Source organism: Lampetra fluviatilis, chromosome 48, assembly GCF_964198595.1.
Source record: "Lampetra fluviatilis chromosome 48, kcLamFluv1.1, whole genome shotgun sequence".
In the NCBI taxonomy this organism is placed as follows: domain Eukaryota; kingdom Metazoa; phylum Chordata; class Hyperoartia; order Petromyzontiformes; family Petromyzontidae; genus Lampetra; species Lampetra fluviatilis.
Genome location: NC_136322.1, coordinates 9,727,511 through 9,799,599, shown reverse-complemented (window position 1 = coordinate 9,799,599; position 72,089 = coordinate 9,727,511). Strand labels below are relative to the sequence as shown.

At 52.9% G+C, this 72,089-nt stretch overlaps 3 protein-coding genes across 5 annotated transcripts in view; 1 reads left to right on the top strand and 2 right to left on the bottom strand.

Annotated features, from left to right (window-relative positions):
- The window catches only part of ECM1 (extracellular matrix protein 1), a 25,189-nt gene extending 22,031 nt beyond the window's left edge, over nt 1-3,158 (top strand). The window contains exon 5 of the mRNA XM_078877765.1: nt 1-3,158. This exon is cut by the window's left edge and continues 389 nt beyond it. The gene's annotated coding sequence lies outside the window, so the exon portion shown is untranslated.
- A 10,449-nt stretch (nt 3,159-13,607) lies between these two features.
- PPP1R11 (protein phosphatase 1 regulatory inhibitor subunit 11) lies at nt 13,608-21,919 on the bottom strand. 3 transcript variants are annotated; one of them, XR_013640142.1, is made up of 4 exons: nt 21,779-21,919; nt 17,607-17,718; nt 13,830-14,483; nt 13,608-13,629 (listed from the first exon to the last, which is right to left on the bottom strand). XR_013640142.1 is itself a non-coding variant. In XM_078877764.1 (3 exons), exons 1-3 carry the CDS (start codon nt 21,845-21,847, stop codon nt 13,984-13,986), a joined length of 678 nt encoding a protein of 225 aa, XP_078733890.1. In that variant the 5' UTR covers nt 21,848-21,914; the 3' UTR covers nt 13,665-13,983. The 3 variants fall into 3 exon arrangements, 2 of the variants coding, with proteins under 2 accessions (XP_078733890.1, XP_078733889.1); XM_078877764.1 differs by lacking the exon at nt 13,608-13,629 and having other exon boundaries at nt 13,665-14,483; nt 17,607-17,721; nt 21,785-21,914; XM_078877763.1 differs by lacking the exon at nt 13,608-13,629 and having other exon boundaries at nt 13,669-14,483.
- An 8,063-nt stretch (nt 21,920-29,982) lies between these two features.
- On the bottom strand, nt 29,983-71,409 carry LOC144948327 (CD9 antigen-like). The gene is made up of 9 exons (XM_078877762.1): nt 71,014-71,409; nt 52,149-52,251; nt 40,782-40,879; nt 39,777-39,851; nt 37,909-38,010; nt 36,411-36,518; nt 34,852-34,935; nt 33,374-33,470; nt 29,983-30,354 (listed from the first exon to the last, which is right to left on the bottom strand). Exons 1-8 carry the CDS (start codon nt 71,077-71,079, stop codon nt 33,405-33,407), a joined length of 702 nt encoding a protein of 233 aa, XP_078733888.1. The 5' UTR covers nt 71,080-71,409; the 3' UTR covers nt 29,983-30,354; nt 33,374-33,404.
- Nucleotides 71,410-72,089: the final 680 nt, after the last annotated feature.

Here is a 72,089-nt window from a genome sequence, read left to right as displayed (position 1 = left end):
ACACACGTAGACACACACACACGTAGACACACACACGTAGACACACACGTAGACACACACGTAGACACACACACACGTAGACACACACACACGTAGACACACACACGTAGACACACACACACACGTAGACACACACACACGTAGACACACACACACACGTAGACACACACACACACACGTAGACACACACGTAGACACACACGTAGACACACACACACACACGTAGACACACACGTAGACACACACGTAGACACACACGTAGACACACACACACACGTAGACACACACGTAGACACACACACACGTAGACACACACACACGTAGACACACACAAGTACACACACACACACACGTAGACACACACGTAGACACACACACACGTAGACACACACAAGTACACACACAAGTACACACACACACACACGTAGACACACACACACGTAGACACACACACGTAGACACACACACACGTAGACACACACACGTAGACATACACACACACACGTAGACACACACGTAGACACACACAAGTACACACACAAGTACACACACACACAGGTAGACACACACACGTAGACATACACACACACACACGTAGACACACACGTAGACACACACAAGTACACACGCACACACACGTAGACACACACACGTAAACATACACACGTACACACACACACACGTAGACACACACACGTAGACACACACAAGTACACAGACACACACACGTAGACACACACACACACACGTAGACACACACGTAGACACACACACGTAGACACACACACACACACGTAGACACACACGTAGACACACACAAGTACACACACACACACACAGGTAGACACACACACACACGTACACACACACACATACACACACACACACACGTAGACACACACAAGTACACACACACACACCCACGTAGACACACACACACATAGACACACACACACACGTAGACACACACACACACGTAGACACACACAAGTACACACATAGACACACACACACACACATAGACACACACACACACGTAGACACACACACACACATAGACACACACACACACGTAGACACACACTGCACGCTGCATGGCACGCGTATGATAGTCACTCTGGCGTTGCGATCTTCTAGACGAGGGGTGCAGAACGTCCGGCCCGCGGGCCACATGAGACCCACGAAATAATTTGGGTCTGGCCCTGCCAAGACCACCGCACGCGGGAATCAATCTAGGAGCAAATCTGGAAAAGCAGCTGCGAGTAGCATCATCATCACCATCACCAGCAGCTGCGAGTAGCAACATCATCATCATCACCATCACCAGCAGCTGCGAGTAGCAACATCATCATCATCAGCAGCTGCGAGTAGCAACATCATCATCATCACCAGCAGCTGCGAGTAGCAACATCATCATCATCAACACCAACAGCTGCGAGTAGCAACATCATCATCATCATCACCAGCTGCGAGTAGCAACATCATCATCAACACCAGCAGCTGCGAGTAGCAACATCATCATCATCACCAGCAGCTGCGAGTAGCAACATCATCATCAACACCAGCTAACATCATCACCACGCCTCGCCTAAGAGAAGCAGTTCCAGAACCATCGCATTCGGGGCGAGTTAATGAAATGTTTGACCAAATATAACGGGCTAATTTTTAAGTTGATCATTTTGTATGGCCCCGCGAATGATGTTACATCAATATCCAAATGGTTTTTTGGCAGAAAAATGGTTCTCCACCATTGTATCGAGACCAGAGGTCGCAATCGGGTACCCGATACCCGTACCCTACCCGATACCTGGCTACCCGTACCCGACTCTGATGCCGCCGGGTACGGGTAGGCCGTGAGTCACTGGTGAGTCACCGTTTGTCGCTCATTTCCCAACGTCTTGTCTCTTCTCACAATTCAAGTTCCTAGAATCAACCCACCCGCGCCTGCAACGTGGCTTCATCCCAGAGGTCGCAATCGGGTACCCGATACCCGTACCCTACCCGATACCCGGCCGGGTACGGGTAGCCGGGTATCGGGTAGGGTACGGGTACCCGATTGCGACCCTGGTGTGGCCGGGTACGGGTAAGGAATCAAAACCCATTTGCGACCTCTGATCTAGACCCTCCTAAATGCCATCGCTGATGAGACGCCGCTTTTAGGCTTGCCAGTACCATTCATAATCAACGTTTTTGGGTTTAGATCGCGTCATTTATAAACGTGTCGTAACCCTCCACCACCCGACACGGCCAATCAGCAAAAAAGTGTCACGTTGACAAAAGACAAAATAGTTCACCGCTTTAGCCCACCAGTGTGTTGAAGAGTGAGACCACAACATTTACAATTTTTTCGTAGTACGACGTTTCGCTGGTAATTGACATCCAGCATCATCGGGCAATTCGCCAGGATGGTGAGGCTCTGCCCTTGCTCCCGATCTTAAAGAAAGCAGAAGCAGCAGCAGGGTGACATCATCAACACACCGGTGGGCTAAAGTAGTGAACTATTTTGTCTTTTGTCAACGTGACGCTTTTTTGCTGATTGGTCGTGTCGGGTGGTGGAGGGTTACGACACATTTATAAATAACGTGATCTCATCCAAAAAACGTTGAGTATGAATAATATTGGTCGCGAAAGCCTGCTACGTGTTAAACTTGCCAGTACCAGTAGGGGCTTAGTCCTCGCGTCAACGGTCCGTTCGCTACATCGCCCCCCCCCCTCCGAATTTGACTTCCCTTGATTCGGGAAGTCAAACTCGCCATGAGGTTCATTCATGCAGCCTCAACGGCTATTTCACAAATCAACCAAAGCTTCTCCGATTGGAGGAAAGAGGCCCCTCCATTGCGATTGGTCGGGAGGACCGGCTCTTAAAAAGGGATTGGAGAATGAGGAGGGGTTGAAGGTTGAAGGAGGGAAAACACGCAAAAAGGATCCGTTGAAGGGAAAAGGATGGGGATCGGCGTGGGGAAATAGGGCGAGGGAGCATTCCAGAAAAGGGGGGCTGACGGAGATTTTAGGGGGAAGAGAACGAGGAGTGAGGGACGCTCGGAGGACGATACAAGCTGAGAGACAGGCCGAGAAGCCTCGCGTCACATGGGTGTGTAATCTATGCTCGGGTTCCTTATGGTGAAACTAATAAAAGTGGCTCTTCTTATATTCTTGTCGTCGGAGTCATTACACCTCGTACACCTCCTGGTATCGAGCACGGTGAGAACACGCACATATACAGCAGGTGTCAGGATGGGGATCTAACTCACGACCTCCTGCACAGCAGGCAAGGTAGTTCACATCTCCTCGGCCCCCTTAACTGGAGGAGGGAGCTGTGGATGGAGGAGAGAGCTGTGGATGAAGGAGAGAGCTGTGGATGAAGGAGAGAGCTGTGGATGGTGGAGAGAGCTGTGGATGGAGGAGGGAGCGGTGGATGAAGGAGGGAGCTGTGGATGAAGGAAAGAGCTGTGGATGGTGGAGAGAGCTGTGGATGGAGGAGGGAGCTCTGGATGAAGGAAAGAGCTGTGGATGAAGGAGGGAGCTGTGGATGAAGGAGGGAGCTGTGGATGGAGGAGGGAGCGGTGGATGAAGGAGGGAGCTGTGGATGAAGGAGGGAGCTGTGGATGAAGGAGGGAGCTGTGGATGAAGGAGGGAGCGGTGGATGAAGGAGGGAGCTGTGGATGAAGGAGGGAGCTGTGGATGAGGGAGAGAGCTGTGGATGAAGGAGGGAGCTGTGGATGAAGGAGGGAGCTGTGGATGAAGGAGAGAGCTGTGGATGAAGGAGGGAGCTGTGGATGGAGGAGGGAGCAGTGGATGAAGGAGAGAGCTGTGGATGAAGGAGGGAGCTGTGGATGAAGGAGAGAGCTGTGGATGAAGGAGGGAGCTGTGGATGGAGGAGGGAGCGGTGGATGAAGGAGAGAGCTGTGGATGGAGGAGGGAGCTGTGGATGGTGGAGAGAGCTGTGGATGAAGGAGGGAGCTGTGGATGAAGGAGAGAGCTGTGGATGGAGGAGGGAGCGGTGGATGAAGGAGAGAGCTGTGGATGAAGGAGGGAGCTGTGGGTGAAGGAGGGAGCTGTGGGTGAAGGAGGGAGCTGTGGATGGTGGAGAGAGCTGTGGATGAAGGAGGGAGCTGTGGATGAAGGAGAGAGCTGTGGATGAAGGAGGGAGCTGTGGATGAAGGAGGGAGCTGTGGATGAAGGAGAGAGCTGTGGATGAAGGAGAGAACTGTGGATGAAGGAGAGAGCTGTGGATGATGGAGCTGTGGATGAAGGAGGGAGCTGTGGGTGAAGGAGGGAGCTGTGGATGGAGGAGGGAGCTGTGGGTGAAGGAGGGAGCTGTGGGTGAAGGAGGGAGCTGTGGATGAAGGAGGGAGCTGTGGATGTAGGAGGGAGCTGTGGATGAAGGAGGGAGCTGTGGGTGAAGGAGGGAGCTGTGGATGTAGGAGGGAGCTGTGGATGAAGGAGGGAGCTGTGGATGAAGGAGGGAGCTGTGGATGAAGGAGGGAGCTGTGGATGAAGGAGGGAGCTGTGGATGTAGGAGGGAGCTGTGGATGAAGGAGGGAGCTGTGGGTGAAGGAGGGAGCTGTGGATGGAGGAGGGAGCTGTGGATGAAGGAGGGAGCTGTGGATGAAGGAGGGAGCTGTGGATGAAGGAGGGAGCTGTGGATGATGGAGGGAGCTGTGGATGAAGGAGGGAGCTGTGGATGAAGGAGAGAGCTGTAGATGAAGGAGGGAGCTGTGGATGAAGGAGAGAGCTGTGGATGAAGGAGGGAGCTGTGGATGAAGGAGGGAGCTGTGGATGTAGGAGGGAGCTGTGGATGTAGGAGGGAGCTGTGGATGAAGGAGAGAGCTGTGGATGAAGGAGGGAGCTGTGGATGAAGGAGGGAGCTGTGGATGAAGGAGGGAGCTGTGGATGAAGGAGAGAGCTGTAGATGAAGGAGAGAGCTGTGGATGAAGGAGGGAGCTGTGGATGAAGGAGGGAGCTGTGGATGAAGGAGAGAGCTGTAGATGAAGGAGGGAGCTGTGGATGAAGGAGAGAGCTGTGGATGAAGGAGGGAGCTGTGGATGAAGGAGGGAGCTGTGGATGAAGGAGGGAGCTGTGGGTGAAGGAGGGAGCTGTGTGTGAAGGAGGGAGCTGTGGATGAAGGAGGGAGCTGTGGGTGAAGGAGGGAGCTGTGGATGAAGGAGGGAGCTGTGGATGAAGGAGAGAGCTGTGTGTGAAGGAGAGAGCTGTGGATGATGGAGGGATCTGTGGATGAAGGAGGGATCTCTGGATGAAGGAGAGAGCTGTGTGTGAAGGAGGGAGCTGTGGATGATGGAGGGTGGTGGAATAAACGGATCAGAACGCTTGCCTGCCTCCGCGTGTTGGTGAACAGAGTCTGCGGCGTTGTAAAGCCCGTGGATATATCAACCGATTTCTCGCACCGTACGTGGCCCGCCGTGCTAATCGGAGGTGCGGGGGAAGCAGAAATAGCAGTTCTAAAGAAGGGCGTTCTCAACGGAGTATCGTGATGTCGTGTATTGTAGCGGAGTGGACAATTGTGTAGTGTATAATGTAGCGTAGCCATCGGTCCCTCGGGCGGGTGGTGGTTGTGGTGGCGACGGTTGTGGCGGTTGTGGTGGGAGTGTTTGTGGCGGTAGTGGTGGAAGTGGTTGTGGCGGTAGTGGTGGGAGTGGTTGTGGCGGTAGTGGTGGGAGTGTTTGTGGCGGTAGTGGTGGGAGTGTTTGTGGCGGTAGTGGTGGGAGTGTTTGTGGCGGTAGTGGTGGGAGTGGTTGTGGCGGTAGTGGTGGGAGTGTTTGTGACGGTAGTGGTGGGAGTGTTTGTGGTGGTAGTGGTGGGAGTGTTTGTGGTGGTAGTGGTGGGAGTCTTTGTGGCGGTAGTGGTGGGAGTGTTTGTGGCGGTAGTGGTGGGAGTGTTTGTGGCGGTAGTGGTGGGAGTGTTTGTGGTGGTAGTGGTGGGAGTGTTTGTGGTGGTAGTGGTGGGAGTGTTTGTGGTGGTAGTGGTGGGAGTGGTTGTGGTGGTAGTGGTGGGAGTGTTTGTGGCGGTAGTGGTGGGAGTGGTTGTGGTGGTAGTGGTGGGAGTGTTTGTGGTGGTAGTGGTGGGAGTGGTTGTGGTGGTAGTGGTGGGAGTGTTTGTGGTGGTAGTGGTGGGAGTGTTTGTGGTGGTAGTGGTGGGAGTCTTTGTGGCGGTAGTGGTGGGAGTGTTTGTGGCGGTAGTGGTGGGAGTGTTTGTGGTGGTAGTGGTGGGAGTGTTTGTGGTGGTAGTGGTGGGAGTGTTTGTGGTGGTAGTGGTGGGAGTGGTTGTGGTGGTAGTGGTGGGAGTGTTTGTGGCGGTAGTGGTGGGAGTGGTTGTGGTGGTAGTGGTGGGAGTGTTTGTGGTGGTAGTGGTGGGAGTGGTTGTGGTGGTAGTGGTGGGAGTGTTTGTGGTGGTAGTGGTGGGAGTGGTTGTGGTGGTAGTGGTGGGAGTGGTTGTGGCGGTAGTGGTGGGAGTGGTTGTGGCGGTAGTGGTGGGAGTGGTTGTGGTGGTAGTGGTGGGAGTGTTTGTGGTGGTAGTGGTGGGAATGGTTGTGGTGGTAGTGGTGGGAGTGTTTGTGGTGGTAGTGGTGGGAATGGTTGTGGTGGTAGTAGTGGGAGTGTTTGTGGCGGTAGTGGTGGGAGTGGTTGTGGCGGTAGTGGTGGGAGTGTTTGTGGCAGTAGTGGTGGGAGTGGTTGTGGCGGTAGTGGTGGGAGTGGTTGTGGCGGTAGTGGTGGGAGTGGTTGTGGTGGTAGTGGTGGGAGTAGTTGTGGCGATTGTGGTTGTGGTGGGAGCGATTGGAGTGGCGGCGATTGATCTTGCGGTGGTTGTGGCCGCACACAATCGAAATAGTTCTTCTGCAGGCATGTCCGTGGGTCCGACCGCGACTACCGGCCGTTTATTTAATTTACAACGAGACGTATCGAACATCGACTTCGAACCAAAACAACAACAGCAGCGACGCCGCCGACACCACCGACAGCGGCTTGGACGGATGCTCAGGAGGTCGCAGGTTCGACCCCAATCTCCCAGTGAGGGGGGGGGGGGGAAGAGAGAGAGGAAGAAAAAAAGAAAGAAAAAAAAGAAAGAAAAAAAAGAAGAAAAAAAAGAAGAAAAAAAGAAGAAAAAAAAGAAAAAAAAGAAGAAAAAAAAAGTGAGGGTGGGGAGAATGGGCCAGAGATCCGCAGACTTCCACAGACAAAGATCCCCCGTGTAGCCTCATCAGACTGTTGGGGCAAGTGCTGTTAGGGAGTAACCGCACCTGTGGCCAGCACCACGCCCGGCCGCCTGTCTTCACCCAGCGGCGGACGTTTACCCCGCACCGCGCCAGGTACTCATTTGAGGCCGAGTGGACCTAGGGGGAGGCCTAAGGACCGGCTCAGGTAATCGTCGCCTGGAATCGAGACTGGGGTCGCCAGGTTCGTAGCGGCCCGTAGGCTTACACGGAGAGCCGCCATGCGATTGACGGCTTCGTTGAGCGATCGATTTGACGGCTTGGTCGCTTCAGAAAGAATTAGCGATTCCTTTGACCTTTCCCGGACTTTGCACACAGTAGAGGTCGCAAACGGGGACCCGATACCCGTACCCTACCCGATATCCGGCTACCCGTACCCGGCCGGGTACGGGTAGCCGTTTGCGACCCTGGTGCGGCCGGGTACGGGTAGAATGTGAGTCACTGGTGAGTCACCGTTTGTCACTCATTTCGGGTAGGGACGGGTAGGGAACGGGTACCCGTACCCGGCCCATTTGCGACCCTGGTGCGGCCGGGTACGGGTAAGGAATCAAAACCCGTTTGCGACCTCTGGTTGGTGGGTGAGTAAGTGGGTGCGTGGGTGAGTGCAAGGGTGGGTGAGTGGGTGAGTGAGTTTGTGAGTGGGTGAGTAAGTGGGTGGGTGAGTGAGTGGGTGAGTTTGCGACCCTGGTGCGGCCGGGTACGGGTAAGGAATCAAAACCCGTTTGCGACCTCTGACCCCCAGTCTCCGCCCACCCACGATTACCAATGAGGACCATCGACAGTTGACCGGGTCTGGGTATCGGCCCCAACAAAGATCAGAAATTGGCAACGACTTGAACACGCAGAGATTTGCTCCTCCATCATCATCATCATCGGCGGAAGCGCCCACAGCTAAACTAGGGGGCGTTGCTCATTAACGGAGCGACGTCACTTCCTGTCAGCTCCCGCCCGATGACATCACTTCCTGTGACATCACTTCCTGTGTGCTCACCGCCGGACTGCGACATCACTTCCTTTGCCATCCCCCCCCCCCCTTCACCCGGAGTGCGACGTCACTTCCTGTCCGCTCCCGCCCGATGACATCACTTCCCGTGACATCACTTCCCGTGTGCTCGCCGCCGGACTGCGACGTCACTTCCTGTCTTTGTGACCCGCCGACCGTCGATCGACGCGACGTTGGAGGTCATCTCCGATTGGCTACGCTGACAAGGCCACGCCCCCCTTCACCGTCGAGGGCAGCTGGGCTGTCAAAATCCTCTGCGAGCGTGAGTGTGGGGGTCAGAGGTCGCAAACGGGTTTTGATTCCTTACCTGTCACGGGTAGGGTACGGGTATCGGGTACCCGATTGCGACCTCTGGGATGAAGCCAAGTTGCAGGCGCGGGTGGGTTGATTCTAGAAACTTGAATTGTGAGAAAAGACAAGACGTTGGGAAATGAGTGACAAACGGTGACTCACCAGTGACTCACGGCCTACCCGTACCCGGCCGCACCAGGGTCGCAAACGGGTAGCCGGGTATCGGGTAGGGTACGGGTATCGGGTACCCGGCCGCGACCTCTGGTGTGGGTACCGCATACTGGCCTCTCTGCAATAGGCACCTCTGTCATTACGACGGACGGACGGACGGGCTTGAGGTCGCCGTGTAATCCACGCGCGTCTCCGCCGTCCCTTCACCGCGCGCGACCGCCAGCGGTGAACGGCACGGCAAGGATCGGCACCGGCCCGCCTACCCCACCACCGAAACCGTGCCGTGCCGGCCACAGACACCCGTGGGCTCCCAGGGTCCCCCGCTAACGACGCGATGCCGAATTGGCTGTATATATGTAAATAACGCGGCGGCGAATGCGCAGTGCTTCGAACAAATGTTGACACTTATACGGGACTATCGTTATTAATGGTGGACGGATGACAAACGTGATGTTCTTGGTTCTTTCGGTAAAGTCACGTAGAAGGGAAGTAATAAAATAATAAAAATAAAACATAATAAAATAATTCTCGCGACGTTTCGGCCACAACGCAAGCAGCCGTCCTCAGGTGGCCGAAACGTCGTGAGAATTATTTTATTATGTTTTATTTTTATTATTTTATTACTTCCCTTCTACGTGACTTTACCGAAAGAACCAAGAAGATGAATCCCTGCAGTCACGAAAGCTTTAAATCGAAATTTAAACGTAACGTTGATAGCTTCATAGAGTCAAGAAGTCTCCCACTTACACCATCGGAACCTCATTCGACAGTAAAAAATATGATAATTGTTTTTTACCCTTTTATCTGGCAACAAAACTGACACCTTTTTTTTTGTTTTACGAGGAGTCATGTTTGCATAGACCACAATACCTGCAGTCATAATGCAAACAAAAAACACAACTCTGATAATGTATGCACGGTCCTTGAAGTTGATTGCTCCACACCTAAGAAAGGCGTCATCTGGTCCAACACCATGTGAGACTAGGCTCTTAGGAAAGCTGTCTCAGGTGTGGACCAATCAACTTCAAGGACAGTGCGTACATCATCAGTTGTGTTTTTTGTTCGCATTATGACCGCAGGTATTGTGGTCTATGCAAACATGACTCCTTGTAAAAAAGGTGTCAGTTTTGTTGCCAGATAGAAGGGTAAAAAGCAATTATCAGTCTCCCACTTGTCGATTTAATGCCTCCGTGACTGCAGGGATTCATATTCTTGGTTCTTTCGGTAAAGTCATCACGTAGAAGGGAAATAATGAAAATAATAAAAAATAAAATTCTCACGACGTTTCGGCCAAGTAGCTGCATGCGTTGTGGCCGAAACGTCGTGGGGATTTTATCGCGTTTAGATTTTTATTATTTTATTATTTCCCTTCGACGTGACTTTTAACCGAAAGAACCAATTCTCACGACGTTTCGGCCACAACGCAAGCAGCCGTCCTCAGGTGAAGAACAGGTCTGTCGGGAAGACAGCGTCTGAATGAAACACCACCAGGCTTGGTTCTGTTCTTCACCTGAGGACGGCTGCTTGCGTTGTGGCCGAAACGTCGTGAGAATCATTTTATTATGTTTATTTTTATTATTTTATTATGTTTTATTTTTATTATTTTATTATGTAAAATTTTAATTATTTTAATATGTTTTATTTTTATTATTCTATGAAGTTTTATTTTATTATGGATTATTTTATTATTATTTTTATTATTTTATAATGTTTAATTTTATTAATTTATTATGGTTTATTTTAATATTTTATTTTTATTATTCTATTATGTTTTATTTGTATTATTTTATTGTTTTATTTTTATTACTTTATTATTTCCCTTCGACGTGATGACTTTGCCGAAAGAACCAAGAAGATGAACCAAGAATAAGTCTCTCACTTGTTTCGCCGGCATTGTCAACGGTCTCCAGAGCCCGGATGGTACGTTTTTTCGTGGTACCATTGCAAATTCTCAGCAGTGTTAACATGTTTTTGAAGCACCCATGTGGATGTATATATATAAATAAATAACGCGCCAGCGGCGAATGCATTATAGGGGAGCGCGTACAATTTTTTTAACGCGACGCGTCAAGCCAACGGAACCACGTCGCAGCGCGAGTGGGAAGAAGCGGTCCTAACTACATGGCCGCCCTCGGCACGGCATCATCATCGTCGTCGTCGTCATCATCGTCGTCGTCATCGTCGTCGTCATCGTCGTCGTCATCATCGTCGTCATCATCGTCGTCATCATCGTCGTCATCATCGTCGTCATCATCGTCGTCATCATCGTCGTCGTCATCGTCGTCATCATCATCATCATCATCGTCGTCATCATCATCGTCATCATCATCGTCGTCATCTTCGTCATCGTCGTCGTCATCATCATCATCATCGTCGTCATCATCATCGTCATCATCATCGTCATCATCGTCGTCGTCATTATCGTCATCATCATCATCGTCATCATCATCGTCGTCATCATCATCGTCGTCGTCATCGTCATCGTCGTCATCGTCGTCATCATCGTCGTCATCATTGTCGTCATCATCTCGCGTGTTACAATGTTGCACGTTACTCATCATGACGCGATGTTTTCCCATAAAGCAGCGTTCTTCAGGAACGCAACCACCACCACCGCCGGGTTACAGGAGGGCAGGCCGCATTGTACGTGTGCATACACGTGCTAATCAGAGGTGCGGGGATTAAGGATGAAAACCTATGGGTCTATGGGTCTCTGTGTGAGTCTATGGGTCTCTGTGTGAGTCTATGGGTCTATGGGTCTCTGTGTGAGTCTATGGGTCTATGGGTCTCTGTGTGAGTCTATGGATCTATGGGTCTCTGTGTGAGTCTATGCGTCTCTGTGTGAGTCTCTGGGTCTCTGTGTGAGTCTATGGGTCTATGGGTCTCTGTGTGAGTCGATGGGTCTCTGTGTGAGTCTATGGGTCTCTGCATGAGTCTATGGGTCTCTGTGTGAGTCTGTGGGTCTCTGTGTGAGTCTGTGGGTCTCTGTGTGAGTCTATGGGTCTCTGCATGAGTCTGTGGGTCTCTGTGTGAGTCTGTGGGTCTCTGTGTGAGTCTATGGGTCTCTGCATGAGTCTGTGGGTCTCTGTGCGAGTCTGTGGGTCTCTGTGTGAGTCTATGGGTCTCTGCATGAGTCTGTGGGTCTCTGTGCGAGTCTGTGGGTCTCTGTGTGAGTCTATGGGTCTCTGTGTGAGTCTATGGGTCTCTGGGTGAGTCTATGGGTCTCTGTGTGAGTCTATGGGTCTCTGTGTGAGTCTATGGCTCTCTGAGTGAGCCTGTGAGTCTCTGTGTGAGTCTATGAATCTCTCTGTGTGAGTCTGTGTGAGTCTGTGGGTCTCTGTGCGAGTCTGTGGGTCTCTGCAGTGTTCCCGTGTCCCGTATGATAAATCGACTTAATGCCCGCAGCCTTCTCACACGTAAGGTGCACTCCGCGTACGGTACACGGAGACCTACTGCACGCCCAGGTGTCCTGTACACCACTAACTTCTCGCTGGACTGCCCGTCCGTGTGACATGTCCTGCATACAATACCCCGTGTCCTGTGCTACATCGTATCTCCTGCATCATGTTGTTGATTATAACCTACCTCCTACGTCATGCTGTATGTTATATCATGTGTCCTGTATGATGACGTGTACTACATCATGTGACCTGTATGATGGTGTGTACTACATCATGTGACCTGTATGATGGTGTGTACTACATGTGTCCTGTATGATGGTGTGTACTATATCATGTGACCTGTATGATGGTGTGTACTACATCATGTGACCTGTATGATGGTGTGTACTACATGTGTCCTGTATGATGGTGTGTACTATATCATGTGACCTGTATGATGACGTGTACTATATCATGTGACCTGTATGATGACGTGTACTACATCCTGTGTCCTGTATGATGACGTGTACTACATCCTGTGTCCTGTATGATGACGTGTACTACATCCTGTGTCCTGTATGATGACGTGTACTATATCATGTGTCCTGTATGATGTGTACTACATCCTGTGTCCTGTATGATGGTGTGTACTACATCCTGTGTCCTGTATGATGACGTGTACTACATCCTGTGACCTGTATGATGACGTGTACTACATCCTGTGACCTGTATGATGACGTGTACTACATCCTGTGTCCTGTATGATGACGTGTACTACATCCTGTGACCTGTATGATGACGTGCACTACATCCTGTGACCTGTATGATGACGTGCACTACATCCTGTGACCTGTATGATGACGTGTACTACATCCTGTGACCTGTATGATGACGTGTACTACATCCTGTGACCTGTATGATGACGTGCACTACATCCTGTGACCTGTATGATGACGTGTACTACATCCTGTGTCCTGTATGATGACGTGTACTACATCCTGTGTCCTGTATGATGACGTGTACTACATCCTGTGTCATGTATGATGACGTGTACTACATCCTGTGTCCTGTATGATGACGTGTACTACATCCTGTGTCCTGTATGATGACGTGTACTACATCCTGTGTCCTGTATGATGACGTGTACTACATCCTGTGTCCTGTATGATGACGTGTACTACATCCTGTGTCATGTATGATGACGTGTACTACATCCTGTGTCCTGTATGATGACGTGTACTACATCCTGTGTCCTGTATGATGACGTGTACTACATCCTGTGACCTGTATGATGACGTGTACTACATCCTGTGTCATGTATGATGACGTGTACTACATCCTGTGTCCTGTATGATGACGTGTACTACATCCTGTGTCATGTATGATGACGTGTACTACATCCTGTGTCCTGTATGATGACGTGTACTACATCCTGTGTCATGTATGATGACGTGTACTACATCCTGTGACCTGTATGATGACGTGTACTATATCATGTGTCCTGTATGATGACGTGTACTACATCCTGTGTCATGTATGATGACGTGTACTACATCCTGTGACCTGTATGATGACGTGTACTATATCATGTGTCCTGTATGATGTGTACTACATCCTGTGTCCTGTATGATGGTGTGTACTACATCCTGTCCTGTATGACGTGTACTACATCCTGTGTCCTGTATGACGTGTACTATATCATGTGTCCTGTATGCCGTGTACTACATCCTGTGTCCTGTATGCCGTGTACTACAACCTGTGTCCTGTATGCCGTGTACTACAACCTGTGTCCTGTATGACGTGTACTACAACCCGTGTCCTGTATGATGCCATGTACTACTACATGTGTCCTGTATGATGTGTACTACTACACACGTGTGTGTAGGTTCCCCCGTGCTCGCTCCACTGCTCTACTGCTGCCCGTGCGCGTGACCTGCCCCGCCGGTCGCACCGTCGTCGCCCCTGGCAACCACCGCCGGCACCGGTCGACCCCCGTCACACCCGGTATCATCAGCGGGCAGGGAGTGGGGGTGTCCCGCTTGCGAGGGGGCGGAGTCAGGGTGGCTGTGGGCGGAGTCGGGGTGGATGTGGGCGGAGTCGGGGTGGCTGTGGGCGGAGTCAGGGTGGATGTGGGCGGAGTCGGGGTGGCTGTGGGCGGAGTCAGGGTGGATGTGGGCGGAGTCGGTGTGGATGTGGGCGGAGTCAGGGTGACTGTGGGAGGAGTCAGGGTGGCTGTGGGCGGAGTCGGTGTGGATGTGGGAGGAGTCAGGGTGGATGTGGGAGGAGTCAGGGTGGCTGTGGGCGTGTCCGTGGGGGCAGTGGGCGTTGCCACAGCCGGCTCCGCCCTCCTCCGACTCGCTGTCCGAGGAGCTCTCGCCAAAGTCACGTGGCTTCTGGTAGACGCAGCAGCCTACCGTGAACACGCAAATACACACAGACGTACACACACGTAGAGATACACACAGATATACACACACATACAGATACACACACAGACACACACACACGTAGAGATACACACAGATATACACACACACACACAGACACACACACAGACGTACACACACGTAGAGATACACACAGATATACACACACATACAGATACACACACACAGACACACACACAGACGTACACACACGTAGAGATACACACAGATATACACACACACACACAGACACACACACAGACACACACACAGACGTACACACACGTAGAGATACACACAGATATACACACACACACACAGACACACACACAGACACACACACAGACACACACACAGACACACACACAGACGTACACACACGTAGAGATACACACAGATATACACACACACACACAGACACACAGACACACACACAGACACACACACAGACACACACACAGACGTACACACACGTAGAGATACACACAGATATACACACACACACACAGATACACACACACAGACACACACACAGACGTACACACACGTAGAGATACACACAGATATATACACACACACACACAGACACACACACACAGACACACACACAGACGTACACACACGTAGAGATACACACAGATATACACACACACACACAGACACACACACAGACACACACACAGACGTACACACACGTAGAGATACACACACATACAGATACACACACACAGACACACACACAGACGTACACACACGTAGAGATACACACAGATATACACACACACACACAGACACACACACAGACACACACACACACAGACACACACACAGACACACACACAGACGTACACACACGTAGAGATACACACAGATATACACACACACACACAGACACACACACACAGACGTACACACACGTAGAGATACACACAGATATACACACACACACACAGACACACACACAGATACACACACAGACGTACACACACGTAGAGATACACACAGATATACACACACATACAGATACACACACACAGACACACACACAGACGTACACACACGTAGAGATACACACAGATATACACACACACACACAGACACACACACAGACACACACACAGACGTACACACACGTAGAGATACACACAGATATACACACACACACACAGACACACACACAGATACACACACAGACGTACACACACGTAGAGATACACACAGATATACACACACATACAGATACACACACACAGACACACACACAGACGTACACACACGTAGAAATACACACAGATATACACACACATACAGATACACACACACAGACACACACACAGACGTACACACACGTAGAGATACACACAGATATACACACACATACAGATACACACACACAGACACACACACAGACGTACACACACGTAGAGATACACACAGATATACACACACATACAGATACACACACAGACACACACACAGACACACACACAGACGTACACACACGTAGAGATACAGATACACACAGATATACACACACACAGACACACACAGATACACACACACGAAACACACAGATACACACACACATACACAGAGATACATACACACACACTCACACACACAGATACACACACACGAAACACACAGATATACACACACATACACAGAGATACATACACACACACTCACACACACAGATACACACACACGAAACACACAGATACACACACACACATACATGTACACACACACGTACACACACAGATACACACACACAGATACACACACATACATGTACACACACACGTACACACACAGATACACACACACATACACACACAGAGATACATACACACACACGCACACACACAGATGCACACACACACGAAACACACAGATACATACACACAGATACATACACATACATACACACAGATACACACACACACAGATACACACACGTACACACACACAGATACATGTACACACACACACAGATACACACAAACACACAGATACATGTACACACACACACGCAGATACATACACGTACACACACACGTACACACACACGTACACACACACGTACACACACACACGTACACACAGACACACGTATATACACACACATACATGTACACACATACACACAGATACACACAGATACATGTACACACACATACACACAGATACACGTACACACACACACGTATATATACACAGATACATACACACACAGATACACACACAGATACATACACACAGATACACACGCACACACACACACACACAGATACACACGCACACACACACACAGATACACACACACACATACAGATACACACGCGCACACACACACACAGGCGAGGTAGTCAACATCTCCTAGCCACCGTGATGATGATGATGAGAGAGATGGAACCCACGACCTCCTGTAGACCAGGCGAGGTAGTCAACATCTCCTAGCCACCGTGATGATGATAAGAGAGATGGAACCCACGACCTCCTGCTGCGTACCAGGCGAGGTAGTCAACATCTCCTAGCCACCGTGATGATGATGATGAGAGAGAGATGGAACCCACGACCTCCTGCTGTGTACCAGGCGAGGTAGTCAACATCTCCTAGCCACCGTGATGATGATGAGAGAGAGAGAGATGGAACCCACGACCTCCTGTAGACCAGGCGAGGTAGTCAACATCTCCTAGCCACCGTGATGATGATGATGCTTCAAAGAGTCAGGATCGAACCCACGACCTCCTGCGTACCAGGCGAGGTAGTCAACATCTCCTAGCCACCGTGATGATGAGAGATGGAACCCACGACCTCCTGTAGACCAGGCGAAGTAGTTAACATCTCATAGCCACCGTGATGATGATGAGAGAGAGAGAGACATGGAACCCACGACCTCCTGTAGACCAGGCGAGGTAGTCAACATCTCCTAGCCACCGTGATGATAATGAGAGAGAGAGAGACATGGAACCCACGACCTCCTGCACACCAGGCGAGGTAGTCAACATCTCCTAGCCACCGTGATGATAATGAGAGAGAGAGAGACATGGAACCCACGACCTCCTGTAGACCAGGCGAGGTTGTCAACGACCGAGACTCACACTTGGAGGAGCGCCGACCCAGGTGCTCGTTGTCAATCGTGTCGCTGGTCCACACGACCCGCCGGTCGCCCCGTGGCCTCGTCAACCTCAAGGTGAGACCATGGTCGCCTGGCTGTGACAGGGCGGAGGGGGTGGGTAGGTGAGGTGGGGTAGGTTAGTGGGTAGGTCGGTGGGGGGGGGTGGGGTGGGTAGGGTGGGTGGGTGGGGGGGTAGGTGGGGAGGTAGGTGGGTAGGTGGGTGGGTAGGTGGATGGGTAGATGGGTGGGTAGGAGGGTGGGTAGGAGGGTGGGTAGGAGGGTAGGTGTGGGTTTGGGTGGGTAGGTTATTGGAGGGGTAGGTGGGTGGGGTGGGTGGGTAGGGTGGGTGGGGTGGGTGGGTAGGTGGGGGGGGTAGGTGGGGGGGTAGGTGGGTGGGGTGGGTAGGTGGGTGGGTGGGTAGGTAGGTGGGTGGGGTGGGTAGGTTGGGTAGGTGGGTGGGTAGGGTGGGTAGGGTGGGTAGGGTGAGTGGGTAGGTGGGTGGGTAGGTGGGTAGGGTGGGTAGGGTGGGTAGGTGGGTGGGATGGGTAGGTAGGTGGGTAGGGGGGTGGGTAGGTGGGTGGGTAGGTGGGTGGGAGGGTGGGTGGGTAGGTGGGTAGGTAGGTGGGTGGGAGGGTGGGTAGGTGGGTGGGTAGGTGGGGGGGTAGGTGGGTGGGTAGGTGGGTAGGGTGGGTAGGTGGGTGGGTGGGTAGGTGGGTGGGTGGGTAGGTGGGTGGGTAGGTGGGTGGGTGGGTGGGTAGGTAGGTAGGTAGGTGGGTGGGTGGGTAGGTGAGTGGGTAGGTAGGTGGGTGGGTGGGAGGGTGGGTGGGTAGGTGGGTGGGTGGGAGGGTGGGTAGGTGGGTAGGAGGGTGGGTGGGTAGGTGGGTAGGTAGGTGGGTGGGTGGGTAGGGTGGTTGGGATCAATGCGAGAGGTGGTGCAGCGGCAGAGGTCGCAAACGGGTTTTGATTCCTTACCCGTACCCGGCCGCACCAGGGTCGCAACCGGGTACCCGATACCCGTACCCTACCCGATACCCGGCTACCCGTGGCCGGGTACGGGTACCCGTTTGCGACCCTGGTGCGGCCGGGTACGGGTAGGCCGTGAGTCACTGGTGAGTCACCGTTTGTCACTCATTTCCCAACGTCTTGTCTCTTCTCACAATTCAAGTTCCTAGAATCAACCCACCCGCGCCTGCAACGTGGCTTCATCCCAGAGGTCGCAATCGGGTACCCGATACCCGTACCCTACCCGTACCCGGCTAGGTACGGGTAGGGTACGGCCGGGTACGGGTACCCGTTTGCGACCCTGGTGCGGCCGGGTACGGGTACGGGTAGGCCGTGAGTCACTGGCGAGTCACCGTTTGTCACTCATTTCGGGTAGGGTACGGGTAGGGAACGGCTACCCGTACCCGGCCGGGTACGGGTAGCCATACCCATTTGCGACCCTGGTGCGGCCGGGTACGGGTACGGGTAGGGAATCAAAACCCGCTTGCGACCTCTGCTAACAAACAGGCCACGGACCGGTACCGGTACACGGTCCGGAGTTTGTGGACCCCCCCCTGCTTTAGACAGAAGCCAAACCGACAACGCAGCCTAATGGCGGCGGGGAGGGGGGAGCAGGGCTCATGCGAGTTTGCGTCCGAGAATTAGTTCTACGAGAGCCGCTTCCTCGCGGGCGAAGGGACCCCCCTCCCCCCCCACCACACGCTTCGTACGAGATAATTAACAAACAAAATGAAGAAACGAGACGGGGCAGACTTCCACCCCCTCACCCACCTCCGACTTCAAAGCCTGCCAGATTGCTCCCGGCTGCAATGGTACCAAAGTCCATATTTTCTCACCTTTACACTTCCATGTGCCGTCGATGAGCACTTGCGGAGTGGTTTTGGAGTTTGCACAATCAAACGATTGATCACATCTGGAGGTTACGCGTCTCTCCGTCTGCCTGCCGCACCCACCCCATGTCTAAGCCACCAACATCAGAGATCGAATTGTCTTTCTATAACCGTACAGAGACTTTTCGTTAGTAATCGGTTTTTACCCTTTTAACTGGTACAAAAACTGACGCCAAAAGGCGTCATCTGGTCCAACACCAATGGAGACTAGGCTCTAAGAAAAGCTGTCTCGGGTGTGGACCAATCAACTTTAAGGACAGTGCATACATTATCAGAGTTATGTTTTTTGTTTGCATTATGACTGCAGGTATTGCGGTCTATGCAAACATGACTCCTTGGAAAAAGGTGTCAGTTTTGTTGCCAGATAGAAGGGTAAAAAACCAATTATCACTCTTGTATGTTGTTTCGATTTAAAGCTTTCGTGACTGCAGGGATTCATCTTCTTGGTTCTTTCGGTAAAGTCACGTAGAAGGGAAATAATAAAATAATAAAACACAATACAATAAAAATTCTCACGACGTTTCGGCCACAACGCAAGCAGCCGTCCTCAGGTGAAGAAACAGGGCTGTCGGAAAGACAGCGTCTTAATGAACACCGCCAAGCTTGGCAGCGTATATTTAATCTGGGTTAGAGGGGGAAGAGCGCCTTGACAAAGGAGTTTACATATCAACAGCGGAATTAAGCATGTTGATGGCAAATGCAGATATGAGATTAAATTTCGATTTAAAGCTTTCGTGACTGCAGGGATTCATCTTCTTGGTTCTTACGGTAAAGTCACGTAGAAGGGAAGTAATAAAATAATAAAAACAAAACATAATAAAATACAATTCTCACGACGTTTCGGCCACAACGCAAGCAGCCGTCCTCAGGTGAAGAATGAAACACCACCAAGCTTGGGGCGTATATTTAAGCTGGCTTGGAGGGGGGGAGGTGTTATGTGTTATGTTTTGTTTTTATTATTTTATTACTTCCCTTCTACGTGACTTTACCGAAAGAACCAAGACGATTATGAGATTATTCACTCCTTGTGGAATGTGTAGGTGGTGGTAGGGTGGTCTCAAAGTCATATTCTGCTAGTGTATTGTGTAGGATTAGCAGTGATAAAGGGAGGAACATTTGTAATCGTAAGGAGCTGTGTGGTACAGGAGGACGTGGAGCTGAGTGGACTTGCCGATGACTGGTACCAGCGGTGTCAAGATCGGCCTCAGTGGAGGAGGCTCGTGAAGGACGCTACTGGGCAGTTGGAGGCAGTCGCCCTCCAACAACAACGGAGGGCGGAGGAGCGACGCTCACAACAACGAGCGGAGCGCCGGGTGGCTAAAGCACAGCACGTTGGCACAGTAGGGGGCACAGGTGGTGCATCGGCCAGTCATCTCGGTCATCTCGGTCAGTCGACCCGTGGCACCTGCTGGGTCTGCCCCGTGACCTCCTCCTGCACCTAGCCTGGCACAGCAGCAGTCAACCCATGGCACCTGCTGGGTCTGTCCCGTGACCTCCTCCTGCACCTAGCCTGGCACAGCAGTCAACCCATGGCACCTGCAGGGTCTGTCCCGTGACCTCCTCCTGCACCTAGCCTGGCACAGCAGTCAACCCATGGCACCTGCAGGGTCTGTCCCGTGACCTCCTCCTGCACCTAGCCTGGCACAGCAGTCAACCCGTGGCACCTGCTGGGTCTGCCCCGTGACCTTCTGCCAGCGGGTGTTCGACACTTCACGTGGCCTCAAGGTGCACCTAGCCTGGCACAAGCGTCGTGGTGACGTCACCGCCACTTAGTGGCGAATGGCGGTTGTTGTTGTTGTGTCTGTGTGTGTGTCTGTGGTGATGGTGATGGTGGTGATGATGATGGTGGTGGTAGTGATGGTAGTGATGATGATGATGGTGGTGGTGATGGTGGTGATGGTGGTGGTGATGGTGGTAGTGATGATGATGGTGGTAGTGATGATGATGGTGGTGATGGTGATGATGATGGTGGTAGTGATGATGATGGTGGTGGTGGTCGTGATGATGATGGTGGTGATGATGGTGGTAGTGATGATGATGGTGGTGGTGGTGGTGATGATGGTGATAATGACGATGGTAATGATGGTTGTGGTCGTGATGATGGTGGTGATGATGATAATGATGATGGTAGTGCTGATGATGGTGATGATGATTATGATGATAATGATGGTGGTAGTGCATCATGATGATGCTAGTAATGATGATGATGATGACGACGAGGCCATCACCACCACAGTGGATTGACACGCGGCCCGGCACTCACCTGCTGCTGCTGCTGCTGTGTGAGCGTGAGGCTTTGCTCGCCTCCACACGACTCGGACATCGCCTCCATCGCCCTCCACCACCTCCACCACCTCCTCCACCTCCTACGCGTCTCCCTCCGCGTCTCTCTCACACACACACACACACGGACAGGCGTGACGTCACCCGTGCCTCGGACTGGCGTGACGTCACCCGTGCCTCGGAGTAATGTGACGTCACCTGTAACTCGGAACGGCGTGACGTCACACCCGTGCCTCGGACCGGCATGACGTCACACCAGTGCCTAGGACTGGCGTGACGTCACACCCGTGCCTGGGACTGGCGTGACGTCACACCCGTGCCTAGGACTGGCGTGACGTCACACCCGTGCTTCGGACTGGCGTGACGTCGCCCGTACCTCGGACTGGCGTGACGTCACACCCGTGCCTCGGGGGAGGGGGGAACGGGTGTTCGTGACGTCACGCGGGTCGAACACGCCGACGGGATGACGTCACCCCCTCACCGGCCACGGACGGCGTTGGGATCTGCGCGCGGGTGACGTCACCGCGGCAATCGACGTTTCAAGCGCTTGCTTGTGACGTCACCGCGCAATCGACGCAGGCGCGTGGTGACGTCATCGCGCAATCGACTTCAAGCGCGTGCTGTGACGTCATCGCGCAATCGACTTCAAGCGCGTGCTGTGACGTCATCGCGAAATCGACTTCAAGCGCGTGGTGTGACGTCATCGCGCAATCGACTTCAAGCGCGTGCTGTGACGTCATCGCGCAATCGACTTCAAGCGCGTGCTGTGACGTCATCGCGCAATCGACTTCAAGCGCGTGCTGTGACGTCATCGCGCAAGCATGGTGGTGTTCATTCAGACGCTGTCTTTCCGAAAGACCTGTTTCTTCATCCTGAGGACGGCTGCTTGCGTTGTGGCCGAAACGTCGTGAGAATTGTATTTTAATATGTTTTATTTTTTTATTATGTTTAATTTTTCTTATTTTATTATGTTTTTATTTTATTACTTTATAAAGTTTTATTTTATAATTTTATTATGGTTTATTTTATGATTATTTTATAATGTTTTATCTTTATTATTTTATTATGTTTTCTTTTTATTATGTTAAATTTTTATTAATTTATTATTTTTTATTTTTTATTTTATTATTTCCCTTCTACGTGACGACTTTACCGAAAGAACCAAGAAGATGAATCCCTGCTGCAGTCACGAAAGAAGCTTGAGATCGAAACCTTTTAAGCGCCTGGAATCTTCACCAGTGTTACCACGTCAAAGAGTCGTTACGCGTGTATAAGATGTATCAACTGTGAACAATGATTAATAATTTCGATTTTAAAGCTTTCGTGACTGCAGGGATTCATCTTCTTGGTTCTTTCGGTAAAGTCACGTAGAGGGGAAATAATAAAATAATAAAAATAAAACATAATAAAATTATTCTTATGAGAATTATTTTAATTCTTATGAGAATTATTTTATTGTTTTGTTTTCATAATAAAAAAAAATCTTGTGAAAATTATTTTATTGTTTTATTTTTATAATAAAATAATAAAAATAAAACGTTTCGGCCACGACGCTGTCTCCCCGACAGACCTGTTCTTCACCTGAGGACGGCTGCTTGCGTTGTGGCCGAAACGTCGTGAGAATTGTATTTGATGTTTTATTTTTATTATTTTATTATTTCCCTTTGTGATAATTGTATTTTATGTTTTCTTTTTATCATTTTATTATTTCCCTTTGTGATAATTGTATTTATTATGTTTTATGTTTATTATTTTATTATTTCCCTTTGTGAGAATTGTTTTTTATTATGTTTTATGTTTATTATTTTATTATTACCCTTTGTGAGAATTGTATTTTATTATGTTTTATTTTTACTGGTAGCAACGAAGTGGACCAGACCACCAATAGATTATATCGTCCGTCCGTCCGTCCGTGTATCAACATCGCCCCCTACTGCAAACACTTGGCATGACCCTGTCCGACAAGATGGCCGCCCGCTCCCCCTGCGATCTGTGAATTAAACAAGATGGCCGCCCGCTCCCCCTGCGATCTGTGAATTAAACAAGATGGCCGCCCGCTCCCCCTGCGATCTGTGAATTAAACAAGATGGCCGCCCGCTCCCCCTGCGATCTGTGAATTAAACAAGATGGCCGCCCGCTCCCCCTGCGATCTGTGAATTAAACAAGATGGCCGCCCGCTCCCCCTGCGATCTGTGAATTAAACAAGATGGCCGCCCGCTCCCCCTGCGATCTGTGAATTAAACAAGATGGCCGCCCGCTCCCCCTGCGATCTGTGAATTAAACAAGATGGCCGTCGCTTCCGGCGCCTCACGGCGAAACTTTGTGATCGACTGACTATGGGCGAACTCTTTTATTCTGGTGGGTGAACAGTGGCGGGGGGAGGGGTGGAGGAGGAATTGATGATAAAAACAAACTTGCACCATCGTTACAGCTGCCGCGACGAGAGATGTGGGAGGAGAAGCGGCGACCACTGCCTTGCAGGTGAGAGGTGCGTGTGTGTGTGTGTGCGTGTGTGCGTGTGTGTTTGCATGTGAGCGTGCGTGTCTGTGTGTGCGTGTGTGTGTGCGTGTGTGTATATGTGTGACTGTGTGCGTGTGTGTGCGTGCGTGTGTGCGTGTCCGGCCCACTCGAGCGGCGTGATGAATGGGCGCTATTGGGCTTCGGATCGTTATTCACGGCGAACTGGAAGCGTAGCAACACAACTTCATTACGTGTGCGTGCGTGCATGTGTGTGTATGTGTGTGTGTGTGCGTGCGGTGTGTGTGCGTGCGTGTGTGCGTGTGTGTGTGCGTGTGTGTGTACGTGTGTGTGTGCGCGTGTGTGTGCGGTCGATATCCCTGTACCGGTATTAGTATTATTCCTACCAGCCCACCCCGCAGGGTCCTGTTATTATTTTATTATTTCCCTTTTTGAGAATTGAATTTTATAATGTTTTATGTTTATTATTTTATTATTTCCCTTTGTGAGAATTGTATTTAATGTTTTCTTTTTTGTATTTTATTATTTCCCTTTGTGAGAATTGTATTTTATTATGTTTTATGTTTATTATTTTATTATTTCCCTTTGTGATAATTGTATTTTATTATGTTTTATTTTTATTATTTTATTATTTCCCTTTGTGATAATTGTATTTTATTATGTTTTATGTTTATTATTTTATTATTTCCCTTTGTGAGAATTGTATTTAATGTTTTCTTTTTGGTATTTTATTATTTCCCTTTGTGCTTTCTCACCGAGACATTTTCGGAGATTGTTGCGAAGGGGGTGGGGTGGGGAGACGAAGTGTGGATGCAGAAATGTGGAAATCTTGCGGCAGCGACTTTCAAGGGGAAGTCCATTAGGGGCTATCTTATCACAATCGGTCCTCGACTTATGAACACCCCGTACTTACGAACACCCCCACTTACGAACACCCCCACTTACGAACACACCACCCTTACGAACACCCCCACTTACGAACACCCCACACTTACGAACACACCACCCTTACGAACACCCCGCACTTACGAACACACCCCCACTTACGAACACACCCCCACTTACGAACACACCCCCACTTACGAACACCCCCACTTACGAACACACCCCCACTTACGAACACCTCCACTTACGAACACCTCCACTTACGAACACACCCCCACTTACGAACACACCCCCACTTACGAACACACCCCCACTTACGAACACCCCCACTTACACACACCCCCACTTACACACACCCCCACTTAAACACACCCCCACTTACGAACACACCCCCACTTACGAACACACCCCCACTTACGAACACCCCCACTTACGAACACCCCCACTTACGAACACCCCCACTTACGAACACCCCCACTTACGAACACCCCTACTTACGAACACCCCCACTTACGAACACCCCTACTTACAAACACACCACCCTTACGAACACCTCGCACTTACGAACACACCCCCACTTACGAACACACCACCCTTACGAACACCCCGCACTTATGAACACACCCCCACTTACGAACACCCCCACTTACGAACACCCCCACTTACGAACACACCCCCACTTACGAACACCTCCACTTACGAACACCCCCACTTACGAACACACCCCCACTTACGAACACCCCCACTTACGAACACCCCCACTTACGAACACCCCCACTTACGAACACCCCCACTTACGAACACCCCTACTTACGAACACACCACCCTTACGAACACCCCGCACTTACGAACACACCCCCACTTACGAACACACCACCCTTACGAACACCCCGCACTTATGAACACCCCCACTTACGAACACCCCCACTTACGAACACCCCGCGCTTACGAACACCCCCACTTACGAACACCCCCACTTTACGAAGACACTGACACACAGACAACAACCGCCATTCGCCACTAAGTGGCGGTGACGTCACCACGACGCTTGTGCCAGGCCATGTGCACCTTGAGGCCACGTGAAGTGTCGAACGCCCGATGGCAGGAGGTCACGGGGCAGACCCAGCAGGTGCCACGGGTCGACTGACCGAGATGACCGAGATGACTGGCTGATGCACCACCTGTGCCCCCTACTGTGCCAACTTGCTGTGCTTTAGCCACCCGGCGCTCCGCTCGTTGTTGTGAGCGTCGCTCCTCCGCCCTCCGTTTTTGTTGGAGGGCGACTGCCTCCAACTGCCCAGTAGCGTCCTTCACGAGCCTCCTCCACAGAGGCCGATCTTGACACCGCTGGTACCAGTCATCAGCAAGTCCACTCAGCTCCACGTCCTCCTGTACCACATCACTCCATCTCTTCTCTAGCCCGTGCCGCGCCCGTTTAGCCCCCTCGATCCGGCCAAACAAAAGCTGTTTAGGCATGCGGTGGCTGGGCATGCGGGCTACATGACCCAGCCAACGCAGCCTTGCCTGCCGGAGGAGCTCACCGATGGGATTTTGCACAGATCTTTTAAGGATTTGTGAGTTCCACACACAATCCAGTCAACATCTACCACGACCTCCTGCGTACCAGGCGAGGTAGTCAACATCTACCACGACCTCTTGTAGACCAGGCGAGGTAGTCAACATCTACCACGACCTCCTGCGTACCAGGCGAGGTAGTCAACATCTACCACGACCTCTTGTAGACCAGGCGAGGTAGTCAACATCTACCACGACCTCCTGTGTACCAGGCGAGGTAGTCAACATCTACCACGACCTCTTGTAGACCCGGCGAGGTAGTCAACATCTACCACGACCTCCTGTGTACCAGGCGAGGTAGTCAACATCTACCACGACCTCTTGTAGACCAGGCGAGGTAGTCAACATCTAGACGACCTCCTGCGTACCAGGCGAGGTAGTCAACATCTACCACGACCTCTTGCGTACCAGGCGAGGTAGTCAACATCTACCACGACCTCTTGTAGACCAGGCGAGGTAGTCAACATCTAGACGACCTCCTGCGTACCAGGCGAGGTAGTCGTCAACTCACGCAACTCAATCAGCCACGGACCAGACACAGCGCCCCCATTGACATCGACTCGTCATTTATTTCCCGTGACACCCCACCGCGTGGACACGTGACACACCACCGCGTGGACACGTGACACCCCACCGCGTGGACACGTGACACCCCACCGCGTGGACACGTGACAATCACCGCGTGGACACGTGACACCCCACCGCGTGCACACGTGACACCCCACCGCGTGCACACGTGACACCCCCCCCCCCATATCGCGCCGCGTGGTGGGTGGTGGTGGTGGGTGGTGTTGGGGGGTGGGTGGTGGTGGGTGGGTGGTGGGTGGTGGTGGATGGTAGGCGTGGGTGGGTGGTAGGGCTGAGTGGTGGGTGGGCGGTGGGGGGGTGGTGGGTGGGTGATGGGTGGGTGGGTGGTGGTGGTGGGTGGGTGATGGGTGGGTGGTGGGTGGTGGGTGGGTGGTGGGTGGGTGATAGGGCTGAGTGGTGGGTGGGTGGGGGGTGGGTGGTGGTGGGTGGGTGGGTGGTGGGTGGGTGGTGGTGGGTGGGTGGGTGGGTGGTGGGTGGGTGGTGGTGGGTGGGTGGGTGGGGGGTGGGTGGGTGGTGGGGGGTGGGTGGTTGGTGGGTGGTGGGTGGGCGATAGGGCTGAGTGGTGGGTGGGTGGTGGTGGTAGGCGTGGGTGGGTGGTAGGGCTGAGTGGTGGGTGGGCGGTGGGGGGGTGGTGGGTGGGTGATGGGTGGGTGGGTGGTGGTGGTGGGTGGGTGATGGGTGGGTGGGTGGTGGTGGTGGGTGGGTGGGTGGTGGGTGGGTGGGCGGTGGGTGGGTGGTGGTGGGTGGGTGGGCGGTGGGTGGTGGGGGGAGTCGTGGCAAGAAGCGTGGAGTGTTTTTTTTAGAGAGAAAACGTAAATCGTTAATTTAAATCAGAAAGTTAAAAAGTTTTACCTACTCCCCCCCCCCACTAACTACCCCCCCACTAACTACCCCCCACTAACTACCCCCCACTAACTGCCCCCCCCCCCACTAATTACCCCCCCCCCCCCCACTAACTAAAACTAAAACGTCTCAAAGGGCGCGCTCTGCCCACTAATCGGTCCCGGGTGAGGTGACAGGCGTCCAGGTGAGTGAGTGAGTAGCAGGGTGAGTGGGTGAGTGACTGGGTGAGTCAGTGGGTGAGTGAGTGGGTGAGTGAGTGGGTGAGTGGGTTGGTGAGTGAGTGGGTGAGTGGGTGAGTGAGTGGGTGAGTGAGTGGGTGAGTGAGTGAGTGGGTGAGTGAGTGGGTGAGTGGGTGAGTGAGTGGGTGAGTGAGTGGGTGAGTGGGTTGGTGAGTGAGTGGGTGAGTGGGTGAGTGAGTGGGTGAGTGAGTGGGTGAGTGGGTGGGTGGGTGAGTGAGTGGGTGAGTGGGTGGGTGAGTGGGTGAGTGAGTGGGTGAGTAAGTGGGTGAGTGAGTGGGTGAGTGAGTGGGTGGCTGGGTGAGTGGGTGAGTGGCTGGTGAGTGAGTGAGTGGGTGGGTGGGTGAGTGAGTGTGTGTGAGTGACTGGGTGAGTGAGTGGGTGAGTGGCTGGGTGAGTGGGTGGGTGAGTGCCTGGGTGAGTGAGTGAGTGAGTGGCTGGATGAGTGGGTGAGTGAGTGGGTGAGTGTCTGGGTGGGTGTCTGGGGGGGTGAGTGGCTGGGTGAGTGGCTGGGTGGGTGAGGGGGTGAGTGGTTGGGTGAGTGAGTGGGTGAGTGGCTGGGTGAGTGGGTGAGTGGCTGGGTGAGTGGCTGGGTGAGTGGCTGGGTGAGTGAATGGCTGGGTGAGTGGCTGGGTGGCTGGGTGAGTGGGTGAGTGGCTGGGTGGGTGAGGGGGTGAGTGGCTGGGTGAGTGGCTGGGTGAGTGGCTGGGTGAGTGGCTGGGTGGGTGAGGGGGTGAGTGGCTGGGTGAGGGGGTGAGTGGCTGGGTGAGTGGCTGGGTGGGTGAGGGGGTGAGTGGCTGGGTGAGTGGGTGAGTGGCTGGGTGAGTGGCTGGGTGGGTGAGTGGCTGGGTGTCTGGCTGGGTGAGTGGCAGGGTGAGATTTACTCCACTTACATCGATTGTTTAATTCGCTCTGAAACGCTACTCAGTGGCACCGCTGACCACCACCACCACCACCACCACCTTCACCACCACCTTCACCACCACCACCACCACCACCACCTTCACCACCACCACCACCACCACCTTCACCACCACCACCTTCACCACCACCACCACCACCTTCACCACTTCCTCCTCCCCCCCTCCCTCCTACACGGTATATATAGGTGTGTATATAGGTGTTTGTGTATATAGGTGTGTATAGGTGTGTGTGTGTATATAGGTGTGTGTATAGGTGTGTGTGTGTATATAGGTGTGTATAGGTGTGTGTGTGTGTATATAGGTGTGTATAGGTGTGTGTGTGTATATAGGTGTGTGTATAGGTGTGTGTGTATATAGGTGTGTATAGGTGTGTGTGTGTATATAGGTGTGTGTGTGTATATTTATATGTGTGTGTCTGTGTGCGTGTGTGTGTATATAGGTGTGTGTGTATATAGGTGTGTGTGTATATATTTATATGTGTGTGTCTGTGTATATAGGTGTGTGTGTATATAGGTGTGAGTATATTTATATATGTGTGTGTGTGTGTCTGTGTGCGTGTGTGTGTACACGGTGTGTATGTGTGTGTACACGGTTTATATATATACGTGTGCGTGTGTGTGTACACGGTGTGTGTCTGTGTGTACACGGTTTATATGTGTGTGTGTGTCTGTGTGTGTGTGTGTACACGGTGTGTATGTGTGTGTGTACACGGTTTATATATATACGTGTGCGTGTGTGTGTACACGGTGTGTGTCTGTGTGTACACGGTTTATATAGATGTGTGTGTGTGTGTGTCTGTGTGTGTGTGTGTGTACACGGTGTGTGTCTGTGTGTACACGGTTTATATATATACGTGTGTGCGTGTGTGTGTACACGGTGTGTGTCTGTGTGTACACGGTTTATATAGATGTGTCTGTGTGTACAAGGTTTATATATATACGTGTGTGTGTGTATTTGGAGCCGTAGCAGAGGATTCTGCAATGGTCTTCATCCGTACAAAAAGAAAAAAATGTCCCTCCACTCCGGTCCTGCGACACAGAAACACATACACACAGACACACACAGACACACACAGACACACACAGACACACACACAGACACACACACACAAACACACACAGACACACACACACACAGACACACACAAACAAACAAACAAACACACACACAGACACACACACAGACACACACACAGACACAGACACACACAGACACACAGACACACACAGACACACACACACACAGACACACACACACACAGACACACACAGACACACACAGACACACACAGACACACACACACACAGACACACACACAGACACACACAGACACACACAGACACACACACACACAAACACACACAGACACACACACACACAAACACACACAGACACACACAGACACACACACAGACACACACACAGACACAAACAAACACAGACACACACACAGACACACACACAAACACAAACACACAAACACACACACACAAACACACACACACAAACACACACACACGCTGGGATTAGTGCGGAGTAAACATCACCACTGGAGGGGAGACAAAGGCGGCCGGGCGTGGTGGTAGAGGTGCTGCTACTCGCTACTAACAGCACTTGCCCCTACAGCCCTGCTAGAGGCTACACGGGGGAGCTTTGTATTTGTGTATAGGTGTAGGTGGTGGTGTAGGTGATGGTGTAGGTGATGGTGTAGGTGGTGGTGTAGGTGGTGGTGCAGGTGGTGGTGCAGGTGGTGGTGCAGGTGGTGGTGCAGGTGGTGGTGTAGGTGGTGGTGTAGGTGGTGGTGTAGGTGGTGGTGTAGGTGATGGTGTAGGTGATGGTGTAGGTGGTGGTGTAGGTGATGGTGTAAGTGTTGGTGTAGGTGAGGGTGTAGGTGGTGGTGTAGGTGAGGGTGTAGGTGATGGTGGTGGTGTAGGTGGTGGTGTAGGTGATGGTGTAGGTGGTGGTGTAGGTGGTGGTGTAGGTGGTGGTGTAGGTGGTGGTGTAGGTGGTGGTGCAGGTGGTGGTGTCGGTGGTGGTGCAGGTGGTGGTGTAGGTGGTGGTGTAGGTGGTGGTGTAGGTGATGGTATAGGTGGTGGTGTAGGTGGTGGTGTAGGTGGTGGTGTAGGTGGTGGTGTAGGTGGTGGTGTAGGTGGTGGTGCAGGTGGTGGTGTAGGTGATGGTGTAGGTGGTGGTGCAGGTGGTGGTGTAGGTGGTGGTGCAGGTGGTGGTGCAGGTGGTGGTGCAGGTGGTGGTGTAGGTGGTGGTGTAGGTGGTGGTGTAGGTGATGGTGTAGGTGGTGGTGCAGGTGGTGGTGTAGGTGGTGGTGCAGGTGGTGGTGTAGGTGGTGGTGCAGGTGGTGGTGTAGGTGGTGGTGCAGGTGGTGGTGTAGGTGATGGTGTAGGTGGTGGTGCAGGTGGTGGTGTAGGTGGTGGTGTAGGTGATGGTGTAGGTGGTGGTGTAGGTGGTGGTGCAGGTGGTGGTGTAGGTGGTGGTGCAGGTGGTGGTGCAGGTGATGGTGTAGGTGGTGGTGCAGGTGGTGGTGTAGGTGGTGGTGCAGGTGGTGGTGTAGGTGGTGGTGATGGTGGTGGTGTAGGTGGTGGTGTAGGTGATGGTGTAGGTGAGGGTGTAGGTGGTGGTGTAGGTGATGGTGTAAGTGATGGTGTAGGTGGTGGTGTAGGTGATGGTGTAAGTGATGGTGTAGGTGATGGTGTAGGTGAGGGTGTAGGTGGTGGTGTAGGTGGTGGTGTAGGTGGTGGTGTAGGTGATGGTGTAGGTGGTGGTGTAGGTGGTGGTGTAGGTGGTGGTGTAGGTGATGGTGTAGGTGATGGTGTAGGTGGTGGTGTAGGTGGTGGTGTAGGTGGTGGTGTAGGTGATGGTGTAGGTGATGGTGTAGGTGGTGGTGTAGGTGGTGGTGTAGGTGGTGGTGTAGGTGGTGGTGTAGGTGATGGTGCAGGTGATGGTGTAGGTGGTGGTGTAGGTGGTGGTGTAGGTGGTGGTGTAGGTGGTGGTGTAGGTGGTGGTGTAGGTGGTGGTGTAGGTGATGGTGTAGGTGGTGGTGTAGGTGGTGGTGTAGGTGGTGGTGTAGGTGGTGGTGTAGGTGATGGTGTAGGTGGTGGTGTAGGTGGTGGTGTAGGTGATGGTGGTGGTGTAGGTGATGGTGTAGGTGGTGGTGTAGGTGGTGGTGTAGGTGAGGGTGTAGGTGGTGGTGTAGGTGGTGGTGTAGGTGGTGGTGTAGGTGGTGGTGTAGGTGGTGGTGTAGGTGATGGTGCAGGTGATGGTGTAGGTGGTGGTGTAGGTGGTGGTGTAGGTGGTGGTGTAGGTGGTGGTGTAGGTGGTGGTGTAGGTGGTGGTGTAGGTGATGGTGTAGGTGGTGGTGCAGGTGGTGGTGTAGGTGGTGGTGTAGGTGGTGGTGTAGGTGGTGGTGTAGGTGGTGGTGTAGGTGATGGTGTAGGTGATGGTGCAGGTGGTGGTGTAGGTGGTGGTGTAGGTGGTGGTGTAGGTGGTGGTGTAGGTGGTGGTGCAGGTGGTGGTGTAGGTGGTGGTGCAGGTGGTGGTGCAGGTGGTGGTGCAGGTGGTGGTGTAGGTGGTGGTGTAGGTGGTGGTGTAGGTGGTGGTGCAGGTGGTGGTGTAGGTGATGTGTAGGTGGTGGTGTAGGTGGTGGTGTAGGTGGTGGTGTAGGTGATGGTGTAGGTGTAGGGGTGTAGGTGGAGACTGTAGTTGATGGGTGTACCTGGCACGCTGTGTCCAGGCTGTGTCTAGGCCTAGATGCAGGTGATGGTGTAGGTGTAGGGGTGTAGGTGGAGACTGTAGTTGATGGGTTTACCTGGCACGCTGTGTCCAGGCTGTGTCTAGGCCTAGATGCAGGTGATGGTGTAGGTGTAGGGGTGTAGGTGGAGACTGTAGTTGATGGGTTTACCTGGCACGCTGTGTCCAGGCTGTGTCTAGGCCTAGATGCAGGTGATGGTGTAGGTGTAGGGGTGTAGGTGATGGTGTAGATGATGGTGTAGGTGCAGGGGTGTTGTTGATGACTGTAGTTGATGGGTGTACCTGGCACGCTGTGTCCAGGCTGTGTCTAGGCCTAGATGTAGGCTCGGCTCTGGCGGATGGCACAGCACAGCAGCATGCTGAACACCATGCCAAACACCTGCCGGGGGGGGGGGGCACACACCAGCCACGTGTCAGTGACGCTGGCCATGCTGATGATGATGGTGATGATGACGATGATGATGATGATGGTGACGATGATGATGACGATGATGATGACGATGATGATGATGGCGATGATGATGGTGATGATGGTGACGATGATGATGACGATGACGACGATGACGACGACGATGATGACGATGACGACGACGATGATGATGATGATGACCATGATGACGATGATGATGATGATGACGATGATGATGACGATGATGACGACGATGATGATGACGATGATGACGACGATGATGACGATGACGATGACGATGATGACGACGATGACGATGATGACGATGATGACGATGACGATGATGACGACGATGACGACGATGATGACGATGACGACGATGATGACGATGATGACGACGATGACGACGATGATGACGATGATGACGACGATGACGACGATGATGACGATGATGACGATGATGACGATGACGATGATGACGACGATGATGACGATGATGATGACGATAATGATGACGATGATGACGACGATGACGACGATGATGATGACGATAATGATGACGATGATGACGATGACGACGATGATGACGATGATGACGATGATGACGACGATGATGACGATGATGACGACGATGATGACGATGACGATGATGACGACGATGATGACGATGACGACGATGACGACGATGATGACGATGACGATGATGACGACGATGATGACGACGATGACGACGATGATGACGATGACGATGATGACGACGATGACGATGACGATGATGACGACGATGACGACGACGATGATGATGACGACGATGATGACGATGATGACGACGATGACGATGATGACGATGATGACGACGATGATGACGATGACGATGATGACGACGATGACGATGACGACGACGATGATGACGATGATGACGATGATGACGACGATGATGACGATGACGATGATGACGATGATGACGATGATGACGACGATGATGACGATGATGACGATGATGACGACGATGATGACGATGACGATGATGACGATGACGATGATGACGACGATGACGACGATGATGACAATGATGACGATGATGACGACGATGACAATGATGATGACGACGACGACGACGACGATGATGACCATGATGATGACAATGATGACGATGATGATGACGATGATGACGATGATGACCATGATGACCATGATGATGACGATGATGACGATGATGATGACGATGATGACGATGATGACCATGATGACCATGATGATGACAATGATGACGATGATGACGATGACGATGATGACGACGATGAAGACAACGATGATGACGACGACGACGACGCTGCTGATGTAACCGCACCATCACAACGCCGACGCCAATGCCGACAGCGGCGATGATGTAGACCCTCTGGGAGAAGATGTCATCGATGCGGCTGTTGCAGTCCTACAAGAACAGGGGGCGTCAAACTCACGGAGACTCAAAGACTCACCCACATACTCACTCACACACTCACCCACACACTCACCCACAGACTCACCCACAGACTCACCCACAGACTCACCCACAGACTCACCCACAGACTCACCCACAGACTCACCCACACACTCAGCCACACACTCAGCCACACACCCACACACTCACTAACCCACAGACTCACTCACTCACTTACCCACACACTCAGCCACACACTCACTCACCCACACACTCAACCACACACTCACTCAGCCACTCACTCACCCACACTCACACACACACTCACCCACACACTCACCCACCCACAGACTCACTCACTCACCCACAGACTCACCCACACACTCATCCACATACTCACCCACACACTCACCCACATACTCACCCACACACTCACTCACTCACCCACACCCACATACTCACACACTCACCCACCCACACACTCACCCACCCACCCACACACTCACCCACAGACTCACTCACTCACCCACAGACTCACTCACACACTCACCCACACACTCACCCACTCACCCACACGCTCACCCACACACTCACCCACACACTCACCCACAGACTCACTCACTCACCCACAGACTCACTCACTCACCCACACACTCACCCACTCACCCACACACTCACCCACTCACCCACACACTCACCTACAGACTCACCCACAGACTCACCCACACACTCACCCAGCCACACACTCACCCACCCACTCACCCACACACTCACCCACAGACTCACTCGCCCACTCACCCACCCACTCGCTCACTCACCCACCCACAGATTCGCTCACTCACCCACCCACAGACCCACCCACTCACTCACCCACCCACCCACCCACCCACTCCACCCACCCACTCACCCACAGACTCACCTACAGACTCACCCACACACTCACCCACCCACCCACACACTCACCCACCCACCCACACACTCACCCACACACTCACCCACACACTCACCCACACACACACTCACCCACCCACACACTCACCCACACACTCACTCACCCACACTCACTCACCCACCCACACAGCCACACACCCACCCACCCACACAGCCACACACCCACCCACCCACACACCCACTCACCCACAGACCCACCCACAGACCCACCCACAGACCCACCCACTCACCCACAGACCCAATCACCCACCCATCCACCCACCCACCCACCCACTCACCCACCCACCCACCCACTCACCCACCCACCCACTCACCCACCAACCCACACACTCACCCAACCACCCACCCACCAACCCACCCAACCACCCACCCACCAACCCACCCATCCACCCACCCATCCACCCACCCACCCACCCACTCACCCACCCACCCACTCACCCACCCACCCACTCACCCACACACTCACTCACCCACAAACCCACTCACACACTCACCGACCCACAGACTCACCCACACACTCACCCACCACAACTCACCATGTCTGGGTTGACCACCGCCTCCAGGAAGTTCTTGGCGTTGGGGCAGAGTCCCGGATCCAGCGATGAGAAGGCGCTGGAGAGTTTGCCAGTGCCACAGCAGTTGAGCTGCGCGGAGAGAGAGAGATACACGGGCAGTGAGTGGGTGAGTGGGTGGGTGGGTGAGTGAGTGGGTGGGTGAGTGGGAGGGTGAGTGGGTGGCAGGGTGAGTGGGTGGGTGGGTGAGTGGGTGGGTGGGTGGGTGGGTGAGTGGGTGGGAGGGTGAGTGAGTGGGTGGGAGGGTGAGTGGGTGAGTGATTGAGTGGGTGAATGAGTGAGCAGGTGAGTGATTGAGTGGGTGGGTGAGTGAGTGGGTCAATGAGTTAGTGAGTGGGTGAGTGGGTGAGTGGGTGAGTAAATGAGTGAGTGAGTGGGTGAGTGAGTGAGTCAGTGAGTGTTTGGCTGAGTGAGTGAGTGAGTGATTGAGCGGGTGAATGAGTGAGCAGGTGAGTTGGTGAGTGGGAGGGTGGGTGAGTGGGTCAGTGAGTGAGTGGGTGAGTGTGTGGGTCAGTGAGTGAGTGGGTGAGTGGGTGAGTGATTGAGTGATTGGGTGATTGGGTGAGTGAGTGAGTGAGTGAGTGGGCGAGCGAGTGAGTGAGTGAGTGGGCGAGCGAGTGAGTGAGCGAGTGAGTGGGTGAGTAATTGAGTGGGTGAATGAGTGAGCAGGTGAGTGAGTGAGTGGGTGGGTGAGTGAGTGGGTCAGTGAGTGAGTGAGTGGGTGAGTGGGTGAGTGAATGAGTGAGTGGTTGAGTGAGCGGGTGAGTGAGTCAGTGAGTGAGTGGCTGAGTGAGTGAGTGAGTGGGCGAGTGAGTGAGTGAGTGGTTGAGCGGGTGAATGATTGAGCAGGTGAGTGAGTGAGTGGGCGAGCGAGTGAGTGAGTGGGTAGATGAGTGAGTGGGTCAGTGAATGAGTGAGTGGGTGAGTGAGTGAGTGGGTGAGTGAGTGAGTGGGTGGGTGAGTGGATCAGTGAGTGAGTGAGTGGGTGAGTGGGTGAGTGAATGAGTGAGTGGTTGAGTGAGCGGGTGAGTGGGTCAGTGGGTGAGTGGCTGAGTGAGTGAGTGAGTGATTGAGCGGGTGAAGGATTGAGCAGGTGAGTGAGTGAGCGAGCGAGCGAGCGAGTGAGTGGGCGAGCGAGTGAGTGAGTGGGTGGATGAGTGAGTGGGTCAGTGAATGAGTGAGTGGGTGAGTGAGTGAGTGAGTGGGTGTGTGAGTGGGTGAGTGAGTGAGCAGGTGAGTGAGTGGGTGGGTGAGTGAGTTTGGTCAGTGAGTGGGTGAGTGGGTGAGTGAATGAGTGAGTGGTTGAGTGAGTGAGTGGCTGAGTGAGTGAGCGGGCGAGCGAGTGAGTGAGTGAATGAGCGGGCGAGCGAGCGAGCGAGCGATTAAGCAGGTGAATGAGTGAGCAGGTGAGGGAGCGAGCGAGCGAGCGGGCGGGCGGGCGAGCGGGCGGGCGTGCACTCACCCCCTTGTGGAAGGCGATGAGGGCCGTCTTGATGGAATCCGACTTATCCTTCACGTACTGCAGATACAGGCTGCTGTAGTATTCCTTGAACTCCTGCGGAATCTGTGGGGTGGGGCGAGCGAGCGAGCGAGCGATCCATCAGAGAGCGCTTCCCAGCGAACGTCGGCATTTGGTGCTGGGCACAACGTTGGGTCAACGTCGTCTGTCTGACGTTGGCGTTTTGCACCAGGCCGGTGTGGGGGGTTGATGGGGGGGGGGGCAGTGGAGCGTGGCTAGGAGATGTTGACTACCTCGCCTGGTCTACAGGGCTAGGAGATGTTGACTACCTCGCCTGGTCTACAGGGCTAGGAGATGTTGACTACCTCGCCTGGTCTACAGGGCTAGGAGATGTTGACTACCTCGCCTGGTCTACAGGGCTAGGAGATGTTGACTACCTCGCCTGGTCTACAGGGCTAGGAGATGTTGACTACCTCGCCTGGTCTACAGGGCTAGGAGATGTTGACTACCTCGCCTGGTCTACAGGGCTAGGAGATGTTGACTACCTCGCCTGGTCTACAGGGCTATGAGATGTTGACTACCTCGCCTGGTCTACAGGGCTAGGAGATGTTGACTACCTCGCCTGGTCTACAGGGCTAGGAGATGTTGACTACCTCGCCTGGTCTACAGGGCTAGGAGATGTTGACTACCTCGCCTGGTCTACAGGGCTAGGAGATGTTGACTACCTCGCCTGGTCTACAGGGCTAGGAGATGTTGACTACCTCGCCTGGTCTACAGGGCTAGGAGATGTTGACTACCTCGCCTGGTCTACAGGGCTAGGAGATGTTGACTACCTCGCCTGGTCTACAGGGCTAGGAGATGTTGACTACCTCGCCTGGTCTACAGGGCTAGGAGATGTTGACTACCTCGCCTGGTCTACAGGGCTAGGAGATGTTGACTACCTCGCCTGGTCTGCAGGGCTAGGAGATGTTGACTACCTCGCCTGTTCTGCAGGAGGTTGTGGGTTCGATCCCTGATGCCTGCTGCTGTAGATTTGGAGTCTGCGTCTCTCTCATCATCATCATCACGGTGGCTAGGAGATGTTGACTACCTTGCCTGGTACACAGGAGGTCGTGGGTTCGATCCCTGATGCCTGCTGCTGCTGTAGATTTGGAGTTTGCGTGTCTCTCATCATCATCACGGTGGCTATGAGATGTTGACTACCTCGCCTGATCTGCAGGAGGTCGTGGGTTCGATCCCGGACCCTGACGATGCCTGCTGCTGTATATTTGGAGTTTGTGTCTCTCTCTCATCATCATCATCATCACGGTGGCTAGGAGATGTTGACTACCTCGCCTGGTACACAGGAGGTCGTGGTTTAAATCCTGACACTGCGTGGATTTTTTATCCTGGTTCTCTGTGTCTCTATGGGTCTCTGTGTATCTGTGTGTCTCTGTGTATCTCTATGGGTCTCTGTGGGTATCTATGGGTCTCTGTGGGTATCTATGGGTCTCTGTGGGTATCTATGGGTCTCTGTGGGTATCTATGGGTCTCTGTGTATCTCTATGGGTCTCTATGTATCTCTGTGTGTCTCTATGTGTCTCTATGTGTCTCTGTGTATCTCTATGTGTCTCTGTGTATCTCTATGTGTATCTGTGTATCTCTATGGGTCTCTGTGTATCTGTGTGTCTCTGTGCATCTCTATGGGTCTCTATGTGTCTCTGTGCATCTCTATGGGTCTCTGTATATCTCTATGTATATCTATGTATATCTCTATGTATATCTCTGTGTGTCTCTGTGGGTCTCTGTGGGTCTCTATGCATCTCTATGTGTCTCTATGTACATCTATGTATATCTCTATGTGTATCTCTGTGTGTCTCTGTGGGTCTCACCTTGTCCTTGTTGTTGATGGAGTAGATCCCGGCTGCCACCTCCGCTGCAAACACGACCAGCAGGCAGAAGAAGAACTAGGGGAGGAGGAGGGGACGACAACACAGCAGGTCACTGACCCAGCCACTAACACCACCCAGGGGTAGAGGGGGTTATGGGATCAGGGGTTATGGGATCAGGGGTAGAGGGGTAATGGGATCAGGGTAGAGGGTTAATAGGATCAGGGGTAGAGGGTTATGGGATCAGGGCTAGAGGTGGTAATGGGTTCAGGGGTAGAGGGGTTATGGGATCAGGGCTAGAGGGTTAGTAGGATCAGGGCTAGAGGGGTTTAATAGGATCAGGGCTAGAGGATTAATAGGATCAGGGGCTAGATGTTTAATAGGATCAGTGGGCTAGAGTGTTAATATGATCAGTGGGCTAGAGGTTTAATAGGATCAGAGCTAGAGGTTTAATAGGATCAGGGCTAGAGGTTTAATAGGATCAGTGGGCTAGATGTTTAATAGGATCAGTGGGCTAGAGTGTTAATATGATCAGTGGGCTAGAGGTTTAATAGGATCAGAGCTAGAGGTTTAATAGGATCAGGGCTAGAGGGTTAATAGGATCAGGGCTAGAGGGGGTTATGGGATCAGGGCTAGAGGATCAATAGGATCAGGGCTAGAGGTTTAATAGGATCAGGGGTTAGATGTTTAATAGGATCAGTGGGCTAGAGGTTTAATAGGATCAGGGGCTAGAGGTTTAATAGGATCAGTGGGCTAGAGGTTTAATAGGATCAGGGCTAGAGGGGGTTATGGGATCAGGGGTAGGGGGGGTTATGGGATGAAGGGTAGAGGTTTAATAGGATCAGTGGGCTAGAGGTTTAATAGGATCAGGGCTAGAGGGGGTTATGAGATCAGGTGTAGGGGGGGTTATGGGATAAAGGCTAGAGGTTTAATAGGATCAGGGCTAGAGTGGTTATGGGATCAGTGGGCTAGAGGTTTAATAGGATCAGTTTTGCGAGCTCCTCTCACCGTTCCCAGCATGCACTGCGACTCCTGTATGGCGCCGCAGCAGCCGAGGAACCCAATGAGCATCATCAGAGCCCCGGCTCCGATCAGGACGTAGACACCTAGAGGCACAGGCAAAGGTCCCCCGTGTAGCCTCGTCAAGCCGAAGGGGCAAGTGCAACCTCTAAGAAACGTGGAACCCCACACACCACACAGGCAAAGGTCCCCCGTGTAGCCTCGTCAAGCCGAAGGGGCAAGTGCAACCTCTAAGAAACGTGGAACCCCACACACCACACAGGCAAAGGTGCCCCGTGTAGCCTCGTCAAGCCGAAGGGGCAAGTGCAACCTCTAAGAAACGTGGAACCCCACACACCACACAGGCAAAGGTCCCCCGTGTAGCCTCGTCAAGCCGAAGGGGCAAGTGCAACCTCTAAGAAACGTGGAACCCCACACACCACACAGGCAAAGGTCCCCCGTGTAGCCTCGTCAAGCCGAAGGGGCAAGTGCAACCTCTAAGAAACGTGGAACCCCACACACCACACAGGCAAAGGTCCCCCGCGTAGCCTCGTCAAGCCGAAGGGGCAAGTGCAACCTCTAAGAAACGTGGAACCCCACACACCACACAGGCAAAGGTCCCCCGTGTAGCCTCGTCAAGCCGAAGGGGCAAGTGCAACCTCTAAGAAACGTGGAACCCCACACACCACACAGGCAAAGGTCCCCCGTGTAGCCTCGTCAAGCCGAAGGGGCAAGTGCAACCTCTAAGAAACGTGGAACCCCACACACCACACAGGCAAAGGTGCCCCGTGTAGCCTCGTCAAGCCGAAGGGGCAAGTGCAACCTCTAAGAAACGTGGAACCCCACACACCACACAGGCAAAGGTCCCCCGTGTAGCCTCGTCAAGCCGAAGGGGCAAGTGCAACCTCTAAGAAACGTGGAACCCCACACACCACACAGGCAAAGGTGCCCCGTGTAGCCTCGTCAAGCCGAAGGGGCAAGTGCAACCTCTAAGAAACGTGGAACCCCACACACCACACAGGCAAAGGTCCCCCGTGTAGCCTCGTCAAGCCGAAGGGGCAAGTGCAACCTCTAAGAAACGTGGAACCCCACACACCACACAGGCAAAGGTGCCCCGTGTAGCCTCGTCAAGCCGAAGGGGCAAGTGCAACCTCTAAGAAACGTGGAACCCCACACACCACACAGGCAAAGGTCCCCCGCGTAGCCTCGTCAAGCCGAAGGGGCAAGTGCAACCTCTAAGAAACGTGGAACCCCACACACCACACAGGCAAAGGTCCCCCGTGTAGCCTCGTCAAGCTGACGGGGCAAGTGCTGCTATTAGCAAAACGTGGAATCCTAGAGGAACAGGCAAAGGTGACCCGTGTATCCTCGTCAAACCGACGGGGCAAGTGCAGCTCTAAGAAACGTGGAACCACCCACCACCCACCACCCCACACACAGACAAAGGTGCCCCGTGTAGCCTCGTCAAGCTGACGGGGCAAGTGCTGCTCTCAGAAACGTGGAACCCCCCCCACCCACCACCCCACACACAGGCAAAGGTCCCCCGTGTAGCCTCGTCAAACTGCCGGGGCAAGTGCTGCTATTAGCAAAACGTGGAATCCTAGAGGAACAGGCAAAGGTCCCCCGTGTAGCCTCGTCAAACTGACGGGGCAAGTGCAGCTCTCAGAAACGTGGAACCCCACACACAGACAAAGGTCCCCCGTGTAGCCTCGTCAAACCGCCGGGGCAAGTGCAGCTCTCAGAAACGTAGACTCCTAGAGGAACAGGCAAAGGTCCCCCGTGTAGCCTCGTCAAACTGTCGGGGCAAGTGCTGCTATTAGCAAAACGTAGACTCCTAGAGGAACAGGCAAAGGTCCCCCGTGTAGCCTCGTCAAACCGTCGGGGCAAGTGCTGCTATTAGCAAAACGTAGACCCCCCCCACCACCACCACACAGGCAAAGGTCCCCCGCGTAGCCTCAGCAGACCGACGGGGCAAGTGCTCTTGAACGAGCAGCACAATCGCTACACCAGGTGACTTATTTGAGGCTGAGTCGACCTAGGGGGGGGGTCAGCTACGGTGGTGTTGGTGGCCGTGAGCGGAGATGGAACTCGGGTCGCCGGGTTCGTAGGGCAGCGTAGCGCTAACCGCTGCGCCACCGCTCCCTACATATGAACACAAAGATCCCCCGTATAGCCTTAACAGACTGTAGGGGCAAGTGCTGTTAGCGAGCACCTATGAAGGCCGGAACGGTACACGAGGGGGTGGGTTGCCAGCACCACGCCCGGCCGCCTTTGTCTCCCTAGTGGCGATGTTTACACACCGCACCAGGTTCTCATTTAAGGCTGAGTCGACCTAGGGGATGCCCAGGACCCGCTTCAGATAATCGTCACTGGGTGTTAGCCGTGTGCGGGAATCGAACCCGGGTCGCCAGGTTCATAGCGCAGCGCGCTAACCACTACACTACCGCTCCCCACTATATATGAACACACACACACGTACACACACACATCACTCACCATTAGACATACACACATACACACACCACCACTACACACCACACACACACGAACACCACACACACACGAACACCACACACACACGAACACCACACACACACGAACACCACACACACACGAACACCACACACACACGAACACCATACACACACCACCACACCACACACACCACACGCACACGAACACCACACACACACGAACACCACACACACACGAACACCACACACACACGAACACCACACACACACGAACACCATACACACACCACCACACCACACACACCATACACACCACCACCGCCACACACACACCACCACATACACCACACACACACACACCACACACACACACCACACCACACACACCACACACACCGCCACCACCACACACACCATACACACCGCCACACACATACCACCACATACACCACACACACACCACACACACACCACACACAAACCACACACACCCCACACCACACACACACCACCACACATACAGCACACACACACCACACACACCACCACCACCCCAAACACTCCACCACCACCACCACACACACCGCCACACACACACACCACCGCGACACACACCACACACACACCACACACACACCACACACACACACCACCAACACACCATTGCCACATCCACACCACCACACACACACCACCACCACATACACCACCACCACATACACCACACACCCTCACACACCACACACACCACCACACACACCACCACACACCACCACACACACCACCACACACCACACACACCAGCACACACACACCACACACACACACTACCACCACACACACACACCACACACACACACCACCACCACCCACACACCACACACACACACACCACCACCACACACACACCACCAGCACACACACACCACACACACACACACACCACACACACCACAGACACACACACCACATACACCACCACACACACCACACACACACACACCACACACACCACCACACACACCACACACACCACCACACACACACCACCACCACACACACACCAGCACACACACACACCACCACCACACACACACACCAGCACACACACACACCACCACACACACACCACACACACACACACCACCACCACACACACACACCAGCACACACACACACCACCACCACACACACACCACACACACACACACCACCACCACACACACACACCACCACACACACCACACACACACACACCACACACACACACCACCACCACACACACACCACCAGCACACACACACCACACACACACACCACCAGCACACACACACCACACACACACACCACCACCACACACACACACCACACACACCACACACACCACCACACACACGCCACACACACGTCACTCACACGCCACACACACACACCAAACCACACACCCTCACACACACACACACACACACACACACACACCAAACCACACACCCTCACACACCACCACGCCCTCATTTGGGGGTGACGTCACCCGGCCAGGCGTAGTGGAAAACGTGTGCGTGTGGCCACGTGATTGCGTGATTATGATTCATGTGTGTGCGTGTGTGTGTGCGTGTGGCCACGTGATTGCGTGATTGTGATTCATGTGTGTGCGTGTGTGTAGCTGTGTGTGTGTAGGTGTGTGCGTGTGTGTAGGTATGTGTGTGTAGGTATGTGCGTGTGTGTGTAGGTATGTGTGTGTAGGTATGTGCGTGTGTGTGTAGGTATGTGTGTGTAGGTATGTGTGTGTGTGCGTGTGTGTGTGTAGGCATGTGTGTGTAGGTATGTGCGTGTGTGTGTAGGTATGTGTGTGTAGGTATGTGCGTGTGTGCGTGTGTAGCTGTGTGTGTGTAGATGTGTGTGTGTATGTAGGTGTGTGTGTAGGTATGTGTGTGTGTAGGTATGTGCGTGTGTGTGTGTAGATGTGTGTGTGTTTGTAGGTGTGTGTGTATGTATGTAGGTGTGTGTGTGTGTATGTAGGTGTGTGTGTAGGTATGTAGGTGTGTGTATGTAGGTGTGTGTATGTGTGTGTAGGTGTGTATATGTGTGTAGGTGTGTGTAGGGGTGTGTAGATATGTGTGTGTATGTATGTGTGTATATGTGTGTGTATGTGTGTATGTATGTGTGTAAGTAGGTGTGAGTGTTGTCAGTGTATCGGTTAGCAACGTTGTTAAGGCTACACGGGGGATCTTTGTCTTGTATGTGTGCAGGTGTGATTGTGTGTGAATGTGTGTGTGTGTAGGTGTGATTGTGTGTATGTATGTATGTATGTGTGAGTGTGTAGGTGTGATTGTGTGCGCGAGTGTGAATGTGTGAGTGTGTGTGAATGTGTGTGTGTAGGTATGTGTGTGTATGTGTGTATGTGAGTGTGTAGGTGTGATTGTGAATATGTGTGTGTGTAGGTGTGAGAGTGTGTGTATGCATGTGTGTAGGTGTGTGTGTAGGTATGTGTGTGTATGTGTGTGAGTGTGTACCAACCACCACCACCCACTACCACCCCACCCACCACCACCACCACCACCACCCACCCACCCACCAACCACCACCACCACCCACCCCACCCACCCACCACCACCCACCACCACTACCACCCCCACCACCCACCACCACCACCACTACAGGAGGTCGTGGGTTCGATCCCGACCCTGACGACGCCTGCTGCTGCTGCTGTATATTTGGAGTCTGTGTCTCTCTCATCATCATCATCACGGTGGCTAGGAGATGTTGACTACCTCGCCTGGTCTACAGGAGGTCGTGGGTTCGATCCAGACCCTGACGACGCCTGCTGCTGCTGTAGATTTGGAGTCTGTGTCTCTCTCATCATCATCATCATCACGGTGGCTAGGAGATGTTGACTACCTCGCCTGGAAAGCAGGAGGTCGTGGGTTGCATCCCGACCCTGATGCCTGCTGCTGTAGATTTGGAGTCTGCGTCTCTCTCTCTCCGTGGTGGTCACTGCGTTAATTTGTCTCCGGATTTTCCCTTCCACATTTAGAATCGACCACGCGTCTAGAGTGTTCGGCTGCTGCTATAAATGTCCACGTGATGGTGGTGATGGTGGTGGTGATGGTGGTGGTGATGGTGGTGGTGATGGTGGTGGTGATGGTGGTGGTGGTGATGATGGTGGTGGTTGATGATGATGGTGGTGATGATGGTGGTGATGATGGTGGTGATGATGATGGTGATGATGATGGTGGTGATGATGGTGGTGATGATGATGGTGATGATGATGATGAAGATGGTGGTGATGGTGGTGATGGTGGTGATGGTGGTGATGATGATGGTGGTGATGATGGTGATAATGGTGATGATGATGGTGGTGATGATGGTGATGATGGTGATGATGATGATGGTGATTATGATGATGGTGATGATGGTGGTGGTGGTGATGATGGTGGTGATGATGATGGTGATGATCATGATGATGAAGATGGTGGTGATGGTGGTGATGATGATGGTAGGGATGATGGTGATAATGGTGATGATGATGGTGGTGATGATGATGGTGGTGATGATGATGATGGTGATGATGATGATGGTGATGATGATGATGGTGATGATGATGATGGTGATGATGATGGTGATGATGATGATGGTGATGATGATGGTGATGATGATGGTGATGAAGATGGTGATTCTGAAACACAGCAACTACACGGCACAGTGGGAGGGCTTTTACAAAAATAAAAAATAGAAAATTAAAAATAGTTCATAGTTTTAGTTTGAGCTCGGCACCACCGCTCCACACATTCACACACAAAGACAAAGATCCCCCGTATAGCCTGTGACAGACTGTAGGGGCAAGTGCCTTTGCCTCCCTTAGTGGCGATGTTTACCGCACTACTCCGCTACACCAAGTACTCATTTGAGGCCGAGTCGACCTAGGGGAGACCCAGGACCGGTTCAGATAATCGTCACTGGGTGGTGTTGGTTGTGAACGGGAATGGAACTCGGGTCGACAGGTTCGTAGCGCAGCATAGCGCTGACTGCTACTAAACACAGACACACACCCACACACAAAGACACACAGACACACACACAGACACACACATACACACACAGACACACCCCCACACACAAAGACACACACAGAGACACGCAGAGACAGACACACACACACAGAGACACTCAAACACACACACAGACACTCAAACACACACACAGACACACACACAGACACACACACAGACACTCAAACACACACACAGACACACACACAGACACTCAAACACACACAGACACACACACAGACACACACACAGACACACACACACAGACACTCAAACACACACACAGACACACACAGACATACACACAGACACTCAAACACACACACAGACACACACAGACAAACACACAGATACTCAAACACACACACAGACACACACAGACAAACACACAGATACTCAAACACACACACAGACACACACACAGACATACACACAGACAAACACACACACAGACACACACACACAGACACTCAAACACACACACAGACACACACAGACATACACACAGACACTCAAACACACACACAGACACACACAGACAAACACACAGATACTCAAACACACACACAGACACACACAGACAAACACACAGACACACACACAGACACACACACAGACAAACACACACATTGACTCCACACTGACTCCACACTGACTCGTTAACGGATCTCTCTTTGGTGCCTCAACTTGCACGAAATGAGTCACCCTGATAACCACGCCCGTAACACAGCACACACACACACACGCACACACACACACACGCACACACACACACACGCACACACACAGACACACACACACGCACACACACGCACACACACGCACACACACGCACACACACAGACACACACACACGCACACACACGCACACACACACGCACACACACGCACACACACATACACACACACACAGACACACACACACGCACACACACACACAGACACACACACACACACGCACACACACGCACACACACAGACACACACACACAGACACACACAGACACACACACAGACACACAGACACACGCACAGACACACAGACACACACCACAGACACACACCACAGACACACAGAAACACAAACAGAGACACACACAGACACACGCACAGACACACACAGACACACGCCACACACACATACACACAGACACACGCACAGACACACAGACACACACCACACACACAGACACACAGAAACACAAACAGAGACACACACAGACACACGCACAGACACACACAGACACACGCCACACACACAGACACACAGACACACGCACAGACACACAGACACACACCACACACACAGACACACAGAAACACAGAGACACACACAGACACACGCACAGACACACACAGACACACACCACACACACAGACACACAGAAACACAAACAGAGACACACACCACACACACAGACACACGCCACACACACAGACACACAGACACACACAGACACACACAGACACACGCCACACACACAGACACACATAAACACAAACAGAGACACACACAGACACACGCACAGACACACACAGACACACGCCACACACACAGACACACGCCACACACACAGACACACAGAAACACAAACAGAGACACACACCACACACACAGACACACGCACAGACACACACACACTGAGATAGACACAGAAACACAAACAGAGACACACACAGACACAAACATACAGACACACACCCACACACAGACACAAAGACACACTACACACACACACACAGACAGACTACAACACACACACACACAGACACACTACACGCACAGACAACACACACACCACACACAAACCACACACAGACACACACACATACAGACACACACAGACACACTACAACACACACAGACACACAGACACACACAGACACACTACAACACACACAAACACACTACAACACACACAGACACACATACACACACAGAGACACACACACAGACACACACATAGACATATAACAACCACGCACACACAGACACACACGCGCACAGACACAAATACAAAGACACAGACACACACACACCCACACACACCCACACACACACACACCCACCCACCCACCCAGACACACACACACAGACACGCAGACACACACACGCAGACACACAGACACACACACACAGACAACAACAACAACAACCGCCATTCGCCACTAAGTGGCGGTGACGTCACCACGACGCTTGTGCCAGGCCATGTGCACCTTGAGGCCACGTGAAGTGTCGAACGCCCGCTGGCAGGAGGTCACGGGGCAGACCCAGGTGCCACGGGTCGACTGACCGAGATGACCGAGATGACTGGCTGATGCACCACCTGTGCCCCCTACTGTGCCAACTTGCTGTGCTTTAGCCACCCGGCGCTCCGCTCGTTGTTGTGAGCGTCGCTCCTCCGCCCTCCGTTGTTGTTGGAGGGCGACTGCCTCCAACTGCCCAGTAGCGTCCTTCACGAGCCTCCTCCACTGAGGCCGATCTTGACACCGCTGGTACCAGTCATCGGCAAGTCCACTCAGCTCCACGTCCTCCTGTACCACATCACTCCATCTCTTCTCTAGCCCGTGCCGCGCCCGTTTAGCCCTCTCGATCCGGCCGAACAAAAGCTGTTTAGGCATGCGGTGGCTGGGCATGCGGGCTACATGACCCAGCCAACGCAGCCTTGCCTGCCGGAGGAGCTCACTGATGGGACTTTGCCCAGATCTTTCAAGGACTTGTGAGCTCCTCACACAATCCAGCCTGGTTAAACCCAGGATGGATCGTAGGCAGGCCAGCCTAAATGTTTCCAACCGGCGAAGATGCTCACACACACACAGACACACACATACACACACACATACTCACACACAGACACACCCACACAGACACACACAGACACACAAACACAGACACACAAACACAGACACACACAGACACACACACACAGACACACACACACAGACACACACACACAGACACACACACAGACACACACACACACACACAGACACACACACACGCACAGACACACACACAGACACACACACACAGACACACAGACACACACAGACACACACATACACACACATACACGCACAGACACACACAGACACACAGACACACACATACACACACACAGACACACACACAGACACACACACCCCCACTGACGCCTCGTTAACGGATCTCTCCTGGTGACCACAGCTCGCACGAAATGCGTAACCCTGGGCACCACGCCCATAACACAGCACACACAAAGACACACGCACAGACACACACACAGAGTCACACACAGACACACACACAGACACACACACAGACACACATACAGACACACACACAGACACACACACACGCACAGACACACGCACAGACACACACACACACACAGACACACGCACAGACACACACACACAGACACACACACAGAGTCACACACAGAGTCACAGACAAATACCCACGCACACAGGCACTCACACACACGCACAGACACGCAGACACACACACACAGACACACACACACACACAGAGACTCACACACACAGACACACACAGAGACTCACACACACAGACACACACACAGAGTCACAGACAAATACCCACACACGCACAGACACACACACAGACACACACACACACAGAGACTCACACACACAGACACACACACACAGAGACTCACACACACAGACACACACACAGAGTCAGACAAATACCCACACACGCACAGACACACACACACACACAGAGACACACACACAGACACACAGACACACACACAGACACACACAGAGTCACAGACAAATACCCATACACGCACAGACACACACAGACAGAGATAGACACAGAGACACGCACAGACACAAAAACAAAGACACACACGCACAGACACACACACATACACGCATAGAGACACACACAGACACATACAGACATACACACACACAGATTCACAGACACACGCACAGACACACGCACAGTCACAGACAGAGTCACAGACAGAGTCACAGGCAAACATCCACACACAGACAGACACACAGACACACAGACACACACAGACACACACATACAGACACACACACAGACACACACAGACACACACAGACACACACACAGACACAAAGACACACAGACACACACACAGACACAAAGACACACAGACACACACAGACACACACACAGAGACGCATGCCACACACAGACACACACACAGACACACACACAGACACACAGAGACACACACACAGACACACACACAGACACACGGAAACGCATGACACCCACCCACACGTGTGCCCCCCACTCACCTACCCACTCGTGTGGCCCCCCAACAACAACCGCCATTCGCCACTAAGTGACGGTGACGTCACCACGACGCTTGTGCCAGGCCATGTGCACCTTGAGGCCACGTGAAGTGTAGAACGCCCGCTGGCAGGAGGTCACGGGGCAGACCCAGCAGGTGCCACGGGTCCACTGCTGTGCCAGGCTAGGTGCAGGAGGAGGTCACGTGACAGACCCAGCAGGTGCCATGGGTTGACTGCTGTGCCAGGCTAGGTGCAGGAGGAGGTCACGGGACAGACCCTGCAGGTGCCATGGGTTGACTGCTGTGCCAGGCTAGGTGCAGGAATAGGTCACGGGACAGACCCTGCAGGTGCCATGGGTTGACTGCTGTGCCAGGCTAGGTGCAGGAGGAGGAGTTCACGGGGCAGACCCAGCAGGTGCCACGGGTCGACTGACCGAGATGACCGAGATGACTGGCTGATGCACCACCTGAGCCCCCCACTCACCCACCCACACGCGTGCCCCCCACTCACTCACCCACCCACACGCGTGCCCCCCACCCACCCACCCACACGCGTGCCCCCCCACTCACCCACGAGGAAGTTGGAGGGTGAGTCGGGCGAGCTGAAGATGTCCTTCGTGTTGGGGTCAAAGCGGAGCCACAGCGCCACCCCCAGCACCGCTGAGCCGCAGATCTGCAGAAGGTGAGAAGGTGAGTCGCGCCATGTGGTCTTTCAACGCAAGGTTGCGGTGGGGGGCAAGGGCTCTTAGTGAACACGCACACACAACAACAACAACACCTACACACAACAACAACAACAACACCTACACACAACAACAACACCTACACACAACAACAACAACACCTACACACAACAACAACACCTACACACAACAACAACACCTACACACAACAACAACAACACCTACACACACAACAACAACACCTACACACAACAACAACACCTACACACAACAACAACAACACCTACACACAACAACAACAACACCTACACACAACAACAACACCTACACACAACAACAACACCTACACACAACAACAACAACACCTACACAGAACAACACCTACACACAACAACAACACCTACACACACAACAACAACACCTACACACACAACAACAACACCTACACACACAACAACAACACCTACACACAACAACAACAACACCTACACACAACAACAACAACACCTACACACAACAACAACACCTACACACAACAACAACACCTACACACAACAACAACAACACCTACACAGAACAACACCTACACACAACAACAACACCTACACACAACAACAACAACACCTACACACAACAACAACACCTACACACAACAACAACAACACCTACACACAACAACAACACCTACACACAACAACAACAACACCTACACACAACAACAACAACACCTACACACAACAACAACAACAAAAGCGGACTTGGGGCAAATGTTGCTAAGAGAACGCACACAACAACAACAACACCTACACACACAACAACAACACCTACACACACAACAACAACACCTACACACACAACAACAACACCTACACACACAACAACAACACCTACACACACAACAACAACACCTACACACACACAACAACAACAACAACAGCAGACTGTTGGGGCAAGTGTTGCTAAGAGAGCACCTACACACACACAACAACAACACCTACACACACACACACAACAACACCTACACACACACAACATCCACACCTACACACAACAACAACAATGGCGGACTGTTGGGGCAAGTGTTGCAAACAGAGCACACACACACACACACAACAACAACAACAACCATTCGCCACTAAGTGGCAGTGACGTCACAACGCTGCCTGTGCCAGGCTAGGTGCACTTGAAGGCCACGTGAAGTATCGAAGGCTCGTTGATAGGAGGGTCACGGGACAGACCCAGCAGGTGCCATGGGTCGACTGACTGAGATGACTGGCTGATGCACCACCTGTGCCCTCTACTGTGCAAATTTTCTGGATTTTAGCCGCCCGGCGCTCTGCTCGTTGTTGTGAGCGTCGCTCCTCCACCCTCCGTTGTTGCTGGAGGGCGACTGCCTCCAACTGCCCAGTAGCGTCCTTCACGAGCCTCCTCCACAGAGGCCGCTGGTACCAGTCATCGGAAAGTCCACTCAGCTCCACGTCCTCCTGTACCACATCACTCTATCTCTTCTCTAGCCCGTGCCACGCCCGTTAAGCCCCCTCAATCCACCCAAACAGAAGCTGCTCGGGCATGCGGTGGCTGGGCATGCGGTGGCTGGGCATGCGGGCTACATGACCCAGCCAACGCAGCCTTGCCAGTCAGATGAGCTCACCGATGGGACTTTGCCCAGATCTTTCAAGGATTACTGAGCTCCTCACACAGTCCAGCCTGCTGGTTAAACCCAGGATGGATCATAGGCAGGCCAGCCTAAATGTTTATTTAGGGGGGGAGAGAAGGGTCCACGTTTCGCAAGCGTCGAGAAGGCAGGGAATGACTGTGGCCGAGAAGACCCGAAGCTTCGTGCAGAGCGACAGACCAGGTAGCTTCCACACAGCAGCGTTACGCAGCTGATGAAATTATAACGCCGCTCGACTGATTCGGAGTGAGAGCCCTGCTGTAAAACTGGGGCCTCTCCACAACTGCCTCATCACCGATTGGGAGTTGTGGGGGTGGAGTGTCCGATGGTACAAAATACCCAGGCAGGTGCTTAGTTTTGGTGGGGCTGATGGTAAGGCCCCACCTCTTAGTGGCACGCTCCAGTCTCAGCAGCAGCGCCTCCAACTCCTCCTCTGAGTGAGCCGCAATTACCAGGTCGTCAGCATACATAACGTGATTGACCAATAGGGAGCCATCCCTTGACCGCACCCGGGCATCGATCAGCCTCCCACTGTATCTATACCAGATGGATATCCCTTCTGTACAGCCATCGAAAGCTTCTCAAACTATGGGGTAAAATACGATGTGAAATAATGTGGGAGCCAGAGGACATCCATGTCACACCCCAAGGTGAACAGGGAATGGCTCCGTCTCCCGGCCACGTAGTTTTACCCAGGGCTGCATACCATCATGAAGGTCCTTAATGATCGTGAGCAGAGGGTCAGGGACTCCAAAAGCACGAAGAACAACCCAGAGCCCAGGCCTACTGATGGTATCATAGACCTTGATCAGGTCAATAAAGCAGAGATGTAGGTCTTGTTGGAATTCCCTACACCTCTGCTGTAGCAGACGGACAGAATATATGGCATCTGTGCACGATCACCCTTTCCTGAAACCGCATTGGGGCTCCGCAAGCCTCTCCTCAACGTGCCTAGCAAGGCGATGTTTAATAATCCTTGCCAGGACCTTTCCCGGCACAATGAGGAGTGAGATGCCCCTGTAGTTGTTACAGTCTCTGCGGTCTCCCTTCTTAAAGAGTTGGACCACCAGGGCATCCTTCCAATCCTGCGGAACCCGTCCTGTGGTCCAGACTGTTGTTATGATGTCATGTAGTAGTGCAGTCTGTGCACACCCAATGCCACCCTCCCTCAGCAGTTTCGCTTGGGAGATCATCTCTGCCCGGCGCTTTTCCTAGTCTGAGATTGCAGACAGCCCTGCAAACTCCTCCCATAGATGGCACCTCCGCCAACCACTGAGAATGGGTGACTACTTTTTCCAATATTTGAGGCACGGCAACCTCGGCAGGGTCATCCGCAGTTTGCCCCACAAAGTTTTCGAGGCCGAGGGATTTCCCCTCCCCCCCCAAGGACCTCACGAAAATGCTCAGCAAATCTGCAAATCTGTTTCTGGGGGTCGGAGATTGGATCACCGTTCCTTCCCCTAATGATGGGGATAGGTGTGGTGATGCAGGTTACTTTTTTGATGGAATTAAAGAGCGATTTGTGATCGCGGGCCGTTGAGGCAGACTCCATCTCCTCACCAGCCCGCAACCACCACCCATCATCCTTGCAGCGCCTCACGGCTCTCCGAACCTCCGAGCGAAGGCTGCGGTAAAAGCCCCCTCATTCTCTGACGTGGGATGCTGTAGCCGATGAGAGTGGGCCTGTCGCTTTTTCTCAGCCAGCCTGAACACCGGCCTCTGTCAGCCAGGGTCTCTGCGAATGTTTGGACCGTGTACCCAAAGCAGCCATTGCAGCTGCATGAGCCACAGTCCTAAAACCTCACCCATTTCCCATTAGCCAACCCCCAGCTGCAAGCAATGTTGAAATTCTCGCTTGCAACTAACCTCAGCTAGTCGAAACCAGGCTACGGTGGATTTGAACGGGGTCCTGGGTGTAACACCCAACACCGGAGTGGAAGAATGCCAGGTGCATCTGACAGGTGACTAGTCGATGGTCAGAGGGCAGATCAGCTCCACGGTAGGTCATTGTGTCAAGGACATGGGCCCGCATCCGCTGTTCCGTCACTACGCAGTCCAGCAGATGTTCTTGGTTCTTTCGGTAAAGTCACGTAGAAGGGAAATAATAAACGTCGTGAGATTTATTTTATTGTTTTATTTTTATTATTTTATTATTTCCCTTCTACGTGACGACTTTACCGAAAGAACCAAGAAGATGAATCCCTGCAGTCACGAAAGCTTTAAATCGAGAATTATTTTATGTTTTATTTTTATTATTTTATTATTTCCCTTCTACGTGACTTTACCGAAAGAACCAAGAAGATGAATCCCTGCAGTCACGAAAGCTTCAAATCGAAATTTAGTCCAGCAGATGTTCTTGCTTGGACCCGGCGTGCATCCACGATGTTGTGTGGATGCGCCGATGCCGGAAGAGCGTGTTGGTAATTACAAGCCCATGGGCTGCACAAAAATCTAGCAGCCTCCGTTGATATTGAGCTGATCTGGCCCATGCCTTCCAATCACTCCAGACCAGGTGGCCAGCGTCATAACCAACTCGGGCATTGAAGTCACCCATGAGGATGACTCTATCCCGAGGGGCCACTTTAGCCAGCGCCTGTGACGTGTGGTTATGAAAGGCATCCGACTCATCGGCCTTGCCTGCATCCCTCCCCGCTGATGATCATCTGGAGTGGCGGGGTAAGTAACCACCACCACCACCACCATTCCTCGCTTCTTGTTGATAAGGAGGCGAGCCAACAACATGCCTGGAATGTACAGTTTCCCGCACCTCACCGCCACGCTCCGACGCACCCTTCATCCTTTTGCTTACAGGAAGTGTCACTCCCCCCCTCCCTGTTGTTTGGCAATTTCCTTGGCCCTAGTGGAGGACTGTCCACCCCTCATGGTGGCCCGGAGCCAGACCCGGTCCGTCGGACCTCCCGTATTCCGCAGAGGTGCAGGAGGTACCGATCCGTCTCCCAAACAAAGAAGCGGTAACATCTTAGTACGTGACGAGTGGCTGAGTGAGTGGGTTGGTGAGTGGGTGAGTGAGTGAGTGGGTTGGTGAGTGGGTGGGTGGGTGAGTGAGTGAGTGGCTGAGTGAGTGGGTGAGTGAGTGGGGGAGTGAGTGGGTGGGTTGGTGAGTGGGTTGGTGAGTGGTTGAAGGAGTGAGTGGGTTGGTGAATGGGTGAGTGAGTGGGTTGGTGAGTGGGTGAGTGAGTGGCTGAGTGAATGGGTTGGTGAGTGGGTGAGTGAGTGGGTTGGTGAGTGGGGCAATGAGTGGGTTGGTGAGTGGGTGAGTGAGTGAGTGGCTGAGTGAGTGGGTTGGTGAGTGGGACAATGAGTGGGTTGGTGAGTGGGTGAGTGAGTGGGTTGGTGAGTGGGTGAGTGAGTGGGTTGGTGAGTGGGTTGGTGAATGGTTGAATGAGTGAGTGGGTTGGTGAGTGGGTGAGTGAGTGGGTTGGTGAGTGGGTGAGTGAGTGAGTGGCTGAGTGAGTGGGTTGGTGAGTGGGTGAGTGAGTGGGTTGGTGAGTGGGTTGGTGAGTGGGTGAGTGAGTGGGTTGGTGAGTGGGTGAGTGAGTGGCTGAGTGAGTGGGTTGGTGAGTGGGTGAGTGAGTGGGTTGGTGAGTGGGTGAGTGAGTGAGTGGCTGAGTGAGTGGGTTGGTGAGTGGCTGAGTGAGTGGGTTGGTGAGTGGGTGGGTTGGTGAGTGGGTAAGTGAGTGAGTGGCTGAGTGAGTGGGTTGGTGAGTGGGTGAGTGAGTGGGTGGGTTGGTGAGTGGGTGAGTGAGTGGGTGGGTTGGTGAGTGGGTTGGTGAGTGGGTGGGTTGGTGAGTGGGTGAGTGAGTGGGTTGGTGAGTGGTTGAGCGAGTGAGTTGGTGAGTGGTTGAGTGAGTGAGTGGGTTGGTGAGTAAAAGGCCGGCACTGTACACGAGGGGGTGGGTGGCCAGCACCACGCCCGGCCGCCTTTGTCTCCCCAGTGGCGAAGTTTACTCCACACAGCACCAGGTACTCACACACACACACACCATACACATACACACCACACACACACCACCACACACACACCACACACACCACTACACACACACACACACCATACACATACACACCACACACACACCACACACACACCACACACACACACCACACACACACACACCACACAGCACACACATACCACACACACACACCACCACGTGTTTCTCAGACCCAGCGGCAGTGCTTTACTATTTGACCAACACAAATAGACAACAAAGACAAAGGTCACCCGTGGAGCCTGCAGAGGCTGTCGGGGCAAGTGGCAGTGAGCACGCAAACCGGCACACGAGGGGGGTGGGGGGTGCGGGCAACACCACGCCCGGCCGCCTTTGTCTCTCCCGTGACGATGTTTTACACACCGCACCGGGTTACTCGATACTGAGACCCGGTCTCCTTGAGACTCACTGTGACCCTACGTCTCACGCTGACACTGAGACTCACTCTGAAACCCGGTCTCCCTGAGTCTCACTCTAGCCCTGAGTCTCACCCTGACCCTGAGACCCGGTCTCCCTGAGTCTCACTGTGACCCTGAGTCTCTCTAACCCTGAGACTCACGCTGACCCTGAGACCCGGTCTCCCTGAGTCTCACTGTGACTCTGAGTCTCACTCTTACCCTGAGTCTCACCCTGAGACCCAGTCTCCCTGAGTCTCACTCTAACCCTGAGACCCGGTCCCCCGAGTCTCTCTCTAGCCCTGAGACCCGGTCTCCCTGAGTCTCTCTCTAGCCCTGAGACCCGGTCTCCCTGAGTCTCTCTCTAGCCATGAGACCCGGTCTCCCCGAGTCTCTCTCTGACCCAGAGTCTCACTCTCACCCTGAGACCCGGTCTCCCTGAGTCTCTCTCTAGCACTGAGTTTCTCTCTCACCATGAGACCCGGTCTCCCCGAGTCTCTCTCTGACCCAGAGTCTCACTCTCACCCTGAGACCCGGTCTCCCCGAGTCTCTCTCTAGCCCTGAGTCTCACTCTAACCCTGAGACCCGGTCTCCCTGAGTCTCACTGTGACTCTGAGTCTCACTCTTACCCTGAGTCTCACCCTGACCCTGAGACCCGGTCTCCCCGAGTCTCACTGTGACCCTGAGTCTCACTCTAGCCCTGAGACCCGGTCTCCCTGAGTCTCACTGTGACCCTGAGTCTCACTCTAGCCCTGAGACCCGGTCTCCCTGAGTTTCTCTCTAGCCCTGAGACCCGGTCTCCCTGAGTCTCACTCTGAACCTGAGACCCGGTCTCCCTGAGTCTCTCTCTAGCCATGAGACCCGGTCTCCCTGAGTCTCTCTCTGACCCTGAGTCTCACTCTAACCCTGAGTCTCACTCTAACCCTGTGACCCGGTCTCCCTGAGTCTCTCTCTAGCCCTGAGACCCGGTCTCCCCGAGTCTCTCTCTAGCCCTGAGACCCGGTCTCCCCGAGTCTCTCTCTAGCCCTGAGACCCGGTCTCCCCGCCTTCGACACTCCCACAACCACTGAAATCCGATCTCCTGAAATCATTGGGCACGGTCAAACAAGGACCTCCTTTGTCAGAGAGCTCCCATCAACTCGAGCGCACAAACACCCACCCACACCCACCCGCACACCAACACACACAGGAGCAGGTGTCAGAGAAAGCTGGAACAGTTGCTGGGAGTAGAGTTACACAGTCCTAGTCAGACTGACCATGAACAGTGAAAGATGCCCCCCCCGTATTCGCAACCTTCGCAAGAGTCTCACTCTGACCCTCAATCTCACTCTGACCCTGAGACCCGGTCTCCCTGCGTCTCACTCTGACCCTGAGACCCGGTCTCCCTGAGTCTCACTCTAACCCTGAGTCTCACTAACCCTGAGACCCTGTTTCCCTGAGTCTCACTCTGACCCTGAGACCCGGTCTCCCTGAGTCTCACTCTGACCCTGAGTCTCACTCTAACCCTGAGACCCGGTCTCCCTGAGTCTCACTCTGACCCTGAGTCTCTCTCTAACCCTGAGACCCGGTCTCCCTGAGTCTCACTCTGACCCTGAGACCCGGTCTCCCTGAGACTCACTCTGACCCTGAGTCTCACTCTAACTCTGAGACCCGGTCTCCCTGAGTCTCACTCTGACCCTGAGTCTCTCTCTAGCCCTGAGTCTCACTCTAACCCTGAGACCCGGTCTCCCTGAGTATCTCTCTGACCCTGAGACCCGGTCTCCCTGAGTCTCACTCTGACCCTGAGTCTCTCTCTAGCCCTGAGTCTCACTCTAAACCTGAGACCCGGTCTCCCTGAGTCTCACCCTGACCCTGAGACCCGGTCTCCCTGAGTCTCTCTCTAGCCCTGAGTCTCTCTCTTACCCTGAGACCCGGTCTCCCTGAGTCTCACTGTGACCCTGAGTCTCTCTCTAACCCTGAGACCCGGTCTCCCTGAGTCTCTCTCTAACCCTGAGACCCGGTCTCCCTGAGTCTCTCTCTAACCCTGAGACCCGGTCTCCCTGAGTCTCACTGTGACCCTGAGTCTCTCTCTAACCCTGAGACCCGGTCTCCCTGAGTCGCGACCCCGAGTCTCTCTCTGACCCTGAGACCCGGTCTCCCTGAGTCTCACTCTGACCCTGAGTCTCTCTCTGACCCTGAGACCCGGTCTCCCTGAGTCTCACTCTGACCCTGAGTCTCTCTCTGACCCTGAGACCCGGTCTCCCTGAGTCTCACTCTGACCCTGAGTCTCTCTCTGACCCTGAGACCCGGTCTCCCTGAGTCTCACTCTGACCCTGAGTCTCTCTCTTACCCTGAGACCCGGTCTCCCTGAGTCTCTCTCTGACCCTGACACCCGGTCTCCCCGAGTCTGACCCCGAGTCTCTCTCTGACCCTGAGACCCGGTCTCCCTGAGTCTCACTCTGACCCTGAGTCTCTCTCTTACCCTGAGACCCGTTCTCCCTGAGTCTCACTCTGACCCTGAGTCTCTCTCTAACCCTGAGACCCGGTCTCCCTGAGTCTCTCTCTTACCCTGAGACCCGGTCTCCCTGAGTCTCACTGTGACCCTGAGTCTCTCTCTAACCCTGAGACCCGGTCTCCCTGAGTCTCTCTCTAACCCTGAGACCCGGTCTCCCTGAGTCTCTCTCTTACCCTGAGACCCGGTCTCCCTGAGTCTCACTCTGACCCTGAGTCTCACTGTGACCCTGATGCCCCCCGTATCCGCAGCCTTCGCGAGAGCGAGCCTAGCAACCACGCCTGCCCGGCCGCCTTTGTCTCCCCAGCGATGACCTCTTCCACAGTGAGCTCTTGTAGAGGGAATGAACACCAGAGACCCCGTCCCGTACGGCACGGTGGCCTGCTCGCAGCGAGAGTGGCGAGTTCGAACGCTCGGCGCAAGAGAAGGCGGAGGTGGCATCTACATTGCAGAAGGTGAAGAACCAGTGGCATCTACATCTACAGAAACAGTGGCATCTACATCTGCAGAACGTGAAGAACCAGTGGCATCTACATCTGTAGAACGTGAAGAACCAGTGGCATCTACATCTGCAGAAACAGTGGCATCTACATTGCAGAAGGTGAAGAACCAGTGGCATCTACATCTGTAGAACGTGAAGAACCAGTGGCATCTACATCTGCAGAAACAGTGGCATCTACATCTGCAGAACGTGAAGAACCAGTGGCATCTACATCTGCAGAAACAGTGGCATCTACATCTACAGAAACAGTGGCATCTACATCTGCAGAACGTGAAGAACCAGTGGCATCTAAATCTGCAGAACCAGTGGCATCTACAGAACATGAAGAACCAGTGGCATTTACATCTGCAGAACTGAAGAACCAGTGGCATCTACATCTACAGAAACAGTGGCATCTACATTTGCAGAACGTGAAGAACCAGTGGCATCTAAATCTGCAGAACCAGTGGCATCTACAGAACGTGAAGAACCAGTGGCATTTACATCTGTAGAACGTGAAGAACCAGTGGCATCTACATCTGCAGAACGTGAAGAACCAGTGGCATCTACATCTGTAGAATATGAAGAACCAGTGGCATCTACATCTGTAGAATGTGAAGAACTAGTGGCATCTACATCTGCAGAACGTGAAGAACCAGTGGCATCTAAATCTGCAGAACCAGTGGCATCTACAGAACGTGAAGAACCAGTGGCATTTACATCTGTAGAACGTGAGAAACCAGTGGCATCTACATCTGCAGAACGTGAAGAACCAGTGGCATCTACATCTGTAGAATATGAAGAACCAGTGGCATCTACATCTGTAGAATGTGAAGAACTAGTGGCATCTACATCTGCAGAACGTGAAGAACCAGTGGCATCTACATCTGCAGAACGTGAAGAATCAGTGGCATCTACATCTGCAGAACCAGTGGCATCTACATCTGCAGAACGTGAAGAACCAGTGGCATCTACATCTACAGAACGTGAAGGAACCAGTGGCATCTACATCTGCAGAACCAGTGGCATCTACATCTGCAGAACGTGACGAACCAGTGGCATCTACATCTGCAGAACGTGAAGAACCAGTGGCATCTACATCTGCAGGAACGTGAAAAACCAGTGGCATCTACATCTGCAGAACGTGAAGGAAACAGTGGCATCTACATCTGTAGAACATGAAGAACCAGTGGCATCTACACCTACAGAACCAGTGGCATCTACATCTGTAGAACTTGAAGAACCAGTGGCATCTACATCTGCAGAACACGAAGAACCAGTGGCATCTACATCTACAGGAGATTATAAAAGATGTAAAGCCATTCCCCGTGTTTAGTGTACACGCCATACAAACACGATTGGAATCGACAGGGAACTAACACGTTGGTAAAGTAGAGGTTAGTTCCTGTCCAGTAATTTATCGCACGTCACACACATTCATAAACCCGACACCCCACCCACCAACCCGATTCACAGACTCACCCACCCATCTACTCACACACCCACCCACTCACCCACTCACACACCCACTCACTCACCCACCCACCCACTCACTCACCCACCCATCCATCCACTCACCCATCCATCCATCCATTCACTCACTCACTCACCCACTCACTCACCCACCCACCCATCCACTCACCCACTCACCAACCCACCAACACACCCACCCATCCACTCACTAACCCACCAACACACCCACCCATCCACCCACCCACCCATCCACTCACCCACCCACCCATCCACTCACCCACCCACCCACCAACACACCCACCCACCCATCCACTCACCAACACACCCACCCACCCATTCACTCACCAACACACCCACCCACCCATCCACTCACTCACTCACTCACCCACCCACCCATCCACTCACTCACTCACTCACACACCCACCCATCCAATTACTCACTCACCCACCCACCCACACTCACTCACCCACCCACCCATCCACTCACTCACCCACCCACCCATCCACTCACTCACTCACCCACTCACCCACTCACTCACCCACTCACTCACCCACTCACCCACTCACTCACCCACCCACCCATCCACTCACTAACCCACCAACACACCCACACACCCACCCATCCACTCACCAACACACCCACCCACCCATCCACTCACTAACCCACCAACACACCCACACACCCACCCATCCACTCACCAACACACCCACCCACCCATCCACTCACCAACACACCCACCCACCCATCCACTCACTAACCCACCAACACACCCACACACCCACCCATCCACTCACCAACACACCCACCCACCCATCCACTCACCAACACACCCACCCACCCATCCACTCACTAACCCACCAACACACCCACACACCCACCCATCCACTCACCAACACACCCACCCACCCATCCACTCACCAACACACCCACCCACCCATCCACTCACTAACCCACCAACACACCCACACACCCACCCATCCACTCACCAACACACCCACCCACCCATCCACTCACCAACACACCCACCCACCCACTTCACAGGGCGTTGTAAAATGCAGCAACTGGTTAGACCGGTAGCAGGAAACAGAGAGAGAGAGAGCCACGGTCTGGCAATCATCGACCGACCCCCCCAGCCCCTAACCCTCGTAAAAAAAGACAAAGATCCCCCGTGTAGCCTCTCACAGGGCTGTAGGGGCAAGTGCTGTTAGTAGCGAGTAGCTGCAGCACCTACACACAGACAAAGCTCCCCCGTGTAGCCTTTAACAGGGCTGTAGGGCCAAGTGCTGTTAGTAGCGAGTAGCTGCAGCACCTACACACAGACAAAGCTCCCCCGTGTAGCCTTTAACAGGGCTGTAGGGCCAAGTGCTGTTAGTAGCGAGTAGCTGCAGCACCTACACACAGACAAAGCTCCCCCGTGTAGCCTCTGTGGCCACGCCCGGCCGCCTTTGCCTCTTCCCCGCCAGCAGACGAACCTTGAGGGCGCACCGCCAAAAACCGGGCACATGATGAGAGAGACGCAGACTTCAAATCTAAAGCAGCAGCAGCAGGCATCGTCAGGGTCGGGATCGAACCCACGACCTCCTGCAGACCAGGCGAGGTAGTCAACATCTCCTAGCCACCGTGATGATGATGATGAGAGACGCAGACTTCAAATCTACAGCAGCAGTCATCGTCAGGGTCTGGATGGAACCCACGACCTCCTGCAGACCAGGCGAGGTAGTTAACATCTCCTAGCCACCGTGATGATGATGATGACAGAGAGACGCAGACTCCAAATCTACAGCAGCAGCAGGCATCAGGGTCAGGATGGAACCCACGACCTCCTGTAGACCAGGCGAGGTAGTCAACATCTCCTAGCCACCGTGATGATGATGATGAGAGAGACGCAGACTCCAAATCTACAGCAGCAGCAGGCATCAGGGTCAGGATGGAACCCACGACCTCCTGTGTACCAGGCGAGGTAGTTAACATCTCCTAGCCACCGTGATGATGATGATGAGAGAGACGCAGACTCCAAATCTACAGCAGCAGGCATCAGGGTCGGAATGGAACCCACGACCTCCTGTAGACCAGGCGAGGTAGTCAACATCTCCTAGCCATCGTGATGATGAGAGAGAGAGAGACACAGACTCCAAATCTACAGCAGCAGGCATCAGGGTCGGGATGCAACCCACGACCTCCTGCTTTCCAGGCGAGGTAGTCAATATCTCGTAGCCACCGTGATGATGATGATGAGAGAGACGCAGACTCCAAATCTACAGCAGCAGCAGGCATCAGGGTGGGGATAAAACCCACGACCTCCTGTAGACCAGGCGAGGTAGTTAACATCTCCTAGCCACCGCGGCGCCTGCGTTTGATAAGCGTGAAACATAACACCGCCATCAGCCCGTGCAAACACACAGACGCCCGCACACACACACACGTAGAGTCAGGGATGTATACAGAGATACTGTGGACACACACACATACAGAGATGTATACAGAGATACTGTGGCACACACACAGAGAGATGTATACAGATATACTGTAGGCACACACACACGCACAGATGAGATGAGTCAAGCCAGTGTTATTGACGTTCTCCGTTCTGGGTGGGTAGGTGGGTGAGTGGGTGGGTGGGTGAGTGGGTGGGTGGGTGAGTGGGTGGGTGGGTGAGTGAGTGAGTGGGTGGGTGGGTGGGTGAGTGAATGGGTGGGTGGGTGGGTGAGTGAGTGAGTGGGTGAGTGGGTGGGTGAGTGAGTGAGTGGGTGGGTGGGTGGGTGAGTGAGTGAGTGGGTGAGTGGGTGGGTGAGTGAGTGAGTGAGTGGGTGAGTGGGTGGGTGGGTGAGTGAGTGGGTGGGTGGGTGAGTGGGTGGGTGAGTGAGTGAGTGAGTGGGTGAGTGAGTGAGTGAGTGGGTGAGTGAGTGAGTGGGTGGGTGGGTGAGTGAGTGGGTGGGTGAGTGGGTGGGTGGGTGGGTGAGTGAGTGGGTGGGTGGGTGAGTGAATGGGTGGGTGGGTGAGTGAGTGAGTGGGTGAGTTGGTGGGTGAGTGAGTGAGTGGGTGGGTAGGTGAATGAGTGAGTGGGTGAGTGGGTGGGTGGGTGAGTGAGTGAGTGGGTGGGTGAGTGAGTGGGTGGGTGAGTGGGTGGGTGGGTGAGTGAGTGAGTGAGTGGGTGGGTGAGTGAGTGAGTGAGTGGGTGAGTGAGTGAGTGAGTGAGTGGGTGGGTGAGTGAGTGGGTGAGTGAGTGAGTGGGTGAGTGAGTGAGTGAATGGGTGGGTGAGTGAGTGAGTGAGTGGGTGGGTGAGTGAGTGAGTGAGTGGGTGGGTGGGTGAGTGAGTGAGTGGGTGGGTGGGTGAGTGAGTGGGTGAGTGAATGGGTGGGTGAGTGAATGGGTGGGTGGGTGAGTGAGTGAGTGGGTGGGTGGGTGAGTGAGTGAGTGAGTGGGTGAGTGAGTGAGTGAGTGGGCGGGTAGGTGGTTGAGTGAGTGAGTGGGTGGGTGGGTGGGTGAGTGAGTGAGTGAGTGGGTGAGTGAGTGAGTGAGTGGGTGGGTGGGTGGGTGAGTGAGTGAGTGAGTGGGTGAGTGAGTGGGTGAGTGAGTGGGTGAGTGAGTGAGTGAGTGGGTGAGTGAGTGGGTGGGTGGGTGAGTGAGTGGGTGGGTGGGTGAGTGAATGGGTGGGTGAGTGAGTGAGTGAGTGGGTGGGTGGGTGAGTGAGTGAGTGGGTGGGTGAGTGAGTGAGTGGGTGGGTGGGTGAGTGAATGGGTGGGTGAGTGAGTGGGTGGGTGGGTGAGTGAGTGGGTGGGTGAGTGAGTGAGTGGGTGAGTGGGTGAGTGAGTGGGTGAGTGAGTGAGTGGGTGAGTGAGTGGGTGGGTGGGTGGGTGAGTGAGTGGTTGAGTGAGTGAGTGGGTGAGTGAGTGAGTGGGTGAGTGAGTGAGTGAATGTGGACACACAAACACTAGATGAGTCGAGCCAATGTTATTGACGTTCTACCATTCTTACGCGTGGAGAGTTTGCTGCCAACAAATTTGCTGCTAAAGCGCCACCATAACATTGACACTGCACCCATGGGCATAGGCAATTGCATTATACAGTGAGTGGGTGTTGGAGTGGGTGGGTGTTGGAGTGGGTGGGTGGGTGAGTGGGTGGGTGAGTGAGTGAGTGGGTGAGTGGGTGAGTTTGAGTGGGTGGGTGAGTGGGTGGGTGAGTGAGTGGGTGGGTGAGTGGGTGAGTTTGAGTGGGTGGGTGAGTGGGTGGGTGAGTGAGTGTGTGAGTGGGTGAGTTTGAGTGGGTGGGTGAGTGGGTGGGTGAGTGGGTGGGTGAGTGGGTGGGTGGGTGAGTGAGTGGGTGGGTGAGTGAGTGAGTTTGAGTGGGTGGGTGAGTGGGTGGGTGAGTGAGTGAGTGGGTGGGTGGGTGAGTGAGTGAGTGGGTGAGTGAGTGAGTTGGTCTGTGAGTGGGTGGATGAGTGGGTGGGTGAGTGAGTGGGTGGCTGAGTGGGTGGGTGAGTAAGTGGCTGAGTGAGTGACTGGGTGAGTGAGTGGGTGGGTGACTGAGTGGGTGGGTGAGTGAGTGAGTGAGTGGGTGGGTGGGTGAGTGGGTGAGTGAGTGAGTGGGTGGCTGGGTGAGTGAGTGAGTGGGTGAGTGAGTGAGTGGGTGAGTGGGCTGGGTGAGCACGATGTTTCGCCGGTAATTACAACCGCCATCATCAGGCGACAGCCAGTTTTGTGAAGTAATCCCCCTCCGTCATCAGGCAAAGGCCACTAAAATCTGGCGGCCGCCTGCTGATGTTGGTTGTGATGACCGGCGAAACGTCGTCCTCCGATTGCAAATGTCGTGGATTTACTGTCCCAACGCTCAACCGGTGTGTTGCTGTACTAGGATACTACACTATATACTATACACTACACTATACACTACACTACTATACACTACACTACAAACTCTACTACACACTATACACTACACACTATACACTACACACTACACTATACAATACACACTACTATATACACTACACTACACACTACACTACAAACTCTACTATACACTACACTACTATACACTACACTATACACTACACTACAAACTCTACTATACACTACACTACTATACACTACACTATACACTACACTACACACTGTACACTACACACTGTACACTACACTATACACTACTACATTACACTACACTACTATACACTACACTATACACACTACTATATACTACTATACATTACACTATACACTACACACTACACACGGGTGCTGTACTAGTAACGAATCGGCCACGTTCTGTTAACGTGACCCCCTCCCCCCACCCCGTTTGGCTTTGTCTGATGGTGTCGTGTTTAACGACCCAACATTAAATGTTTAAATCACTTTGATTCTTTCCATTTCATATACTCACGCGATCTAAGCCTCTCCCCCTGTTATGGATCATATTGCTCGCCAAAGCTCGCCACGTGTGAAACCGGTTTCCAAACGACGTGATGGCAGTGCACAGTGCAACAGATACGACACCACGACACACACTCGACCCCAAGGCCCATCAATTAAATCAATAACTACGTGCCAATAGCCAGATATTCAATCAATAACTACGTGCCGATAGCCAGATATTCAATCAATAACTATGAGATAAATCTGTGTGTGCCGATAGCCAGATATTCAATCAATAACTACGTGCCGATTGCCAGATATTCAATCAATAACTACGAGATAAATCTGTGTGCCCGATGGTCAGATTTTAAATCAATAACTACGAGATAAACCTGTGTGCCCGATGGCCAGATATTCAATCAATAACTACGAGATAAACCTGTGTGCCCGATGGCCAGATATTCAATCAATAACTACAACTGCGTGTGCCGATTGACATCTAATCAATAACCATTAAACGTTCTGAATCAACGGGGCGTTTCCAATAAGCGATGGACCCGATTTGAAATCGCTACATCTCTGCAACCACGAACCGCCGATTAATGAAACTCTGACCACTTGAAGAGGGCGGGGCATAGAGTGGGAGGGGCGTAGAGAGGGCGGGGCATAGAGAGGAAGTGGTATACAGAGGGCGGGGCATAGAGAGGAAGTGGTATACAGAGGGCGGGGCATAGAGAGGAAGTGGTATACAGAGGGCGGGGCATAGAGAGGAAGTGGTATACAGAGGGCGGGGCATAGAGAGGAAGTGGTATACAGAGGGCGGGGCATAGAGAGGAAGTGGTATACAGAGGGCGGGGCATAGAGAGGAAGTGGTATACAGAGGGCGGGGCATAGAGTTTCATAAAATGGCCGCTAAATGGCTCTCCCAGTGCAAAAAACAGTCCCTAGCCTCAGTCATTCGCAAGACGGCGACCCCCACAACGCAGATCACCCCCCCAGACATCACCGCACCCTGCGACTTTTTCTCGTGGGGATGCGTCAAAGACGCCACCGTTAGCCACTGGTCCGGATGACCTCAAAGACGTAATCACGGCAGCAGCGGGGACGATCTATTTTGGTGATTTTCGAAAAGTGTTTTTGGTTCGGGCCATGTTTGTTTGTTGTGGTTACAGAGTTATACTGATGGCTTTAATCTAAGTTGTCTTGTGGTTGTTGTTGTTGTTAAATCCTTTATGTTAAGTTCGCTTGCGCGCTTACGACCGTGCAAATCTTTCGGTCGTTTTTTAACCCACTTCCCGTGATCCAATCGAGCTGACATTTCCCACACAGACTCGTTGTGCGTGACAATTAATGTTCGTCAAAATTTTTGTTCCAAAATGTTACACTTTTTAGGACAAAAATATTCTATTTAATTACCAATTGCTTAATGGTGCAATGCAATCATCTGACCCATAGGTGGCAGCCATCTCAAGCCAGAGGACGAGAGGACTCTAGCCGCCACGCATATAAAGGATTTATAGTGAAAATCTTTGTTTTTACGGGTTATACTTGTTTTTTGACTTGCATCCCATTGGGATTTTTGCACACAGCGTTGGTGTACGGTGATTTTTTTCTGCAACGTTTTGCTGTCTTTTCTTGGATTTTCAGTTTGAACTTAGTCACTTTAAGATGTTTTCTTGTTCATGTTTTTGTTTTCTGCTTGTTGCGGTTGCACCCGATTCAATGGTGTAAATGCTTTACCCCGAGCTCTCATACTCTGATGGTGCATTGTCTTTGAGTTGTGCGCCTTTTGGCGTCATCTGGTCCAACACCATGTGAGACTAGGCTCTAAGGAAAGCTGTCTCGGGTGTGGACCAATCAACTTCAAGGACAGTGCATACATTATCAGAGTTATGTTTGTTGTTTGCATTATGACTGCAGGTATTGTGGTCTATGCAAACATGACTCCTTGTAAAAAAAGTTGTCAGTTTTGTTGCCAGATAGAAGGGTAAAAAACCAATTATCATATTTTGTTACTGGCAAATGAGGTTCCAATGGTAGTTTAAATTTGATGACTCATTAAACCGTTTGTAACTTTCCGTGTAATTGTAACACGTTGCCATCGTGAAATAAACTGCTCTGGAATCGGGTCCATGTTTTTCAAACACCCAAAACACAAATGCAGCGTATGGCTGGAGAATTCACCGTGTAACAATATTTTATTTTTTATTTTTTTGTTTTTTCCCTGAATAGTTAAAAGTGTTATTTTCCTAATCGCTTGTGCCTCTAAAGTACAGGAAGTGGCTGTTATTATTACCCACAAACTTTGCTTTTGTGACCAGCACTTTAGGTGAAGGAATTAATCGCTCAACCCAGAACTCACTCACTCAACCCACGGGGAACGAATCACGGGGAACGAATCACGGGGAACGACTCACGGGGAACGACTCACGGGGAACGACTCACGGGGAACGAATCACGGGGAACGACTCACGGGGAACGAATCACGGGGAACGACTCACGGGGAACGAATCACGGGGAACGATTCACGGGGAACGACTCACGGGGAACGACTCACGGGGAACGACTCACGGGGAACGACTCACGAGGAACGACTCACGAGGAACGACTCAATGAACGACTCACGAGGAACGACTCACGAGGAACGACTCACGAGGAACGACTCATAACAAACGACTCACAATGAACGACTCACGGGAAACGACTCAGGGGGACCGACTCATAACAAACGACTCACAATGAACGACTAAATGAACGACTCAATGAACGACTCACGAGGAACGACTCACGGGGTACGACTCACGGGGAACGACTCACGGGGAACGACTCACGGGGAACGACTCACGAAGAACGACTCGACGGCTCCCTTACCCAGAAGACGAAATTGAAGGCGAAGAGCAGATACTTGACGCATTTGAGGCAACCCTGCACACCCATGGCTGATGGCGAGGTGGTGGACAAGGTGGTGGACAAGGTGAGTGGTGGTGGACTAGGTGGTGGACAAGGTGGTGGACGAAGTGGGGTGGTGGTGGTGGACGAGGTTTGTTGGGGGAAGATTTCCGAGCGAATCGAGACGCGACTACGAGCAGCGGTTACGGCGGAGCGAGCGAGCGAGTGAGGCAGAGAGAGGGGAGAGAGATGATGATGATGGTGGTGGTCGTGGTGGTGGTGGTGGTCGTGGTGGTGGGGCGTGGACCGGGAGTGAGTGAGGCAGAGAGGGGAGAGATGAGAGAGATGATGATGGTGGTGGTGGTTGTGGTGGGGCGTGGACCGGGAGGGAGTGAGAGAGGGAGGGGAGAGGGGGAGGGGAGGAAGTGAGAGAAAATGTGTAGTGGGTGTAGTGTGTGTGGGTGTGGTGTGTGTAGTGTAGTGTGTGTAGTGGGTAGTGTGTTGTGTGTGTGGTGTAGTGTGTGTAGTGTGTGTAGTGTGTGGAGTGTGTGTGGTGTATAGTGTGTAGGGTGTGTGGAGTGTGTGGGTAGTGTGTTGTGTGTGGTGTGTGTGGTGTGTGTGGTGTGTGTGTGTAGGGTGTGTGTGGTGTGTAGTGTTTGTGTGTGGGGTGTGTGTGGTGTGTGTTTGGGTAGGGTGTGGTAGGGTGTGTGTGGTGTGTGTGTGTGTAGTGTGGTGTGTGTAGTGTGTGTGGTGTGTAGTGTGTGTGGTGTGTGTGTGTGTGGTGTAGTGTGTGTGGTGTGTGTGGTGTGTGTGTAGTGTGTGTAGTGTGTGTAGTGTGTGTAGTGGGTAGGCTGTGTAGGGTGTGTGTGGTGTGTGTGTGTGTAGTGTGTGTAGTGTGTGTGTAGTGTGTGTAGTGTGTGTGTTGTGTGTGTAGTGTGTGTGGTGTGTTTGTGGGTGTAGTGTGTGTAGTGTGTGGTGTGTGTGTGGGTAGGGTGTGGTAGGGTGTGGTAGGGTGTGTGTGGTGTGTGTGTGGGTAGTGTGTGTGTGTGGGTAGGGTG

What these genes read in the sequence shown, in the direction of transcription:
- PPP1R11 (XM_078877763.1), bottom strand. Translation starts at nt 21,847, where the DNA reads ATGGAGGCGATGTCCGAGTCGTGTGGAGGCGAGCAAAGCCTCACGCTC. An exon ending in CACAGCAGCAGCAGCAGCAG is followed by an intron (nt 17,719 to 21,778) that starts GTGAGTGCCGGG and finishes GCCCTGTCACAG; the next exon opens with CCAGGCGACCATGGTCTCAC. An exon ending in GGGTCGGCGCTCCTCCAAGT is followed by an intron (nt 14,484 to 17,606) that starts GTGAGTCTCGGT and finishes TGTTCACGGTAG; the next exon opens with GCTGCTGCGTCTACCAGAAG.
- LOC144948327 (XM_078877762.1), bottom strand. Translation starts at nt 71,079, where the DNA reads ATGGGTGTGCAGGGTTGCCTCAAATGCGTCAAGTATCTGCTCTTCGCC. An exon ending in ACCCTCCAACTTCCTCGTGG is followed by an intron (nt 40,880 to 52,148) that starts GTGAGTGGGGGG and finishes CTGTGCCTCTAG; the next exon opens with GTGTCTACGTCCTGATCGGA. An exon ending in CGGTGGTCAACCCAGACATG is followed by an intron (nt 34,936 to 36,410) that starts GTGAGTTGTGGT and finishes CTGTTCTTGTAG; the next exon opens with GACTGCAACAGCCGCATCGA.